Below are 72089 nucleotides of genomic sequence, written 5' to 3' on the forward strand. Positions count from 1 at the left end.
TAAACAACCAAGGGAATTCAGGTCAGCTGACCTCGCAGGTCATGGAATAGGACCTCCCAATCCAGCGACCAGGAAATACAGCCGTGAGATGGTTGCAGACATCCACAACTGTGCACCGTCATGTTATATCCACACCCTGTCACGAACAGCCACCTCCGTGAGCCTCAAGTACATGTGCCCGTTTAGAGGGCCTACTGTTTCATGACTTCCAAGTAATGAGACCCATCATCCTTGTATCCTTGCAGAAAATAAAGAGTGTACACGTAAATAAACAGCACAATACGTGTAAACTTGCACGCATGTTAGTTGTAAATAAACTGGAAAACGGTAATGCTAGACAAAGCGATAGACAAGTTTACTTCCCTGGCTTCTTTGACCCCAAGTTCCCTACCTCGGTATTGTTCGGTGGAGTATTCTCTATGTCACATTATATTTTTGCACGCTCTTGCGGAAACACCCTGTACACAATATATCTTCGTGGATTATTAAGATTAATAAAGGTAGTATCTAAAATACACTCACAATGTTATAGTGTCACAGATATGTTCATCGCTCCTAGTCAAGACATAAAATCCAGTGACTTCGACCTGCATTACTGTGTCGAACAAAGTGTAATGAAGATGTGATCCATTAACTTCTTAAAACTGTTGGTGGTTGGATTATGTAGTTATAGAGACCTGCTTTGAGATCTGCCTCCATTACGGAAAGGAAAAAACCGTTTAATTTTGGGATGACACTTTCTTAAAGGCGCATAGGCTATAAAATAGTCGCTACTATCACGATTAATCACAGCGTAGTGAAAATCGCTGTGTGGAGTGGTATAAGGTGGTACTTTCTGATATATGTGACAGTAGGGAAACCCAGTGTTTGGGACAGCAGAAGCAGCCTGTATAAGCGTCTAAGACGTACAAACAGGCTGGCAGATACGAAACTATCTTGTGGACGGTGTGACATTACGTGCGCTCCTTCTTATATAAGGACTATCTGGATTATAACGTATTCCACTTTCAATGCATTAGAAATAACAGCCAAACAGTAGAAAATTAACCCGTAATTTGCAACTAGCTGGCTGTTATTTCTAATGCACTGAAGCTCTTGATATTCAACTCCGTTTCAAATTCTGTGTCATTCCTGAGTTAATCGAGTATGTGTTAATTAACTTCAATTTTGCCAGTAAGAGCATTGTTGTTGAATCTCGTGTTAGTGAACGATATTCACAAACTTCGCAGAACGTTCATTTTGCATGTTAACAGTTCATCAGAGTTGGGCTTATATGATAGAGAAATTCGGTAGCTACACGATATAAGTATTCTATGTAATTAAACATATTCTTAATATAAGTAGCACAGTGCTTTTCTTTACCTATTCCTCGTACGTTGTGGAGTATGGAGATTGCTGAAATCTGCTCTTTGCTCTGGACAAGTGTATTACATCAGTGGATATAATAACCAATTGGTCGACGGCCGTCAACCACAAAAAGAACCCTCAGGCTCTACCACTGCAGCGGCGATTATCATTTCATAATGAAGTAAATGAACGTATGTTCAATGTTATTTACGTTTTTTCAAACGTATTCACTCTGCTATTGGCAAGTCTAAAATCCTGTTCATTGCAAAGAATGAGTGGAGACATTACTTAACGTGGCTTATCTTTGTGTACTGTTGGTAAAAATAAGCAATGTGAAAGTGCAGCATGAAAATAGCTAATATTCACTGAACGACATCTACTACCATGTATATAAAAGTAGAAGATTACATTAGTTTTGTCATATTAAGCACAGGTGATAAATTTATTCACTTTGTAACAAACACAAAGTATTTAGGGATGAATATTGACTGTCAGTTGACATGGAATGAACACAAACAGAAGCTAGCCAAAAGAACGTTTTCAGAAAGTTTTGCTCTTGGGTTTCTGTCATCTATTTGCAACAACCAATGTCTTGTTGTGGTGACATACTATTCCCATGTGCATTTAGTTCTTAGGTAAGGTATTCTTTATGGGGATCGTAAGAAAATGGCTACATTTTTCGATTACCTGGATTATGAATGTTGAAAATTATTAATTTAAACTGTAATTATTCAGCACTGAAAGAAATGAATCTACGATTAGATTGAATGTCTGTTTAAAAAGCGTCGCTGGCTGTCTGGGTAAAGGAGAAAATCAATAACTGATTTTTACAACTTCTGAACGTGGCCGTAGTAAAGAATATTCCTCTTTATAATACATTTGGCCTCAAATGAGGCTAATCTACAGATATTCACGAAATTAATGACATACAGTCAAAATGTATCAAGTGTCACATGATGTTGTGTGGTGATGGAACAACACATGATCAAACCTCCACAAACTGTATTGTCTACCAACGTTTAATATTCAGAAAGGGACCATTTCACCACTGCTTCAAAATTTTCTTGTTACGTACTCCATGAAATTCTATAAATGACGATGCTCATTACTGAATAACAATCATTCTACGCCAAAAAACACTGGTGACGTAACGATACCCAACGTATAGCTATAATGAACACAAACTTCGACCTGGGTAGCTCTCTAACAATGTATAGTATGTATGTATTTTTAGTAATGAACGCATGTCTGAACGACGTTTATAGAAATGAGACTTATTCTATGTAATTTTCAGTATCGTTTGTTCGGGATGTGTTCCGAAATGTTCTGACAAAGACGACAGTCGGCTCGTAAGATGCAACTAAGACTTATGTGTTAAAACATTACCAACAATTTTAGAGAAAAGCTGTCAAGACCGAAAAATAAAAATAAAAATAAATACTGGATAGAGAATTCTTGCCGGTAAATAGCTGCGATATCAGTTTCTATTATTAAACTGGATTACAAAAATGTTTTTCCCTTATATTTTGGCACCAAAACGATAGCCATAGTGTCGTAATGAACTATAGCCCTCTGAGCACTGATATGAGGATTATAGCTATTCGTTAATCGGTTTTATTTATCACTTTCCACGTCTGTTGTTATTTAGTGGCTATTCTGCTCACATTTATCTTATTTGTACATGAGAACCACGATCGAGACTAAATACATAGTTCTTAATTGTCTGCCTGACACGACTGGGCTCCTTTATCTATAAAGCATTATCAATGGCCTGTACTCCGAGAACTCTGAAGTATAGTTTCGTTTCAGTTATGGCACGTTTCTAGTGTATGTGTTAGGAAACCAAAATGTTTATTATCGGAAACTGATGATGTACTTAAATAGAAGTAGTGAAACTCAACTGGCACCCAGGCAAGAGTAGAGACGATCCTGATACACAAGGAACGTAATTATAATCAAAATAATTTACTTACTTTAATTAGTTCTGTTATTTTCTGCTTCGCAGGGCAGTTAGCGTCACTCATGATATCTAAGCACTTTGTACGATGTGCCAGTAGAACAGAAAGTATATTAACAACGGACGTATATGGAATGGGAAGTGGAAATCACTTCAACAGTCCTAGGCCAATAAGACGGAGGTGAAGCCTCCAGTTTCTTCATGACATCACTATTTCGAGAGGTTTGTTGCCTACCTCCATCGTTTCCTACATTGTGCTTATGTTTCAGTGCACTCTGTATTACAGGCGAAAAATTTTACGTATTTCAGTATGTCTGGCCCTACAAACTGTCCAGTCTTACCATGTCAGGTAATCCTGGATGCGACATCGAAGTTCATTCAAATCCTATTTATTCTAGCATACTCACCTCAGAGCATTGTATTGCAGTCACCTCTCTAGCATTTGCCCTTTGCGGCTATCCAATATGAGACATATAACTGAAGCTAAGTAATCGTACTAGCAAGTAATAGTGGATATTTTCGGATTTTGGTATAACTCAATGGAAAACACTTTCCACTATCCTCTTGATAATATTGCATCGTCACCTCCATCCCCCCTCCCACCCACCCCTACCACCCCCCTCCCCTTTTCAGCATCAACATTTCTCCAGGGTTGAAAGAAGAATGGGGGCTGTGATGGTCTCGTTAGTACCACGAAGAATAACACACATTTTCAGATTTCGCGACGTGTTGGTCTTGATACAGTTGCTACTAGTCAGTATTCATTACACGATAAGGCTGCCTTCAAACTGACACTGAATGAATACTTTCGTCGGTTTGGCGGGGCCACATGAGAGCTCGGTTCAAATGGTTCTGAGCACTATGGGACTCAACTGCTGAGGTCATTAGTCCCCTAGAACTTAGAACTAGTGAAACCTAAGTAACCTAAGGACATCACAAACATCCATGCCCGAGGCAGGATTCGAACCTGCGGCCGTAGCGGTCTTGCGGTTCCAGACTGCAGCGCCTTTAACCGCACGGCCACTTCGGCCGGCCATGAGAGCTCGGTTTGCGAAGATTTTACTTCCTTCGCTGGCTGCGCCCATGTGTTCAAACAACATATCGTAACGTGCTCTCATTTGTAACTAAGCTACACGAATTAATTCTCGCATTTGATGTGAACAGAGACACCAAAGGAACCCGGAAAGTACTTCTTTACATATAACGTTTCACAGACGTAAACATAAAGTAATTTTGACTTTCGGTTGTATGTTGATGTTCGTAGGCCATTATAGCAGGATGAAAAGGACTTTTATAAATTTGGATAGAGACCGAAGCGAACAAAATAAGCACGTCATAACAAATAACGTTGAGGATAAAATAAAAGGAAGTAATGCTGCTGTTATGAAATAATTAAAAAGTAAAATATGAAAAAACGGAGTGATATTTTTATGTCACTGATGAAATTGGTCAAAGATCCATAAAAAAGTCTCTCAGCAGTACGTTGGTGCCAAAGATGGACGAGAAATGAAGATTCAAGCTAGACAAAACCAGAAAACACGATGCTATGCGTATCTGTTGTGGCATTGAACGGTGTTATAGTGTACGTCTACAGGAATTAAGGAAAGGAAGAGGAGGTAGATTGAATGGTAGGGGTGGGAATTAACGAGAAACCGTGCCAACACTAGCAATGATGATAAAAGTGGAAACTGCAGACCGTATCGTAGATAACCAATTTTACAATGCGTAAAATAAGATATGAAGACGTAGCTATGAAAATATCATGTAATGTTTGAACTGAATATTACAATATTTATAATAATAACAGTGTTCATACTTGTAATGAAAAATGAACATTTAAATAAATATATCATTGTGTCTCTTCTACAAACAAGTCCATGAAATGGAAATTTCTTCATTGCTGATGCCTGTCCAAATAATGTATTTGTTTTGACTTTAGTAATTATGTTTCTTCAGTGTCTTTCTGATTTAGCTAATAAATTATAATTTCAATATTCTATTTAAAGCAAATACACACTACCCAGAAAGACAACTAAAACGGGTATACTGTGCCAGAGGACAGAAATAATTTCTAAGGATGTTACATGAATAGAAGGTTGAAGACCAAACACTAATAACAAGACGGATAATCTATATTACTATCTGTATTAACACGGTTAATGGCACACAGTCACAGTTGCAGGATTCCTGCTAACGGCTTCCAGAAACAACTGAAATTGTATTTTCACTATTACATATAGTTGTTAACCGAATTTAAATGTTTTAACTTCTGGCATAATCTATTCATTATAACGCTTCAAGTCTGGTATGGAACGACTGCTGCACACGTGCCTTAACAGACTGCGATAATATGTCGTTGCATATCATCGGTTGTAGTTTAAATATCCTTGTTGACAGTGTCTTTCAGCTTTTCTCAGAGAAAAAAGTCTACAGGCCTCAAATTTGGGGAACTAGCCGACCAAGGTACAGGTTCTTTGCGTCAAATCCAACGATTTGGAGAAAAATATTAAAGACATGTTGTATTACTTCGTGCACTGTGGGCTGGAGAGCTATCGTGTTGGTACCACAAATACCGCCTGGTCTGCAGAGGGATGTCTTCTAGCATCCTTGGAAGTTTGTCTGTTAGGAGGCTACAGTACTTGCACGCGTTCAGTGTTCCATCTAAGAAGCGTGGGCCGATAAACTGATGGGTCACTATCCCACATCACAAATTTACACCCCAAAAACGCTGAAGCTCCACCTGACGAAGCCAACGGGGATGTCAACAGACAAATAGAACCTGTTTCGGCGGTTTATCTGGCCCTGGTTGGGAAATGCGGTTTCATCACTACACAAGATACAAGATACATCTGGAGTACCCAGTCTTAATGCTCAAGAACAGAGGTCAATTGTTCACTTGCAGCTCTTTATGGAGAGAGTTAGACCGTCAGAGGGAGTGCATCGCTAGTTCCTTCTACGACTGAGGCGAGTACACCGTTCGCTTGTTACGTAATTTTTCGAGCTTCAAACAGGAGGAGTGCAGTAATGGATAGGAACTGTCATTGTTGTGTACAGATGCGAGCTGAGCTGGCGACCCTTCGCTCATAGCTTCAGGCTGCGTTGGCTTCCGTCACACAGCTTGAGGCTGCTGCCAAGGGGCGTTACTGTGGGGGATCGGACGGGGATGCGAGGGACGTCGAGCACGTCCCACCTGTCCTCCGATCGGTCCACTGCTGTGACCTCCCCAGGTACTGCCTGAACTGAGGTTGACCCCTCACCCGTGGTCGGGTGGGAGATCATTCCAAAGTCTGGCAGGCAGGGGCTGATCGTAGGGCCTCCCCGGTTCGTTTGACGAACGGGTTTCGGGCGTTATCTGTGGCTGACGATGTCTCTGCGCCGGATGCAGTCGTCCACCCTATTCCAGAGGAAGCTTCTCGGCCCGCAAGGTCTGGGCATTCACAGAGGGTGGATTTGCTGGCAGTTGGGAGCTCCAACGTTAGGCGCGTAATGGGGCCCCTTAGGAACACGGCTGCCAAGGAGGGGAAGGAAGCCTGTGTGCACTCCGTGTGCATTCCTGTGGGAGTCATTCCGGATGTGCAAAGGGTGCTTCCGTGTGCTTCCGTATGCCAGGCAACTGCAGGTGGTGGCTCATGTCGGTACCAATGACGTGTGTCGCTTTGGATCGGAGCAGATTCTGTCTGGTTTCGGGCGGCTAGCGGAGATGGTAAGAACTGCCAGTCTGTCTTCCGAGATTAAGGGGGAGCTCACCATCTGTGCATCGTCGATAGAACCGACTGTGGTCCTCTGGTGCAGAGCCGAGTGGAGGGTCTGAATCAGAGGCTCAGGTGGTTCTGTGACCGTGTAGGCTGTATATTCCTTGACCTGCGCCATCGGATGGTGGGTTTCCGGGTTCCGCTTAATAGGACAGGAGTCCACAAGAGGCGGCTACACGGGTAGCATGGGGTTGTGTGGAAGAGACTGGGCGGTTTTTTAGGTTAGAGGGTCTCAGGTAACCACAGAAGGGGCGTCCGTCAGGAAGTGGGCAGGCAAAACACAGTAAGGTAGTTGAAGAAACGATTGGTATTGTAGTTGTAAATTGTCGTAACTGTGTTGGGAAAGAACCACAGTTCCAAGCCCTAATAGAAAGCACTGAATCTCAAATAGTTGTAGGTACAGAGAGCTGGCTAAAGCCGGAAATAAGTTCAGCCGAAATTTTTTCAAACGATCTATCAGTGTTCAGAAAGGATAGATTAAATACAGTTGGTGGTGGAGTATTTACTGCTGTCAAACGTAGTTTACCTTGCAGCGGAATTGAAGTAGCTATTTCATGTGAAATAGTATGGGTAGAGGTTATGCCTGACGATCGGACTAAACTATTAATTGGATCGTTTTACCGACCCCCCGACTCAGAATACATAGTTGCTGAACAGTTCAAAGAAAACTTGAGTCTCATTTCAAACAAACACCCCGCCCATACAATTATAGTCGGTGGTGACTCCAATCTGCCCTCAGTATGCTGGAAAAATTATACGTTTAAAGCCGGCGGCAGGCATAAAACATCATCCGAAGTTGTACTGAATGCTTTCTCAGTAAATTATTTTGAACAATTAGTTCATGAGCCCACTCGAAGCGTAAATGGTTCCGAAATCATACTTAACCTTTTAGCCACAAATAATCCTGGACAAATAGTGCGTGTTGTGACGAATACTGGGATTAGCGACCTCAAGGCAGTTGCTCTAGGCTGAATACCGTAACACCTACAACCAAGAAAAATAAACGCAAAGTATATCTATTTAAAAAAGTTGATAAAAATGCTCTTAATGCCTTTTTAAGAGACAGTCTTCACTCCTTAGCCGGCCGGTGTGGCCAAGCGGTTCTAGGCGCTTCACTCTGGAACCGCGCGACCGCTACGGTCGCAGGTTCGAATCCAGCCTCGGGCATGGATGTGTGTGATGTCCTTAGGTTAGTTAGGTTTAAGTAGTTCTAAGTTCTAAGGGGTTGATGACCTCAGTAAAGTCCCATAGTGCTCAGAGCCATCCTTTCTTCACTCCTTCCGATCTGATCATATAAGTGTAGAAAAGTGAATGTTTTCAAAGAGATAGTATCGACGGCAATTGAGAGATATATACCACATAAATTAATAAGTGGTGGTACTGATCCCCCATGGTACACAAAACGGGTCAGATCGTTGTGTTAGAAGCCACGAAAAAAGCATGCCAAATTTAAAAGAACGCAAAATCCCCAAGATTGGCCAAGTTTTACAGAAGTTCGAAATATGGCGCTTACCTCAATGCGAGATAGTTTCAATAATTTCCACGACGAAATTCTGTCTCGAAATCTGGCATAAAACCCAAAGAGAATCTGGTCACACATAAAGCACACAAGTGGCAAGACACAATCAATACCTTCACTGCTCGATAAGAACTGTGAGGTCACTGATGACAGTGCCACAAAAGCAGAGTTGTTAAGTACAGTTTTCCGAAGCTCCTTCACCAAAGAAGACGAAGTAAATATTCCTGAATCCCAATGAAGAGCAACTGCCAAGACGAGAAACATAGAAGTAGATATCGTCAATATAACAAAGCATCTTAAATCACTTAATAAACGCAAGGCCATCGGTCCAGATTGTATACATCTACATCTACATTTATACTTCGCAAGCCACCCAACGGTGTGTGGCGGAGGGCACTTTACGTGCCACTGTCATTACCTCCCTTTCCTGTTCCAGTCGCGTATGGTTCGCGGGAAGAACGACTGCCTGAAAGCCTCCGTGCTCGCTCGAATCTCTCAAATTTTACATCGTGATCTCCTCGGGAGGTATAAGTAGGGGGAAGCAATATATTCGATACCTCATCCAGAAACGCACCCCCTCGAAACCTGGCGAGCAAGCTACACCGCGATGCAGAGCGCCTCTCTAGCAGGGTCTGCCACTTGAGTTTGCTAAACATCTCCGTAACGCTATCACGGTTACCAAATAACCCTGTGACGAAACGTGCCGTTCTTCTTTGGATCTTCTCCATCTCCTCCGTCAACCCGATATGGTACGGATCCCACACTGATGAGCAATACTCAAGTATAGGTCGAACGAGTGTCTTATAAGCCTTTGTTGATGGACTACATTTTCTAAGGACTCTCCCAATGAATCTCAACTTGGTACTCGCCTTACCAACAATTAATTTTATATGATCATTCCACTTCAAATCGTTCCGCACGCATACTCCCAGATATTTTACAGAAGTAACTGCTACCAGTGTTTGTTCCGCTATCATATAAAGGATCCTTCTTTCTATGTATTCGCTATACATTGCATTTGTCTATGTTAAGGGTCAGTTGCCACTCCCAGGACCAAGTGCCTATCCGCTGCAGATCTTCCGGCATTTCGCTACAATTTTCTAGTGCTGCAACTTCTCTGTATACTACAGCATCATCCGAGAAAAGCCGCATGGAACTTCCGACACTATCTACTAGGTCATTTATATATATTGTGAAAAGCAATGGTCCGATAACACTCCCCTGTGGCACGTCAGAGGTTACTTTAACGTCTGTAGACGTCTCTCCATTGATAACAACATGCTGTGTGCTGTTTGCTAAAATCTCTTCAATCCAGCCCCACAGCTGGTCTGATATTCCGTAGGCTCTTACTTTGTTTATCAGGCGACAGTGCGGAACTGTATCGACCGCCTTCCGGAAGTCAAGGAAAATAGCATCTACCTGGGAGCCTGTATCTAATATTTTCTGGGTCTCATGAACAAATAGAACGAGTTGGGTCTTACACGATCGCTGTTTCCGGAATCCATGTTGCTTCCTACAGAGTAGGTTCTGGGTTTCCAAAAACGACATGATACTCGAGCAAAAAACATGTTCTAAAATTCTACAACAGATCGACGTTAGAGATATAGGTCTATAGTTTTGCGCATTTGCTCGATGACCCTTCTTGAAGACTGGGACTACCTGTGCTCTTTTCCAATCATTTGGAACCTTCCGTTCCTTTAGAGACTTGCTGTACACGGCTGTTAGAAGGGGGGCAAGTTCTTTCGCGTTTCATGTTCATCTCAGTGTATGCTGATAAAATTGCTCCATATTTAGCAATTATATACAACCACTCGCTCACAGAAATATACGTACCTAAAGAATAGAATATTGCTCAAGTCACACCAATACCAAAAAAGGTAAGTAGGAGTAATCCGCTGAATTACAGGCCTATATCACTAACGTTAATTTACACTACGGTTTTAGAACATATACTGTTTTCGGACGTTATGAAGTACCTTGAAGAAAACGATTTATTGACATACAGTCAGCATGGATTCAGAAAATATCGTTCTTGTGAAACACAACTAGCTCTTTATACTAATGAAGTATTAAGTGCTATCGGCAGAGGATGTGAAATTGATTCCATATTTTCAGATTTCCAGAAGGCTTTCGACACCGTTCCTCACAAGCATCTTCCAATCAATCTGCGTGCCTACAGAGTATCGCCTCAGTTGTGCGACTGGGTTCGTGATTTCCTGTCAGAAAGGTCACAGTTCGTGGTAATAGACGGAAAGTCATCGAGTAGAACAGAAGTAATATCCGGCGTTCCCCAAGGAAGTGTTATAGGCCCTCTATTGTTCCTGATCTATATTAACGCCATTGGAGACAATCTGAGTAGCCGTCTTAGATTGTTAGCAGATGATACTGTCATTTACCGTTTTGTAAAGTCATCATATGATTCTCATGAGTACTAAAAGAAATCAGCTAAATTTCGATTACGTGATAAGTCACACAAATCTGAGGGCTGTAAACATAACAAAATAATTACGGATTACAATTACAAGTAACATAAACTGGAATGATCACATAGATAATATTGTGGGTAGAGCAAACCAAAGACTGCGATTCATTAGCAGAATACTTAGAAGGTTCAACAGGTTAACCAAAGAGACTGCTTGCACTACGCTTGTCCGCCATATTCTGGAGTACTGCTGTGCGGTGTGCGATCCGTATCAGGTGTGGCTGACGGATGACATCGAAAAAGTACAAAGAAGTGCAGCTCGTTTTGTATTATCGTGAAATAGGGCAGATAGTGTCGGAGACATGATGCGTGAATTGGAGTGGCAATCATTAAAACAAAGGCGTTTTTCGTTGCGACGAGGTCTTCTCATGAAATTTTAATGACCAGTTTCCTCCTCCGAATGCGAAAACATTCTGTTGGCACCCACCTACATAGGGAGAAATGATCAGCACGATAAAATAAGAGAAATCAGGGCTCGCATGGAAAAATTGAAGTGCTCGTTTTTCCCGCGTGGCGTTCGAGAGTGGAACGGTAGAGAGACAGCATGGAGATGGTTCATTGACCCCTCTACCAGGCACCTTATTGTGAATACCAGAGTAATCACGTAGATGTAGATGTAGATGTAGAGATGTGATAGGGAAGCAACCTATGTAGATGGAGAATGAGTAGGACACCTATCTGACTCATGTCACTTCCTCGTGCGATGTCGCCGGAGCTTGCGGGCGGATCAAATGCAACAACAGCAGGAATATTAATTTTCCCTCGTCTGTAGTCACTTGTTCTCTTCTGGCTCGTTGTCTAGGTGTTCAAAATGGTTCAAATGTCTCTGAGCACTATGGGTTCAAATGGTTCAAATGGCTCTGAGCACTATGGGACTCAACTGCTGAGGTCATTAGTCCCCTAGAACTTAGAACTAGTTAAACCTAACTAACCTAAGGACATCACACACATCCATGCCCGAGGCAGGATTCGAACCTGCGACCGTAGCGGTCTTGCGGTTCCAGACTGCAGCGCCTTTAACCGCACGGCCACTTCGGCCGGCTGAGCACTATGGGACTTAACATCTATGGCCATCAGTTCCCTAGAACTTAGAACTACTTAAACCTAACTAACCTAAGGACATCACACAACACCCAGTCACCACGAGGCAGAGAAAATCCCTGACCCCGCCGGAAATCGAACCCGGGATCCCGGCGTGGGAAGCGAGAACGCTACCGCACGACCACGAGCTGCGGACTGTATAGGTGTTACACTACCACATTCACATAATAGGATGAAGAGACTGACAAGTAATTCCCGAGATGGTTGACGTCTATTGCGATATCTTGCCGCAGACATCGTATAAGAACAAACTGTGTTCTTCGTATACTCTCCATACACCATGAGGATGTCGTACTTTTCTGAATTGGTAAATTCGATTATCCATTCACGATCTACTGCTTCGACAGTCAGTAATTAAAGAGCGAGTCGTAATACACGCAGTAAACACGCAATCACTGTAAGCAACATAACGCCATTGTACCTAACAACTGTGCAGGTTGAATGGTACAAAGAACTTTCGGTTGGGAACTTTTCACAATACGATATTCGTACACGATTTATGTTAAAATCCAGCAACGAACAGCACTGACATTGTTATTTACCTAATTTTAGTCTGTTAATGGCAACAGGCGTTGCTCTGCTTGAAACGTGTATGTTTGCGGAAAAAATACACTTTATAGTTACTACTACAATGTATTTTGGCTAATAATACGTGCCCATGACTACCAATCCATTCTGTGAAAGGAACATGTCAACAACGTTTTCTATTTGCGCAACATTTGCAGCGCAAGTTTTAGGTGATTCACCGTCAATACCTTGACATGGCGTAACTTACAACGCGCAAAAATCCAAATTCTATTTATCTACTATTTAATAATGAGTGCGCTTAATGAGTTGCAAGGAACTGCACTAATAATTTCAAACCTTAACGTAACTTCTTCCCGCTGACACACCCAAGAAAATGGTAAGAGGAAGAAACCTTTTTTGCTTAATATATTTTCAATGTTCATGTAGAAAAACTGCAGTTCGCACTTAAGTGTCTAGCAATGGGTTCATCGAACAGCTATCCGTCTGTTTCTCCACCGTTTCAGTCTCTAACAGCATACGGGTAACACTAACACTTAAATATTTCGTGCAAGCTCTGATTTCTCCTATTTTATTACGATGATACTTTCTCTCTATGCAGGATAACGATAACGAACTACTTTCTTATGAGGAGGAGAAAGCTGGTGATTGAAATTTCGTGAAAAAGTCTCACAACAAAGAAAAACGCCTTTGCCGTAATGATTTTTCATTGTAACTCGCGCATCTTATCGGTGATACCCTCCGCACTTCCACGACTGTCAAAACGAGGTGTCCTTCTCTGAACTTCTTCGATGCTCCCCGTCAATCGCATATGGCAAGGATCCAATTCAGGGCAGCAATATTCCTGCCGGGAATGGACAAGCTTAGTGTTTGCAGTCTGTTTAGTTGGTGTGTTCCATCATCTAAGTGTTCTACTAATAAAGCACAGGCCTTGATTCACCTTTCGCACAACATTACCTATGTGACTACTCCAGTTTAAGTTGTTCGTAATTGTAATCTTGAAGTATTTATTTGAACTGACAGCCTTTAGATTAGTGTGATTTTATCGTTTAACCTAAATTTAACGTATTCCTTTTCACAGTCATTTCAGTAACCACACAATTATCATTATTTTGTGTAAACTTACACTTTTCGCAACATACAGATAATTTGTCTAAATCACTTTGTGAATGGTTTTACTAGGCGGCAAATGACAATGTCATCTGTAAACAATTTTAGAGAGATACTGAGATTGCTGAGATTGTCTAATAAATTGCTTATCTAGATTAGGAACCGCAGATGGCCTATAAAACTTCTTTAAGGAACGCCACATACCTCTGTTTTGCTCGATGGCTTTCCGTGATTTACAACGAATTGCGGCCTTTATGACAGGAAATCACCAACCCAGTTGCACAACTGACACGATACTCCAAAGCCTCACAGTTCGATTAGAATCCGCTTGTGAGCAATGTTGTCAAACGCCTCCTCGACATTCAGACATGTAGATTCTGTATGAGATCCCCTGTGGACATTGCTGGTTGTTTCTTGTGAAAAATGGATAGCTGTGTTTCACAAGAACGATAGCTTTCGTATTCTTGCTGACTATGTGTGAATATCTTGTTTTCTTCGGGGAAATTCGGAATCTTCGAACACATTATAAACTCCAAAATTCCACTGCAAATCGACGTCAGTGATATGGTTCTGTAATACAGCAGATTATTACTATTTTCCTTATTTCAGAATAAAAACATTCTTGCTTGTAGTTATTTGCTGATTGTGTACTTTACCTACGACTATAATGTCTTCCAGTTTTGTTCCAGACTTCTAGGCAGAGTTTCGTTGTGGAAACTATTAAAAGCTTCTCGCTTTGAGGTACACACCAAGTTTCGAACTCGCCAACTGTGTATTTTTACATTTTTATAAATTTGGCATGCATTTCTCGTTACTTCTGCGACATTGTTCTTACCTGTTTTCTGTACATTGGGGAATAAGTATCATGTCTTGTTAATTTATTTGATATAGATCTATCATTGCCATTGTTACTATTTCATTGAATTTAAGTCACATCTGGTATTTCGGTGCGTAGCCACTTTTGAATTCTTGGAGACTGTCCCTTAGGAAGGTGTCAAGCGAATTTTTATGTGGTATTTTAATTTGTAGTTTATTTTTGATAGATTTGGGTGTCACGGTATTCAATTTCGCTACAGTGAGCTTTTGTCATTAATCTCCGTATCCATCATGATGTTCCCTATGTGATCTGGAGTATTTATTGCTGAGGAGTTGAACCAACTGCTCAAAATAATTTTGGGAGAAAGCATTTTGTACGATAGCGGGGGATATTTTATGCCTAGACCGACTTTAAACGTGCATTTTCGCCAACATACCGAGGATCGATTGAAATAATCAGTAACTATAGTTGTATGTGTGGGGTATTTGAAGTGAGACTCAGGTTTTCTTTGAATTGTTCAGCAGTTGCATCATCTGCTTCGGGTTTGGGAAAAGGAGCAAGTTGTTAATTTATTCCGGTTGTCAAGTATAACTTGCTACTCACAAAACCTCTACTCTTGTTAACACACAGATAGCGTTCATTTCAATTTCACTACAAGACTGACTTCTTCCAACAGCAACAAGCACTCCACCACCAACAGTTTCTAATTTATAATTTCCGAACAACATTAGTTCCTTTGTAAAGATTTCGGTCTAACTTATCTCCAGCTGTTGCTAATCTTCGGTGTATGTAACTGTTTGAGCTTCAGTGGTCTGTACTGGCGCTTGGAACTCCCATCACAGCTACGATACTTTAAACTATAATACCAGTTGCTGCCAGGTGTATCCTCATCCTGTGTTTGTAGTGCACCCTTTGGCCTGAAGTCGTTTCCCTACTTTCCCTAGGCCATCTAATCTAAGAATTGCTTTGCCTACTTTACATGGCGACGTTCCCGTTGTTGAAGCATCCTGCTTGTAGTGAACTCAATTATTACACGGAACCTGTAACTCCACCAACGTACGGGGCAAGTCAAGAAATCTGCAGCTTACATGGTCCCAGAACCGTCCGAGCCACTCGACTCTGAACCAATGAACCAAAGGAGTGCAGCCGGTCAAGCCAGTCTGGCGGGCCTTACTAATGCAGTCAGGGACCTGAAACCAGAGAGAATCTCTTCCAATCCAAAGCGACACAAATTATTAGTACCAACATGGGCAACCACCTGCAGTTGGCTACATCCTGTGCTCCTCACGGAGTCCGGAAATACCGTCCCGCAACTGGGATGGCTCCCCCTTCCCAGTACGCACGCACAGTGCAACTGAACGACACAAAAAATTGATCCAATTTCTTCAGAAGTTTTTCTGAAATAGGGCCAGTGACTTCAGGGCTCGGGGCCTTTATCAGCCATAGACGGCTTCTGAAACCCGCGTGTTAGCCAAAATGGGGACGCCTTACCACAAGCTGCATGCCCCGCCACGAAACGACTGCTCACGCGAACATGGGTGAGGGGTCAACCCTAATTTAGGCAGTAACAGGGCAGCCACAGAATTGGACCGATTAGAGAAAACGTCAGGCCTGCAGGACGTCCTTTAAATCCCAATGTCTGGCACCCCCCATAGTGGCACATATTGGCAACAGCCTCAAGCTGTGTACTTTAAGCCAGCACAGCCTGGAGCTGTAAGCAGAGAATCACCACTTCTGTCATGAAGTTTTAATTTTGTTACTGCTTTACTATTAACTCCATCCGACCCAGTATTCACAGTTGGAACGGACCATGAGGTTACATGACCTGTTGCCCAGGACATACACAACGAGATCAGACGTACTAGTACACAGGAAATCACACTGGCTATCAAGCATTTGTCACGATGGAATTCAAAACCATGTCCTCCAGAAGTTCTCGGATAGAGCCGTAGAATACCCTACACACATAATAAATGCCATCTTAAAACACCGATACTTCCCTGAATTGTAGCCGGCACGACGTTTAGGAAGCCAGGAAAAGACCACCCCTTCCCACTAAATTACGGAGGCATCAGTGCGCTGTGATCGCTCAGCAAGATTGTCTAGAAGGTAATTCTAAAAGGCATGACCAGGCACCGCATCCCCAACTACACCCTAAGGCCGGAGCAGTTCGTCTTTAGGAAGCACCACTCAACAGTCCGAGATTTCCCCAGCGTTGTTGAACATGTAACACACGGCTACAACACGAACAAAGCCACTGAGGCTGTGTTCCTGGACATAGGAAAAGCTTTCCACCGTCTCTGTCACGAGACTTCATACTCAAACTAAGCGATGCTGGTTTCTCCGACAGCCTCGTACGTTTCATACACTCATATCTCATCATCAGATGTTTCACCACTGACGTACAGGGCAAACAATCGACAGAACAGGGTATTCAAGTCGGAGTACCCGAAGGAAGTATACTGGGGCCATCTTGTTCAAGCTCCACATCAATGATCTTCCAGCCATCTACGCGGATGACACAGCCGTCCTTGCTCACGACTGGAAACCGTCGAACATAAATTCACGTTTACAGACAGCACTCATAACTGCCGAGCCTTGGTTCGAATGATGACGTCGTTAAACGTCGGCAAGTGCGAAGCAGTTCTGGTCACACGCAGACCGAAACTACTGCGCCTATATCAACAATGAGTACAGGTTACACTGAATGCACACCCAGTAAGTTTGCGAGAGAAAGATAGATACCTAAGTGTCTGGCTAAACCGGAAACTTAGATGAGGAGACACATAAAATACGTTGCCAACAGACGACACATGAGGCTCCAACAACTCTACTCTATGCTCAACGGAAATTATAATAAGTGGGAGGGTGTGGAGGTCCACACACGTGACACTGATCAGATCTTTGATGACGTACGCAACTCCCATCTGAGGATATGCAGCTGCTACACGTCTGCGCCTCCTGCAGGTGTGCAGAGCAAAGTACTACGTTACACTTGTACCTAGGATCTTCACAATGAATACCGCCTTGAAACCCTCAAGGAAGTATTCAAGAAACACCCACACGACTGTACAGGAAACCAAGGTACTGGAACAGCCCGTCATCCTTACTCTGGGAAACTATGATCACAACCATAGGTGGAAGCATAAGCGACCAGGGATATCTCTGGCTAGGACCTAACCACCTATAGCAAGCTATTACACACTCACTCGGCGAGCCCCTGCACGTCAGCAATATCAGCAATTTTGCCTGGACATTACAGCTGCTATCGTAGCCGTCAAACCGGCAACAGCAGGGAACCGATAAACTCGCTCACTAACGCACAAACAAACTGCCGACATTACCCTACTCTGTACATCCGGTATATGACCTATCGGAGACTAACCGATGATGAAAACTGTTACAGATATCCTGATGCTAGCCGCGAAGGCAACTTCAGTACTCAGCTGCAGCCGCCAAGTGACAACGGCTCTTAACGTCAAAGGTATCAGCCTGCATTGTACCCATTACTAATTTATCTAACCATTGCATGATCTCTCGCAGACAGCAAGCAGTCTGGTACTGGTCTTACTACCCGACACGAGTATCAAAAAAATGGTTCAAATGGCTCTGAGCACTATGGGACTCAACTTCTGAGGTCATTAGTCTCCTAGAACTAGTTAAACCTAACTAACCTAAGGACAGCACACACATCTATGCCCGAGGCAGGATTCGAACCTGCGACCGTAGCGGTCTCGCGGTTCCAGACTGCAGCGCCTAGAACCGCACGACCACTTCGGCCGGCGACACGAGTATCGCAGAGGATTTTTATCGCTTGGCTCTTCCCTTGGTACATTGTTTTCCTCTGCCCCGTAAATCTTTACGCTTCATTCAATATTAGACCAACTAAATCTCCTGATGAGCGCGTATTCGCATATTAAAGGTTAACCATAACCTGACGCATGCAGACATCGCAGTTATAATATCCTGAGCATATATATACACTCCAGCGCCAAAGAAATGGTATAGGCATGCATATTCAATTACAGGAATATTTAAAGAGGCACAAGACGGCGCTGCAGACGGCAACGCCTACATAAGACAACAACTGCCTGGCGGTTTCTACTGCTACAATGACAGGTTATCAAGACTTAAGTAAGTCTCAACGTGGTGTTATTGTTGGGTCACGAGCTATGGGGCACAGCATCTCCGAGGTAGCAATGAAGTGAGGATTTTACCTTACGACCATTTCACGAGTGCACCGTTGATATATGGAATACGGTAAAACATCAAATCTCCAGCAGCGCTGCGGCCGGAATAAGATCCTGCAAGAACTGGATCGACGACGACTGAAGAGAATCATTCAACGTGACAGAAGTGCACCCTTCCTCAAACTTCTGCAAATCTCAATGCTGGGCAATCTTCGAGTGTCAGCGTGCGAACCATTCAACGGAACATCGATATGGGCTTTCGGAGCCGAAGGTTCACTCTTGTACCCTTCATGACTGCTCGAGACGAAGCTTTACGCCTCGCCTGGGCGCGTCAACACCGACGTTGGACTGTTGATGACTGGAAACATGTTGCCTGGTCGGACGAGTCTCGTTTCAAACTGTATCAAGCGGATGGACGTGTACGGGCATGGAGACAACCTCATGAATCCATGGACTCTGTAAGTCAGCAGGGTCTGTTCAAACAAGTGGAGGGTCTGTAATGGTGTGGGACGTGTGCAGCAGAAGTGATGTGGGACGATTGATACGTCTTGATACGACTCTGATAGATAACAAGTATGTAAGCATCTTGTCTCATCATGTGCAACTATTCATGTCCATTGCGCATTCCGACGGACTTGGGCAATTCCAGCAGGACAATACGGCACCCCACACATTCAGGATAGCTACAGAGCGGCTCAAGAACACCCTTCTGAGTTTCAACACTTCCGCTGGCCTCCAAACTCCCCAACATGAACATTATTTAGTATATCTGGGATGCCTTTCAACGTGTTGTTAACAAGACATCTTATGCATCCCACCAGTAATGCTTCAGACATTATTCGAGTCCATGTCACGTCGTGTTGCGGCACTTCTGCGTGCTCAAGGGGACGCTACACGATATTAAGCAGGTGAAACAGTTTGTTTTGCTCTAACTCTACATGGAACACAGTTTGGAGACAATATCCACAGGTACCACTGAATGTACGTGCAAAATTATATCATTCCACCACACATAATTCAAGAATTACGTCGTCGTCAGCTTTGAGATGCGTATAAAACTAGCTTTTGCTTAAAACGGAGAGGAAATAACCTAACTCTACTCATCCAAAGTGTAATAAAGTGAGCACTTAGCAAGTTGCAACAGACTGTAATTACAATTTCAAACGTTTTCTAAGCTTTTTCTAGTTCACATGGATAAGGTCAAATATTTAAGTGTTTAACTCATTTGTAAATTACTCAAAAATGTAAGCTGTTTTCTATCGGTGTTTTACTGGTCTATTAGAGCGTTACTGGCACACCCAAAATTCACTTTAATGCATCCCTCAAGGTCCAGTCTAAGTCTGCCCCAACTGCTCCATTGTCTCTGCTCTACTTCATGTTCTAGTGTTAACTACCCCATGATTCCACAGCAGATGTGAAACAAACCTGTCACTTCTCATAAGGATGTTGTTGAACATCTTTCCGTATCTACAAGATTATCAACATCCTTTTGTAATTTATTTAACCACTTAATTTTTAACACTGTTCAGAAGCAACATGTTTGTCCTCTTCCAGATTTTTGATTATTCATATTTCACTTCCATACAACACCGATCTCTAGACGTACCCTTTAAGTTACCTCTTCCACATTTTTCACATCAATCCGCGACACAGTCTTAAATGTAATACAGCTGAGACTAGTCTCCGAATGGACCGCGGCTACTCAACCAGGAAAGCATTTCACATTTCCTTATAAACCTGGTCTAAAATAAATGTCGAAGTAATATGACGTTTGGTCGAGTTACTTGTTACTGATAATTTCAATAGTGTCAACTAGTCAAACGTGCGCAACTTGCTTTCAGCAGACCAAATACTTATTCATTCTTGCTCGGACCGTACCTAGTTGTATCACAACAGGTAATTAATTTCGGCGTTTATTCAGCACAATATCGGCTTATGGATATGCTGCAAAGTGTTTCAACGAAGGCGAATTGGCCAATACTCGGCGTCTTCTGTACTGGTACGGGTATGACGTGCAAGCAGTATTAGGGGCGGTCCCAGCAGCAAAGGTACGCTTAGTTCACGCCACTTAACCCGAGAACCACAGCGCCGTGGCGTGGCCGATAGGATGAGTTACGACAGCGGCGGTCGGTCTCGATAACGCTGCCCGGGGGCCATGAAATGTTGCAGCGCAGAGCAGCCTATCTGGCGACACAAAGGGGCCCTTTAGCGCAGCTGCGGCTGCGGCACGCCGTTAAAGGGGCGCCCCTAATAAACGCTGGGTTCGCCGCTGTAAAGTGCTCGGTGCCAATAAAAGTACCTACAAGGGCGGCAACAGAAGCACTGGCGCCCAAAATCTATGACTGACCCAGCAAATTTATTTTCACATTCAAAATCACCTTTCGTAGATGAAACAGTGGTATTATCTTTGCACCCTCTCCTCACGTTTTAAAGAGAGCACCTCACCACGTTTGATAATGGTATGTCGTGCCATTATCTGTATAGATATGGGCATATTCGTTGCAGATGTACTCCAGCTGAATTATCGGGAGGAACTAAACGCCAAACGTTAGTCAGTTAGGATAGATAATACAAAACCTAAGACAGAAGGGTCATCAGGATTTAACGTCCCATTCGGGACGAGGAAGCGGAGCAAACGCTTAGATGGCGCTACGTAATCGGCTTATCGTCCTCAAAGGAATCACCATCGCATTTGCCGTAAACGACTTAGAGATGCAGTGGTAAACCTTAGTCTGGATGGCTCAGCAGGAGTTTAACTGCTGTTCCGTCCGCTGTTTGTTAGGTATGAAAAAGGAGAATGTGATAGCAGATAGTACTACATACAGAACATCATGGTTTAACCGTCAGAGTATTATCTACACAGAAGAAGAAAGCGTTCCTATAATAAAAGACAGTCGAAGTTAATACGATTATGTGGAGTATAAGATCATTCGTAATATGGTGAATTCAGACTATTCGAAAAATAAACAAAAATTATTGGGAGCGATAAACAAAAGGCTGGAACGGGAACTTTATGAATCACAAAAGAAAGTATGGTGGACGCTCCAAAAGCAAAAGAAGAATATTAATGAACATATTCATGTACATAATGTAATCAAAATATAGTGGAAAAAATAATTTTAAATTACAATACAAACACGTAACAAAGGTGGAAATTGAAACTAGTCAACAAAGCACAGAAAAAGACAATGAAATAGACTTCAACTAGAGGAAATATACACTACAATAAAAAGACTTGAAAACGGAAAATGTCCAGCCAGATTACATATTAGTGAATTCATAAAATACAGGGGGCAAGAATTATATAAACACCTTCATACTTTGCTTAGTAATACCATGAAGTAAGGCAGGATACCAAGAGAGTGGAAAGAAAGTATTACCATTCCAGAGTATAAAAAAGAAGAGAATCAAGGATTAGATTAAGACAAGGGTATTACCCAACATTAGACCACGTTAAAACTATTAACATCAGTAACTAGAGACAGAATACGGAATTATACAGAAATAACATATGAACAGAAAGAATTTAGGGAAAACAATCCCACAATAAATGCAACGTCCCCTTTCAGACAGATTGTGGAGAAATCCATAGACATTAATAATCCAGCAGGCATGTACTTTTATGACTTGCCAAAAACCATTGACAGGATTAGAAAAAAGGATGTAATTCAAACCTCAATTGACAACACAGAGGAAATGAGTTTGCTGAACATCATAAAAGATGTTATATACTAGGTCTACAACTTTGTTTCTGCCGCTTTTTCTCGACGTTCTGGGCTTTATTGCGAAAACCGCACAAAAAAATATCATTCATAGTATTTCCCATCGCTGGCCACTACATTCTCCCATCTTTCGGGTAGCATACGAATCCCGTGTCGGAAGAACTGGGCGTCTTTTGTGGGGATCCGTGAATCAATTCAATTTTGCACTTGTTCATATGATCGGAAGTGCTGGTCAGCCAGACTGTATGACACTGATCGAAAAAGGTGGTAGTCAGAGACAGCAACGTATGGAGAATACGGCGGGAGGGATAAGACTTCTCATTTCAACGTTTCCATGTATATTTTGACGGGTTTGGCGACATGGGATCGAGCTCAGACATGCTGCAAAATTACCTTTACGTGTCTATCGCTGTATTGTGGCCGTTTGTGCTTCAGTGCAGAGCCTGAACGCATCAATTGCTTTCGATAAATATGTCCTGTGACGGTCTTCGTCCGTTTCAGTAGCTACTAAAACGTTGTGTCTTCCACTTCCAAGCCTGTCTTCGACTTCAAAATCAGCGTTCTTAAGGCGCTGAAAACATTCTCTGCACGTTCTTCCTCTAATAGTGCCCCCACCATTGGTCTTACCCAACATTTGAAGAGCCACAGCCGCAGATTTCTACATGTTAAAGCAGAAAATTAAAACTTCCCGCAAATGGCGAGAAATGGGTACGTAAGTTGACGTACTTAATCTAGAATAACCTTATGATGCAATCACAAATCGACTATTACCCTTTGGCATTATGTTTACAGATACCTAAGCTTATTGTATTACACCTACGACCAACAACCCGAACCCCACCTGCCGTTACTGCCATCTATTGCAAAACGGCGGAAGCAAAATTATATTAAAAGAGGAATGAAGTTCAGGAAGAAACCACATAAAAAATAAATTATACAGTATAAAGATCAGCAGGCTCATTAAGCCCACTCCATCTCAGTGTAATAATGGACCAAGTCACTGACGATGTAAGAAAGAAACCGGACTATAAATTTGGAAATGAAATGGTAAATGTTAATGTCATTCTGATGACACTGTACTGATAGAAAACAATGAGCATAATTTACAAATGTTACTTCACCAACGTAATCAAACAGCTAAACAATATAACTTCGAAATTCTTTCCTATTGATTAGGGATAAGGTAATATCCAAAGCACCTGCACCATGTAAACTAGAAATAGATGGTGCAGCAAATGAACAAGGAATGAGCTTCAATTGTCTATGGACTCTTATCACCAGCTACAAAGACTTAACCATGGAAGTGAAAAACAAGTGGCAAAGGCTGAAGGGTAGCCGGATGCCAGAAAAATAGTCTAAGGAAAAACAAATGTATGGAAACTGAGGGAAAATTAAAATATAAATCACAAAGGTGAGTCCGGTTTTGACATATGCAGCAGAAACTAGAGGAGGAACGACAAGGATAAAACTAAAGGTAACTGCAGTGAAAATGAAGCTACCAAGACGGAACCAAGGAGTAGCCATGTCGGACAAAAGAAGAAATATGTCGATAAGGGACCAGCGACGAATACAAAGTGTAAATAAATAAATGAAATTCGAAGGATCATGTGAAGAGGATGGATGCCACAAGAATAGCTAAAATTTTGTAAAGATAAACGACCGCAAAGTAAACAACTACCTTGACGAACAGCCAAGAGATGGGAGATCAGTTGGTCCAGTACATCCACGTAATGAGGAGACAAACAGCGTCAACCCTAGTCAGCAGAAGGAGGAAAAGAACGTTTGATACTCAACTTTGGAATTTTGTGTATTTTTTAATAGGTTTCTACGATCTTGTGTGCTTACCGCTGGGATGTGGGACATGCTAGACTTAGCTAAATGCATAATGTCATCTTAGTGAACATGCTATTCCATAGGGAGAATGCAGGATGACTTCGCATCCTTGCATCTTTGACTCAGAACGTAACCAATAACTTCAGTAATGAGCAGGAATTGCAACATCCTATAGATCACAGTTTATTAAATTTTTTTTAAAAATGAAACGGGGTTTATGTGACCATGATTTTTTCAGACGCCGATATCAAAACCCAATACACAAAAAACACTGGAAAATTAAAAGATATTGCTTTGTATGTTCATAAAAACAAAATAAAACTTTGTTCATAAAATTAAACCAAATCTCAAACTAACTATGAATTTATTTTTAACTATGTAACACTTGGCCATTTAATCGTGTATAACAGTTAGATGATCTGACACGCGGGTCACAGACAGCCAGCTGCAAAACACTTCAAGGAGGAAATCGTATTAAAAGTGTGTCCAATAATCATAATACGGTTCTATTGAACTTTTTCTTACATATAAGTTCTGCAGAGAAAATAATAGGAAATCATACACTTTTAAATTGAACTGCAGATTAAAACTAATGTTCCAAGTAGTATGTACACTGCATAACCCTAAAGTGTTTAATATTTTTGGTAACATTTCTAGGGAATAGCGATCATGTAAGCTATATAAAATCAGTGAAAAAAGAGTCTAGATAGCGATGGTTATTTTATTAAAGTGACCAGTTTCGACCTAGTCTTTGGCCATCTTCTGACAGTACCATCAGCTGAAGTTGACAATGCGTGGAACAGTCGGTTGACCTCAGTCGCTGAAACTGCAGATGGTGCTGTCTGAAGATGGCCTAAGACTAGGCCGAAACCGGTCATTTCAATAAAATTACCATCGTGGTCTAGACTGTTTCTTCACTGATTTTATATTTCCACACTTCACTATCTGACGTGCAGGATTCGTGTAGCTCACGCTTATATCATACACATTAAATCTGTCGCACTCGTTTTCTTTGTGCTAGGTGATCCTCCCCATTTAGATAAACCTCCACAGATCCAAAGCACTCTTCCTCTTCATCGTAAAAGATATCACTCCAGTCTCCCTTCTGTTCAGCCTGAACTGTTTGAAGGAAATTTATACTCCTTCTTAGACAAAACCTTAAAAACATTTTCCCAAGTAGGCACAGATTTTTTTCCTTTTTCACCATGCTGTAATTATAACCTTTTAATATTTTTTCCTTATGTCAAATCGGTGGCTTTAATTTTTCTACGTTTTGTTATTTTGGGTCTTCAGGCTAGCTAATATAAGTGAAGTATTTTTCGGTATTTTGGTTCGTGTGATATGGTTTGGTCCACTGAGAGGCGCAAGCCAAATTTCGTCTACCGCAGTAGAAGGGCCAGGCTGATGTGATAGGGCTCTCCTTTTAGGGAGTGTTTCGCCACGTTCATGTAATGTAGAAGGAACGTCTGCTGTAGTAGCGGATTCAGGCTGAGGCAACGAGGTTCATTCATCAGATCTTTGGCTTGATGGGTTGATGGTTTCATTGCCTGCAAGTCCAGCTTAATCACTTGTAAAAAGTGTAGTCTGGAATTGAATCTGGGTTAAAGGGTTAAATACTCGTTGCTCTGAACCCAGACATAGTAATGGCTGCTGCTCTGCTTTCGCCCAGCACTCATGAAGAAATTATAATCCACCTAGCTTCCGATTTGGATGATTCCTTTGCAATTTTGCCGCGGAACTGTAAACATAATGTTTTAAAGATTTAAGTACAGGTCGTTTTGTAGCAAGAACGACGCAAGTAGCAGTATTGAAACAGATTTTATTAAGACACTCCTGGTTTTGTGGCTTTTAGCAGTATCATCAGGCGCATGGTACACAATATGGCGAAGAATGTAGGAAGACCAATCTTCTCAGTGAGAATCATAATGTTTGTAGGGCGGATGGTTAGTGAAAGTTGGACGAGGGAAAACTTCTGCTTATAAACATAACTTTGTTTTAATGTTTATGTTCAGAAGTTTTTCCTCGCCCAAGGTTTTAAACACTGACTTGCAGCTCTGCGGACATTATGCTTTTAAATAAGAAGGTCGGCCCCTCTACATTCTTCGCCAGGAAGCGTACCATGTCTATACTCACCTAACGATGTGCCTACAAGCCACGAAACCGATTGAACTTTAACAAAATTGTTTTAAATGTGGCTGCTACCGGAGTTCTTGCTACAAAATGTATTGTCACAGCAGCTAATGCCCAGACCAAAAGGTCGTCAGAAACGCAGATTGGTCCAGCGGTTGCAGATAATGTGCAGTGTGACTAGGGAGGCAAACTAAATTTCTATTGTTCAACTCCAACTTCTGAACAGAGCTAGAGTGTAAAGTATGGCCTTTCAGAATTAGAATAACATTTGAAAAGGGTCTAAGAGGCAAAAAATGAATCCTTAGCTATTGGAAAAAGATCTCAGCGTTAACGTTGGTAGATTTCTTTGACATAATATTTTAATCCCCAGCAGCATGTTTCGTTCCATCATTTATTATTGTTACCTCCCTTCATGACAATATATGGAGGAAGAAACGCCCATTCAATATTACAGGTTGCCAGCATGGTAATAATTTCTCCCTTCTCAGACGATGTAGTTAAAGAAACTACCTTAGATCCCCTGTCATCTATAACAGAGCCTGATAGATTGTTTAACTGAAGTCCCGTCTTATCCATATAAAATACATTTCCTTGCTTTACAGGTAAGTTATTCTCCTCCACTAGTCTGGAAAGTAAACAAAAATATTCCTCGGTTACATTACGGCTGTGGCATGAAACACACCTACAGATTTCCACACAGGTAGATCAGACTGTCTAGACAAGAAAATCTGTATCCAGTTCTTATCTGCTTTTTCTTTTTCAACATTAAATTTATGTTTTAGGCGAAGGTGCACTGAAAAATTGTAAGCTAAGCTTCGTAATCTGTCCTTCTTTGTGACAGGAAACTGGTGAGGTTACCTTTCTTTCTTTTGTGTGTGTGTGTGTGTGTGTGTGTGTGTGTGTGTGTCAGACGAGTCATTCCTCATTGTTAAAATCCATACAGGAACGTCGGCCCGTTGCAGTTTTTGAATGACGAACGGTTTTTATTTTTCGCTGTAGGATTTGCTTTGGAATATTAAAACCTGTAGAACGTTTCCTGACTGAATAAATCATATTTTGCATTATTAATAGCAATTCTAATGTCTTCGTCTCTCCACCTGCTTCTAACAGAACGAATCTTGGGAATGCTCCTAGTTCACATCCGTAAAAGAAGTTCCCTTCTAAACTAAAAATAAATAAATAAATAAAATTTAATGGGTTGTCTAATTACCCCAAAGGGAAAGATAGCCGTATTGTGTCATCAAACATGGTGGACGAGAACGGTAACAGAAAGAACGTGACAGTATATAGCTAGATCCATAAAGCTGTGACATGTAAGTTTCTGTAACAACTCACAGTTTAATTTATAGAGAAAAGGAAAGGTACTGACGTGCTATATAACATTAAGCTGTGTTAAAAGTTAAAATCACGAAAAATACGTACTTGGGGAGTGCTCCTAGCCATCTTTCCAAAGACCAAACCAGTGAATGTTATAAAAATTTAACACTACTTACGTTTCCAAAGGAAATCATTTCATTCGAATCTGTTTCCACCATGGATAGTCTTCATATGTAGTGGACAGCTTTAATATCAGAGAAGAAACTTGACTCGATTCTTAAGTACAACTACACTCTAAAACATTGTGTGATGCGTAATAGCAGCATTGGTAACATACGTTGTCTGAGTCAATATAGCATGTTGGATAGTATTTTCATTTAAGCACTTAGAATATAATAAACTATTCGGACCTACCAGTTCAGTTTTGCGGCGGTTAACAAGAAAAGCTTAAACGCTTAATTTTACTTTTTTGGAATACTGCATATGTTATGTTCATATTGTATAACTTGGTGAATATGTGTGGTAACAGTAATTAGTAGTAGACTAACCGCTCGTTAGGCAGTCGCTCTATGTGCTTAGCTAAAGGCGCTTTTACACCTATGCTACTTCCCGTGTGTACAGTGGGGCAAAGGGGAGCATCCAGGAATCTCCATCCCTTCTGCCTTATTTGATTTTAGTTCGCCCAAAGCTCTTTTACGTTCTGACTAATACTAGATCCCCCATCTCTACCCTGTAGACTAGTGTTTCTATTTCTGTCACGTTAAGAGACAAGTCCTCCCCCTCATAGAGACCTTCTATGAAATTTTTCTACCTATCTGCTCTCTCCCCTCTGCAGCGTAATTCCAATTGTAGTTTTAATATTAGCGCATTTGCATTTAATTTCACCGAAGTTTGTTTTGACTTAATATGCTGAATGGGTCCTTCGGACGAGCATTTCTTTTTCGGTATCTTCACATTTTTCATGCAGCCAGTTCACCTTCGCTTTCCTCCACTTTCTAGTTGTTTCATTCCTAAGTGACTAGTATTTTTGTATTCCTGGATTTCCCTCAATATTTTTGTACTTTCTTCTTTCGTCGCTCAACTGAAGTATATCTTCTGTTACCCATGGGTCCCCTGCAGATAGCTTACTTGTACCTATATTTTCCTTTCCAATTTCTGTTATTGTATCTTTTAGGGACGTCCATTCCTAATCAACTGGAATGTCTACCGAGCTATTCTTTAGAGCAGTATCTACAGTCTCAGAGATGTACAAGCGTTTCTATTCATTCCATAGTACTTACTTATTTCATCTTCGGGCATTGATTCTTCCTGACTAGTCTCTTGAACTTCAGCCTACTCTTCATCATTCCCGATTACATCTTACAATCCAATCTCTGATTTCTGAATCTCTGACTGAAAATGATGTAATGTAACTGGAAGTTTCCTGTAGCTCTCGGCCTTTTCCAAGTATACTTCACCCTATAGTGATTCTTCAACAGAGTATTCGCTGTTACCACATTGAATTTGTTGCAGAACTCAATTAGTCTTTCTCCTCTCTCATTCCTATGACCAAGACAATATTATCCAATAAATCTTCTACTACTTCACCCAGAATCGCATTCCAGTGCTTTATGACTCTTAAGATTTTCATCTACCTTTACGTGCTGAATGCTTTTTCTATCTCTTCATCTTCTGCTCGCGACGTCAACATGTATACCTGAACTATTGTTGTCTGTATCGGTTTTCTGTCGATTCTGATGAGAACAACCCTATTGCTAAACTGAACTTACTCTCTGCCCTACCTTCCTATTCGTAACGAATCCTACTCCTGATGGACAAGTTTTAGTTGCTGTTGATATTACCCTGTACTTGCCTTATAAGAATTCCTTGTCTTCTTACCATTTCACTTTACTGACGCCTTGTTATATCTAGATGGAGCCTTAGAACTTCCCTTTTCAGATTTTATAGCCTATCACATTCTAACTTCTTACATCGCACGCCCCAACTCGTAGAACGATATCGTTTCGTTGTTCAATATTTTTCTCGTGGCTACCTCCTCCCGGGGTACGAAATTGGGGAATGGTTCGGGATAATTTGCCAATTAAAAGGTCATCATGACTTTTCTGCAATTACAGACCACAAGGCACATGGATAAAAATTCTTTAATGAAATGGTTTTCATTTCCTTCTTCATCGTCGTGTGCTTGATTATTGCTGATTCTTCCGTCTTTTAGGGGCAGTTTCCAATTCCACGGGCAGGAGAGATCCCTTAATCACCTCTTCCGTCCTTTTTGACAAGGCTGTTGACAGAACGAGGCTGAATTCTTATGTTATAAATCTTAGACTGCCATTGATCATGATGTTTACTCAAAATTTAAGCAGTGGCGAGGTTAGTACACGCCACCCAGGAAGTTGCTTTTCATTATTAATCAAAGACGCTACCCGTAGGCCACAGGTGATTCCTTATGTTGAGCTTTTAAATCACAACGAAAAATGTGTAGTTTAGTGTAATTTAGTTAGTGTAAGTAAGTCTGTTGAGTTCTGGGCAGACCACTCACTTCAGCACATCACTCTTGAATTTCTACATATCCTTTCCTCGTACACATTGCTTAATGAGATGTCGTTGACTTGCGTTTTCGTGATCATTTCTGGATTTACTTGACAGAGTGAGCAATGCCAAATAAATCCGCCACGACTGATGCTTCGTAGCAAACTTTGTAGCAAAAAATATAACAAATTTGATTATTTCAAACGATTCGTAGCTTTCGTAGGATGAGAATAAAAACGTAGTCCACGTAGGCTATATTCTTTAGGTCATTTTCAAGCACTTATCTTAAGCTTCCAGCTCCATTTTGCACTGTAATACATAGCTTGTACATGTGGACAGGATTGGATTCCTGACCTTTGGAGTCATTTAAATATCACTGCTAATGATATACAGTTAATAATTCACATTTTTATGTACTCAAAAGTCGTGGTGTTCCCCATATTGTGCATTGTGGGTGATATGAGACAACAGTAATTTTTCTCTCTACCGTCGGAGACCTCTAGTCTGTTCTGTTACTTGTAATCAGCAGCTTTGAGGATGCCTCCGATTACAACAACAGCTACCGAGTGCTATGAAAAGTCGACACCGACACTGCGACTGTACGTGTATAGGAGCACGAAGACGTGGATACAGCATGGAGTGTTATAAAGTCTGTTACACATAGTAGAGGCTTCCCTAGGAATAATTTAGATTCTAAGTACATTAGCTGTTAGTAGTAGAAAGCAGTACAGTAGATGACTAATGACTCAGAGTTGAGCTAATATGGATGGAGCCTGATCAGTTGGCAGAAACCGAGCCAACATAGTGTCTAACGTCAGAAAGGGTAACATCTAGATAAGGGCTAAGTTAGATAGTGTCTGACGATAGGAAGAGTAAGAGTTTTGATGATTCACAGTATTAAATTGATACATTTCTAATACAGCTACATATTATCGAGTCATATACGTGTACATATATATAACAAAGTAATGAACAACCAGTTGCAGGAGAGATATTTAATTTCATTACTAAGCGACCGAATGCGGGTTAAGAAATTAAATATCTTTTATGCAACTGGTTGCTTATTATTTCATTATGTGCACGTACAGTTGCGGAGGATGGAGAAAATACCGGTTTACAGGTACGTTTACATACCTGTGATTCCCATATCGACGAAATTTCTGATGCAGGTTTGTGTCTCTGGTATTGTAAATACAATTCGTTTTTAAAAACAGCGACAGAGAAAATAAGAAAACATAAATATACAATAAAAAAGTATGTTGAGAGTATTTAGTTTATTAAGGGATATATTGCCACTTAGGGAAGTACTAACATTCACTTTACATACCTCCAATAGGAATAGACTCTGGTGCGCAGATACTTCGTTCCTTCCCCGCTCTTAAGATGGCATCGTCGCCTCAAGTTTGCCGCCATCTTTGCCACCGCTGGGGACTGTGGCGCGGGAGTCATCAGCAGCTACACACAAGCAACGCTAGCGGTAAGGGGGTGGCGGTGGTGGGGGAGGGGGCAGAATGGAAGGAGGAAGAGAGAAGTGGTGCCTCCATTAACCCGACGCTACATTAGGGAGACGAGCGGCTGCCGAAAGGGCCTCTTAAAGACGAACCGACTTCCTTCGTTGCTTACCGTGTGACGCTAGGTTAACTTCATTCAGCGTGAAATGGTGCAGTTGTAGCGTCAACAAACAGGAGTTGGCTCTTCGTAGACCTCGAACGATAATGAAGTCGTGCGTTCGATGTAGAGGACAGTCACATTTTAATATGTACCTGAAGATGGGACGTATGTCCTGACACCGGGTAGTGTTTTTCTTTTCAGAAATAAATAATTTTTAGAGCTATAGCGGATTCTATCGCTGATAATATTTATCTTATCACACATATACTAAAAGGAGAATTGTTAACTTCTCAAAGTCACTTTAGACACTACTGTTGGCAGCTAATGTTGTCTTTTGCAACTGGGGACACTAAAATGTCTAGTATAAGCTCCGTGCATTCTCGGATCTTTTTGTATTGTGCAAATACCTAAATCATCCTGTCCCTTTGTTCCGGGCGACCAGAGAACTTGAGGACGCTGCAATGCGGACGCTTGTCTCACCGAGGCAAGCCTGCAATAATTACAACGCAATGTTTATCTCGCCATTTTTTAGAATGAAGCTGATTTATGTGTCAAGTACATTGGTTCCTTTGTTATCATTGCAGTGGATATAAGGTGAGAATAGTGAGTGCTCACACACTGTTCACTCTGAACTGAGGGGTACAGTATTGTGACAGGACGATTATTCGCTGGGGCTTCTTAGGACTCTGTGGAAGTAATCGAAGGCACCGTGGCAACTGTGGAATTAGTGAGCGTTATTGCAGACCATCTGCATCGCTTCTTGCGTGAAGTCTTCCCAGACAGCAGTACTATCTTCCAGCAGGATATGTGACGTGTCACAAAGCCAGAATCGTTCTACAGAGGGATGAGGAGCATGATTCTGAAATCACTTTGCTGACCTTAACCCGACTGGACACATCTGGGACGCTATCGGGTGTCAGCTACCTTGCCCGCAAACCACCGACACATAATTTACAGGAACTGCATGGCCTTTGCGTAGACGTTTGGTGCCGCATACCTCCGAAAACCAGGGCTAACTGAATTCATGTCACTGAAAGAGTTGCAGTATTGCTTTGCAAAGTGGGCCAACTCGCTACAACGCAGGTGGTCATAATGTCTCGGCTGACCAGTCTATAACTCTTGCATATTAAAAGCATTTCTAATTATCAGCTTGCTGATATTTACGTCACTTTAAGCTTCATTTTACTGCAATAATTACAATCTGTTGGAGTAGGTCGTAACTGTTACTAATGTTTTATGAAAAAACTCTCAACCGCATTTCAAAATAATGTGACCGAGTGAGGTAGCGCAGTGGTTAGCACGCTGGGCTCACATCCGGAAGAACGACGGTCCAAATCCAAATCCAGCCATCCAGGATTACCATGATTTCCCTAAATCGCACCAGGTAAATGCTAGAATTGTTCCTTTGAAAGAGCGATTTTTTTCCGTATCCTTGAACATTCCGAGATTGTGCTCCATCTCTAATGACATCGATGTCGACGAGGTGTTAAACCCTAAACATCCTTCCTTCCTCCCTTCCATAAATATCCTGATATCGGGTACTAGTTACGATTCATATGTTCCATAATTCGCTAGTGACAAGCAAGTATTAACTGTTAAAGGATGCTAAGAGAAATGCTACTACTTCCTCACCATAGCAGTGGGCGGCATATTTGCTGCCACTGTTAAACTACAGCATCACAAAAATGCGGATATTGTCTGGGAAAATATACCAGTTCATTCCTGTTTAGCTATACATGTGTCTAAACGTCACAATAAAATAAAACCTACTTGATGAACGGGGTGACTGGGGTTGGCAGGTCAAGGACAATATAAATTTCGAGATGTTCAGCAATGCCCGGTACTGCCCGAAATACATAACTGAAAGAGCTGTGAAACTATAAATTCAAGAGAAGTAAGGAATAAACTACGATCACTGTTAAGATATAGAAAGGTCTTGTACAAGAGCAGACCAGTTAGCAGGGAATAAATTTCTATTTTTATTTATTAACTGTTGTATTGATTAATACCGGTAGTCTACTATTGGCGAACGGTTTATATTCTTACTATGGATGACCTGGTTCAAAATTTGGAAATTTCCTGTCCTAATATTCTTATAAGCGCACTTTTAAATTGAGCTTCCACATGAAATACACGCTGAATGGATGCAATCTTCATAACCGACGTACATGAATCGAAACTCAAACATGATTATATTTCGCATGCAACCAAACTTTGTGCGAGTGATCCATTCCTGCTCAGCGGAGTTTGTAACAACAACAATGCTGTACTGTTGTACATATAATATTTTTTTCTTCTGATTTTCGATAAATTAGTGTAATCGATGTCCTGATTTCATTTCTTTTTTGTTTCATTTCATTGTGTTAAGAAAACTGCAAACAAATTTCGATGTGAATATTAATGTATATGTCAAATTTCAAGCAATATTGCAATAGAATTGAAGTGTAACAATTGTTGAGACTGTGGTAAGATGTTAAAATTGTAATTGTGCGTCTGGTCCATGCGTAGGCAATGTATTAGAATATGTAGAATGCAAAACCTCGGGTGAATACCCTGTCTGTAAGGGAGCGGTAAAAGGTGGATGGCAGGCGAGCGCGGGAAAATGCACACGGGCGCTGCACGGCATAACGGGCTCAGCAGTAGTAGTCGGAGTTGGGCATTGGTCTGAGCAACACGTTCTGGATCGAGGAGGCTCTCCTGGAAGACGTAGTTTCATTGAGCCTCGGGTATGCCGTTCCGACGCCTATACAGCATGGCAAAATTCCATAGGCACTAAATGGAAAAGTATTGCGACGCTAAGAAGAAGTAAAGTGCCGATACGTTAAGAGCCATTGCTGTGGTTGTATGTGTGCTCTGTGCCTCGCCATCTCGCCGCCCGCCAACTGCCGCATCGATACGAACAGGTTGAACTTTTTAGTACTGTATTCGTATGGACCAGTGTTACTTTTATTCCATACTGTTCAATAACAACTTAAATTTTACCAGAACTGTCCTATCATTTAATTATCCTCACAACTAACCTAGACAGGGTCCTTTCCAAATGTTGTGCAATCCGAGTGTCCCGAAATGAAGAATTAAAGTTTATGTTAATAATAATTACCTGCAGACCTAGCTATGTCAGAATGATGTTTAAAGAACTTTTTTTGTTAATGAACTAATAGACGAATAACAAAGGTCTGACAAAGTTGGATGATAATTTTGATATTGATTTAGTAATGTAGCTTAATTATTTCGAGACAGATGTAATGGTATTTAAATGGGCAGGAAATAAGACAAAAAAGAGTAGTAAATCATATATTGGAAATCTTGAGGGCATAATGATTTCAGTAATTAATTGTTTTAATACAGTGATCATAACAGTTTCAATTGAATTCTGAAGTGTTCTAAACTGATTTGCCCAGCAAAGTCAAAGCCAAAATAGAAACCAAAATTTATCAGTGTTTTACCTTTATCAAAACTGACATTGTGTGTGTGTGTTTCGAAAGTGCTATTTCTAGGGTAACCTATGCCCGATTTTAATCAGATCAGTAGACAGTATGAAGTTTTGTAGAAAACATTATAGTGTAATGTTATGTATTTATGGTTTATTCAAATTAGTACAGAAAGTGAAATTATCAGTTCAGTAGATTTTCTAGTTCTAAGATTTACCATATTATGCAGTGTTATTACGTGTGGTTTTGCATGAACGTACATCAGCTTGTACAGGGAAGAAACTCAGTTAATGCCTAATTAGGGTGGCGACCGTATTATTAACAAATTGGTAGCATCTTCTGTGTTGTTTGTTGTCCGCCCTGACGTGTAGTTGCATTTCGGACTTGCTTGACGTATCATTGTCATTAAAGAGTGGGTGTAAGTCTGATTTGCCTCCATTCAGGTACACGCAGTCAATTTCTATACAAAAATCCTTTCTCATAAGGTGAAGCCCGTCAACTTACCATAGTACAGGCTTTAATGAGTATCGTGTGCCCCGCGCGTACGTTACAATTTCTCACAATTCCTTATACTGAGATACATTAGAGGTAACCTAACGCCACTCTGTCATAGCCAACTGCGTGTGGCTCAAGAAAATGTTATGAGCGAAGTTAATGTCCTACGATCCAGACATTCAAAAGCCACAATTTTGCAAGTCGTTCTGAAGACGGTACCTTTGAAGACAGGGTTGCGTTGCAGTAGCAGGGGTGAGGGAAGTGATTCGTAATGAGGTGGATACAAGAAAATAAAGTGAGTGGCGGTAAAACACAGCCCTGGTAACGGTGTGAGTTAGCACAAGTAAGACAGTCGTTGTTAAATACATTTATTTTCATACTTACCAGCTATAGTTGTAGAAATATCGGGAGAATAATTAAAATAGTCAGTTAAAGAAACAAAAGGATTCATTAAGATGTAAAAACTTTGTGAAGCAGGAGACGTAGAGCTATGTTTCTGATAAGTGTATTGGTCAAAGATGCAACGACAATGTTACTACCGCGTGATAGAACCGATAAACATAGCCATCAAGGACAAATCATTGATGAATATAGGGGTTATTAGTGAATGGTCACTTTAATTCAGAATAAATTAAACTACAAATAAGTAGTCGCAATTTAACGCTTGGTAGCAGAAAGAATGTAACCATACGTTCATACATGTAATAGCGATTTCGAATTTCTGGGAGGAATACGTGTTTAAGTAGAACGATAAATGTGTAATTTCAAATATATAAAAAAATCTAAAGAGAAGTAATTAAAGGAGATTGTCATGGTTGTATTGTGTAGTAGATGTAAGCCGTGTTGTCAACTCTAAGATAAAGATGTGTTGCATAATTTCTCGTTTTCTCCATACTATTGTCGATGAAGTTTACTGAGATATTGTGTTATGTCACATACAAGTTTCACATAACAGCTTTGGTTGCTAAATATGATTGTTGCAGCACATCGTCACTAACGTTATACACTGTTCTAAAATACGAATGTCCGCAAACATTCTTGGCGATTATAAGTCGAAGTACAATGTTTGTGAATTTTAAACGTACATCACTTACATATTTTCCTCGTTATCAACTCTAAATGACAATCCCACTTCTAGAACGTTAATCAGGAATCCTTCAGAAGCCGGAAAACTATCGAGAGGCACCATTTCATAATGCGATTTTCCCGAAAAGGGGGGGAAATTAGGAAATTAAGCGATGATGTTCTAGAAGTTTTCATTGGTAATGTCATTTCCGTTGACGTTGTTACCGAACGGCAGGAGAACCGAGAGTGAAATGTTCCATAAAACTCAGAGGCTAAGTTTGTATGATTTTATTTTTCACCTGAAATGACAACTATGAAGATGTAAATTTGTGCACCAGACAGGCAGTACTGACAATGCAGTTGATAGTAGAAGCAAGACTTAGAAGCAAATCAAGAGGCGTTCATAGGATTTATCGTCCTAGAAAAAGCGTTCGACAATGGAAAATGATGCAATATATTCTAAATTCTCAGAAAAGTATGACTGGGCTACACAGAAGGTTCAATAATATACAAACAAAAGTGAACTACAAGTATGGAAGATCATGATCATAAAGTTCAGACTAAAAAGCAGATAGTGTAGACTTTCATCACTACTGCTAATCTATAAAGCGAAGGAAAATGACAGCGATAAAAGAAAGTCTCAAGAGTGGGATTAATATTCAGATGAAAGGATATAAGTGACAAGATTACTATCCTCAGTGACAATTACAGGACGTTTTCAATACAATGAACAGAATAATCAGCACAAAATATGGATTGTGAATAAACCGAAGAGAGATTACTGTAATAACACACAGATATGAGTTACCGTTAGACTTAATGAAAACTGAGAACCACGAAGTAGACGAAGCTCAGGAATTCTACTAAGCCAGGAACAAACTAACGTATAAGTAATGAAACAAAGAGTTACTAAAAAGCAGAATTGCATTGACATACAGGGTGCAACAATTGGGGAAAATATGTCTACTAGTATTAAACGTTGACCTTTCTTTGATGAGAGATTTCTGAGAATGTATGTTTCAAGCATAGCACTGTATGATTGTGAATCATGCTGTGTGGAAAAACCTGAAAAGAAGAGAATCTGAGCGTTTGGAATGTAGTGCTACAGACGGATGTTGAAAATTAAGTTCATTAACAAGATAAAAGGAGTTCTCTGCAGAATCAACGAATGAAGAAACTTATAACTAAGTACTTGGAGAAATACACAGTAAACACTATGCTGACTTACAACCGATTCAGAGCGTTGATCACCTCCACAGTGCTGGCACAAAAATGGAAACAAAGTGAAAACTCAGAATATCAACAAAAATTACATTTTCATGAGACTTATTGGTCGTAAGAATTAAATGTACTTTACGAAAAATATTGTGAAAACTTCACATATCTTACATGCTATTTAATCAGAAAAGATGCCGTAGCTGACTTGCAAACATCATAAAAGATACTTCACACCATAATACCAGTTTAAGCAAACAGAAAACTTTGAAAATGAAAACGCATGTCAGCAGTAAGCGCACAACACCATTGCACAGCCACAAAAACATGCAGTAGGTTAACACACAAACGCTGATCAAAAAGGTTGCAAGACAGAGTGTCAAAAAATAGGATCGATCAAGATCAAAGAACAACTTCCTAAATATGAGTACACTGTAGTACAGTCAAAGAGAAATACATATGCACTAAAATTACAGTAACAGAAAAACAATAAAAGCAGTTAAAAATGTATCATTTTTTTCTTTCTTTTATCAGTGCTATTTTTTTCACTTCTTCTAATTACAATATTATGTAACACAAAAGTAACATTATGTCAATCATTTGGTGAAAACCACCACATAAGAGAAATACACATAGTAATGTACAATAATATGCAATAAAACACACGTGTGGCTACTAAAGTGTCTCATGATAATACACTGAAGCTAGAAAGAAACTAATATAGGCATGCGTATTCAAATACGGAGATATGTAAATAGGCAGAATACGGCGCTGCGGTCGGCAACGTCTAGATATGAGAACAAGTGCCTGCTGCAGTCCTAACATGGGTTACTGCTACTACAATGAAAAGTTATCAAGATTTAAGTGAGTTTGAAGTTGGTGTTATAATCGACGCACGAGTGATGGGACACAGCATCTCCAAGGTAGCGAGTAAATGGGTATTTTCCCGGACGACCATATCACGAGTGCACCGTGAATATCAGGAATCCGGTAAAACATCAAATCTCCGCTATGGTTGCTGCTGGAAAAAGATCTTACAAGAACAGTACCAACAACGACTGAAGAGAATCATGCAAGGTGACAGAAGTGCAACCCTTCCGCAAATTGCTGCAGATTTCAACGCCGGGCCATCAACGTCAGCATGCCAAACATTAAACGAACCATCATGGATATGGGCTTTCGGAGCCGAAGGCACACTCGCGTACTCATGATAATTGCACGACACAAAGCTTTACGCCTCGCCTGGACCCGTCAACACCGACAATGGACTATTGATGATTGGAAACATGTTGCCCATTTGGAGGAGTCTCGTTTCAGATCGTATCGAGCGGATGAACGTGTACGGGTATGGAGGCAACCTCATGTCAGCAAAAGACTGTTAAAGCAACTGGAGGCAATGTAATGGTGTGGGGCGCTTGCAGTTGGTGTGATACGGGACCGCTGATACGTCTAGATATGACTGACAGGTGACATGCATATGGACACACGGTTTCATTTTTCAGAATTTTCTGTTTGCATATGTCGGTATTATGGCGTGAAGTATCGTTCCCAGTGTTTGAAAGTCAGCTATGACATCCTTTCTGATTAAATAGCATGTATGGCATGTGGAATTGTCACAATATTTGTCGTAAATACACCTCATTTTTTCTATTAATAAGTCCCATGAAATTGTAATTTGTGTTGATATTCACAGTTTTCGCTTTGCCTCCATTTCTGTGTCAGTACTGTGAAAATGATGAGTGATCAAATCCGGTTGTGAATAAATAGATTGGAAGAGAGAACAGTGTTTACCACACATTTCTCCAATTATATCAACACTGTTGACGGTCGCCTGAAGAAAAATTTCTGATATATCTATGTAAGCTTTTACAAGCTGTGTCACGATGATTACAGTTCTTGTGATAATACGTCGTGTCACTGTGTAAAATACTTTAATACTAATTACAAAATCGCGAAAAAGGTGAAGGACACGGTAATGGTATGGACAGCGTATCGTCGGCAGAGCAGTGCTTCATATTTTGCCTGTAAAATTATAAAAAAACGGCTCCTTTGTCAGTGTGGCTAATACAAGCATTATTCTTCCCACGTCCATATGATAGCAAGGATGTTCTGTCTGTTGTATACAACGTACTGAACTATGATGCAATTTGCCAGTGATCTAGATAGAAAAATTGCAAATTCGTCGTTCATGTCCCTGCGACTTTCATAAAATTAAACAGATTCACTCGTAAACAGAGAGCATACTTATATATACATAACATCGACTATTTCAGAACATACTCTTATTAAAGTTCCAGAATATTTTAGGGAATGTGACTGAGAATCCTTTCAGCTCATAGTCTGCATCTCAATCCACTATACTACAGCTAACAAGCATTGTTGAAAACTATGTCTTTATTCCTATCAAGTGAAGCCTTTCACGACATATATGTCGTTAACTGACGTTCAATAACACAAATCGTGCCAAAAAGCAAGGCGTTTTTAAACAATCTTGAATACACGAGGCTGTTGCAATAGATTCACAGCACACAAACTATAATACGAAAAGCGCAAAATGAGACTAGTCTTTGACTACCAACTCTTGCTTCCCGAAATTTTATAAAATCAAATAGTGCCAAAAGCAATTAATTTTCGAAAGATTTTCGAGAAATCTGTGCTAAGAAACGGAACTGATTTATGACACGTAAGTTAGAAAAATCGCCAAATACTGGAGTCAGCTGCAAGCTATATAAACAAAAGGGGTAGTTTCCAAAGTTTTGCTTATGGTGCTAAATTGTGCTTGATTCTCAAAGGCAACATTCATCTTCACAGAGCTATAATATGATGAGCCTGACATGAGGTTGGTCCGAAATGTGGAATTCCACGTTGTGACATCACAAAACTCCTCCAGCTATGCATCCACATGTTTTTCACGTGCTATGTGACGACAGACTTAATTAGAAGCTAGCCCAACCTCGTACTTCTAGTCTGGTTGGAAGGACAGCACAGCAGAACTCGACACTCGAGTTGCCGCGGCTGTTCCCAGTGCGTTAGTAAAACAACGCCGACGATTGAAAGAGACGGTTGGCTCTAAATGTGTCGGCAGGGAACACTGAGGGCTGATACACATTGCCCAAGTGCATGTAGCGAGGGTGTAGGCAGGCCCGCGACACAGAGCAACACCGGCCCAGGCGAGGCGAGCTGGCTCAGCGGCGTGGCTGTTGCTGTTACTGATGCTGCCCTGCTTGTGCTGCAGCTCACGTCACGGACCTGAAAGAGAGCGCGCTGCCTATAGGTTGCCCTGCACTCGCGCTCGCCCGCTGGCGCCGGCCCTGCCGCTGATTGGCTGGGCTGCGGTCACGTGCTCCCTTCGTTACATCCGCACCGCCGCTGGGCTTATTCTCGGTCCAGCTGTAGCGTAACAAACAGCTCCTCAGTACTGCTAATTGCAAATTTCCACGCAAAATTCGTATACCAGGCCAAACGTACGTGTAAAATAGTATGGTGACATTAGATTACGATACTGTGTATCTCACTTCACGTCATTCACAGGATTGGCCAAAAGTATAAACCAAGAACAAACAGAATGGTATTCATTTTTACTTGTCTGTATTTCTTTGGATGCGACTAAATTATGTTTGGCAATAACGTCGTTTTCGTCACTGCCGAAATTCTTCCAGGCTGGCTCATATTAGAACATGATGCAAAACATTTGTTAAGTCATCAGCCAGCGATCTCTGTTCTACCATTTTATTTCTCTTACTCTTATTCATTACTTTATCCCGTGCGGTTCTAGGCGCTTGAGTTTGGAATCGCGTGACCACTGTGGTCCCAGGTTCGAATCCTGCCTCGGGCATGGATATGTGTGATGTCCTTAGGTTAGTTAGGTTTAAGTAGTTCTACGTTCTAGAGGACTGATGACCTAAGAAGTTAAGTCCCATAGTGCTCAGGGCCATTTGAACCATGACATTATCATCATTTTTAAGAAGAGACCGAAGATGTTAACGTACTGTCTTCGGGTGCGTGTGAGTGTACATGCGATAGTGTACACATGAGGAAATTTGTTGTTTGTCTGTACTCCTTTTAAACGATATTCACATGTATTTGAGGAGATTACTAACTCCCCCCACCCCTCTCCCATTTCTTAGTGTTAGAAGTAATGGGACTGGCTGTTGATTATTCTACCATCGTCCTACGTATGTGCCCTCTAAAATATTCTGTTTTGTTTTACTGATTTTGCTACTTTAATTATTTCTATGAATTATGTGAGATAAGATCCGGCTCAGATGAACCTAGGAACAGTCACATTTTGGTGAAAATCTATAAAATTATCAAGTATGAAATAAATGTCAAAAGTAATTCAGTTACCACAAAGGTAAAAATATTCAAAGCGCCCCTTATTTCCCGCTAAAATCGAATAACGTGCCTCTGACAATGGAAATGATTCACTGCTATTTCAATGACATTTCATGTGTGACCTTTTCTTTCACAGTGCAAGTCAACTCATTCGTTGCCATATAAGGAATCACTGCAAAATATTCAAAGCCAAAGAGCTATCCAGACCAAACATAATACTCAATTCACTAAGACAAAACAAATGTTAAAGACCAACTGCAAGGTTCTTCAAATTATTCCAAATCTGCAACATACACAAGCTATTTAAAATTCAAATGACTCACCAGGAAAAAGGCGCAGGACACTAACACCTAAAAGAGCTTGATATTTCTCTTTCAGTTACACATTTTCTCGTACTAAGTGGGTTGTCAGACTGAAAATGAACTGTGTTTAGGGCAAGAGCTTAGTCGTTTCCTGTTCACAGTTGCAGTTCAGATGCAAAAACATCGTAAACTAGCACTTCAGGTACGTGCAGATTTTCTTTTGCTCCAAATAACAGTTACAATATTTAATTGAAGTGTATTCACCATAAATATAGACCAAGTCTACTAAGCTTAAACATACTTCCTCTTGTAATATCAGTTACTCTTATCATAAATACTGTGAGCTATAAGTTAATGTCACAGAGCAAGGAAAAAGAGCTATGTTTGGTACCTTCTGTTATACAGAACATTAATAGTACCGTTCTTTGGCCATTAAATCAATTTAAACTTCATTTCGTTCCTATGACCTACAGTTTTGGCACAATAAGACTTCATATTGGAAAAACAACTAGCAAAATATTAAATGACATGGAAATTTAATTTTAAGGAGTTTATGGAAATGAATTATTTCAAACACTTGTTCCCCTGTGTACTTAAAGCATGCAGCGAAGTTGTTATCTGTTGAATTACGAATTGCGTATCTCACTTAACTGACCAATAGCATTCTCCAATCATATTTGTATGTGGGCAGCACTAATACCGTCTCTCCATCACTCTGACGTCTTGATGAAGACGTTCACCTTGTTCCTGATTGATACCAAGTAATTTTTCATAGATAAATGCATCATGAGATTTTAAAAGGTGAATCCTGCGTGTTGTAGTATTTTTTGATACTCTTACGTTGCCTACGAACTTCACAAAAAATGCTGGAATGATATCAATATGCGCCTCTTACCAACAGCCATTTTTAATTCATTGTTAAAACTGAACATAATTTTTCGATTGTAAGGGCCAAAACAATGTCATGAACCAATTCCGCCTTGAAAGATGACAAAACTTCAGACAGATGTACTAGAAAAGTTCTCTTTCTTCGAGTAAAAAAAAAAAAAAAAATAGGAGCGCTGGTAACCTACTACGAACAGCATGGCAAACGCAATATTGAAGCCAAGATAGACACGAAGTTCACACCTACCAAAGTAGTACAAGTTTATATGCCAACTAGCTCCGCAGATAACGAAGAGCTTGAGGAAGTGTACGATGAGATAAAACAAATTATTCTGATAGTGAAGGAAGACGAGAGTTTAATAATCATGGGGAACTGGAATTCGATAGTAGGAAATGGAAGAGAAGGAAAAGTAGAAGGTGAATATGTAATGTGGATAAGGATTGAAAGAGGAAGCCGCCTGGTAGAATTTTGCGCAGAACATAACTGAATCAGAGCTATCACTTGGTTTAAGAATCATGAAAGAAGGTTTTATAAGTGGAAGAGGCCTGAAGGCACTAGAGGGTTTCAGATAGATTATACAATGGTAAGACAGAGATACAGGAACCCAGTTTTAAAATGTAAGTCATTTGCAGGGCCTGATGTGGACTCTGACCACCATCTATTTGTTATGAACTTTAGATTAAAACTGAATAAACCGCAAATATGTGGGAATTTAAGGAGATTGGATCTGGATAAACCGAAACAACCATTGGCTGTAGAGAGTTTCAGAGAGAGCATTAGGGAATGATTGACATGAATGAGGGAAAGAAATACAATAGACGAAGAATGGGTAGTTTCAGAGATGAAATAGTGAAGGTAGCAGAGATTCAAGTAGATAAAAAGACGAGGTCTAGAAGAAATCCTTAAGTAACAGAAGATGTATTGAATTTTCTTGATGAAAGGAGCAAATATAAAAATGCTGCAAATGAAGCAGGAAAAAAGGAATACAAATGTCTAAAAAATGAGATCGACAGGAAGTACAAAATGGCTGAGCAGGAATGGCTAGAGGACAAAAGTAAGGATGTAAACGCATACATCAATAGGGGTAAGACAGATACTGCCTACAGGAAAGTTAAAGAGACCTTTGGAGAAAAGAGAACCACTTGTGTGAATATCAAGAGCTTAGATGGAAAAACAATTCTATGGAGAGAAGGGAAAGCAGAAAAATGAAAGGAGGATACGGAGGGTCTATATAAAGCCATTTACTCGAGGGCAACATTATCGAAATGGAAGAGGACATAGGTGAAGCTGAAATGGGAGATGAAGCATTTGATAGATTGCATGATTGCATGAAGAATTTGATAGAGCACTGAAAGACCTAAGTCGAAACAAGGCCCTGGGAATAGACAATATTCCATTAGAACTACTGATAGCCTTGGGAGAGCCAGCCCTGACAAAACCCCACCATCTGGTGAGCAAGATGTATGAGACAGGCGAAGTACCCTCAGACTTCAAGAAGAATATAATAATTCCAAGGAAAGCAGGTGTTGACAGGTGTGAGAATTACCGAATTATCAGTCACAGCTGCAAAATACTGACACGACTTCTTTACATACGAGTGGAAAAACTGGTAGAAGCTGACCTTGGGGTAAATCAGTTTGGATTCCATAGAAATGTTGGAACATGTAACGCAATACTGAACCTACGACGTACCTTAGAAGATGAATTGAGGAAAGACAAACCTACTTTTCAAGCATTTGTAGACTAAGAGAAGATTCTGATAATGTTGACTGGAATACTCAAATTCTGTAGGAGGCAGGTGTCAAATACAGGGAGCGAAAGGCTATTTACAATTTGTACAGAAACCAGATGGCAGTTACAACAGTCGGGGGTATGAAAGGGAAGCAGTGGTTGGGAAGGGAATGAGATGGGGTTGTAGCCTATTCCCTATGTTATTCAATCTATATACTGAGCAAGCAGTGAAGGGAACAAAAGAAAACCTTAGAGGAAGAATTAAAATCCATGGGGAAGAAATATAAACTCGGAGTTTGGCCGATGGCATTGTAGTTCTGTCAGAGACCGCATCGGATGTGGACGGAATGGATAGTGTCTTGAAAGAAGGATATAAGATGAACATCAACAAAAGCAAAACGAGGATAATGGAATGTAGTCGAATTAAATCAGGTGATGTTGAGAGAATTAGATTAGGAAATGAGACACTTAAGGTGGTAGATGAGTTTTGCTCTTTAGGGAGCTAAATAACTGATGATGGTGGAAGTAGAGAGGATATAAAATGTAGACTAGCAATGGCAAGAAAAGTGATTGTGAATGAGAGAAATTTGTCAACATTGAATATAGATTTAAGTGTCAGGAAGTCTTTTCTGAAAGTATTTGTATGGAGAGTAGCCATGTATGGATGTGAAACATGGACGATAAATAATCTAGACAAGAAGAGAATAGAAGCTTTCGAAATAAGGTGCTACAGAAGAACGCTGAAGATTAGATGGGTAGATCACGTAACTAATGAAGAGGTACTGAATAGAATTGGGGAAAAGAGAAATTTCTGGCACAAGTTCACTAGAAGAAGGGGGATCGGTTGGTAGGACATGTTCTGGGGCATCAAGGGATCATCAAGTTAGTATTGGAGGGCAGCGTGGAGGGAAAAATCGTAGAGGGAGACCAAGAGATGAATACACTAAGCAGTTTCAGGAGGATGTAGGGTGCAGTAGTCACGTGGAGATGAATAATCTTGCACAGGGTAGAGTAACATGGAGAGATGCATCAAGCCAGTCTCTGGACTGACGACCACAACAGCAACAACAACAATATGTATAATTATGAATATTTGGGAAACATGCATCAGCATTGATAGTATTCCAGAATTGGTGCTGACAACTACCTTTTCTAAAGTACTTTACATCGTGTGAAGTCTCCTGGCATGATTCCTCTTTTGGAGTTATCATTTATTACACTGATTAATTGGTCTACCATGTTATTACCTACAGTTTTCAGGACTTTTGCAGGTAAAACAACACCGATTACTATTGCTTCCTAGAGACTCTGAACGGTACATTCGTTGATGTTTTCAGTTAGGTTATTTAATACTACCAATTTTGTTATAGGTTTGAAATGGAGGGCTGTAGTCTTTCGTCGCTTTTATGAAGACAGTTCTCTAGAACGTCCGTCGCATAAGCTTTTCCCCACAGTGACGCAACGTTTCGAGAAAGGGCACCTTCGCCGTCAGTCGACTTGAGTGTGGTTTTCTAGGGAGACACTGCGCACACAAAGTATAAGAGGCTGTACGCTCCGCACCATGCTGAAGAGAACCTAAGAACGAGTACACGAGGTTTCTTTGGCTATTAGTGAGTGGAACTGTAAAACAAATAATGTGCTGGATCACGTCTATCAATTGCTTCTGATGGTGCTCACGTTAACAGCATGTTTTCAAATGGTTGTAGCAAGGAAACAGTAGATATTAACTACTTACTCCCCTATACTAGTCCTAAATGTAACTTGAATTTCCGAATACTTTGTAGAACCTAACTGAAATCTTATCGTGTCTGACATCTCCCATATGTACCATCTGCTGAGAGGGACTTCAAATAATATGTCTGTAATATCCATTTCACTTTGCTTTCAGTGTCCATACCCATTCAGTTTTTACCACTCTCGTATGTTTCCCCAAATCAAAAATTTCTTACCGCCTGTATGAAGTCTTAATATTTCATTAAAATAGGCCATTTATTGAAATATTTTCTATTTCTTAAGTCAGATGTCATAGCACGCTTGACAAGCCCTCAGGGCGTATTCTCTCCACAGAAAAAAGGACCGAGATTAATGGTGCTTGCGAATTCACATCACGGTCACACAAAGCGTGTGCAGTGGGTTTTCGTGCACAAGACGCGGTTTAACAGTAACCCACACTGGGCGGTTATGTGTACTCATTGCCAGTGCCAGAAACCGAAGAGGAAATTCAGAACGCTGCTGCGGATCAAGAGTTGGTGGACCATCTGGATGTTGCACAGGTATCGGTATAAAATAGACAACAAAACTTTCCGTATTGGTGACCATTCGATGGACAATTCTCGTACATTGCATGAGCGCTAGCATTACCTCGGACATGTGCAACATTATCACTTACAGAAACAGAAACATTGTCTATATACTTCAGACGGAAAAAGAATTTTCTTTGAACAGTTACGTTTTTAAAATTGTGAAAGATAAATGATATTTAGTTTTTGTAGGTATGTAGTACTTTCAGGTACACTATGTGATCAAAAGTATCCCGACAACCCCCAGAACATACGTTTTTCATATTAGGTGCATTGTGCTACACCTACTGCCAGGTACTCCATACCAGTGACCTCAGTAGTCATTAGACATTGTGAGAGAGCAGAATGGGGCTCTGCGCGGAACTCGATATCGAACGAGGTCCCGTGATTGGGTGTCACTTGTAAAATACGTCTGTATGCTAGATTTCCACACTCCTCAACATCACCTGGTCCACTCTTTCCGATGTGATAGTGAAGTGGAGACGTAAAGGGACACGTAAGCATAAAAGCAAAAAGGCCGACCTCTTGTTGCCTGACAGAGACCACCGGCAGTTGAAGAGAGTCGTAATGTGTAATAGGCAGATATTTATCCAGACCATCACACAGGAATTCCAAACTGCATCAGGATCCACTGCAAGTACTATGACAGTTAGGCGGAAGATGAGAAAATTTCGATTTCATGGTCGTGCGGCTGCTCATAAGCCACACATCACGCCGGTAAATGCCAGACGACGCCTCGCTTGGTGTAAGGAGTGTAAACATTTGGCGATTGAACAGTGGAAAAACGGTGTATGGAGTGACGTATCACGGTACACAATGTGGCGATCCGATGACAGGGTGTGGGTATGGCGAATGCCCAGTGAACTTCATCTGCCAGCGTATGTAATGTTAACAGTAAAATTCGGAGGCGGTGGTATTATTAAAAAAAAATGTTCAGATATGTGTGAAATCTTATGTGACATAACTGCTAAGGTCATCTGTCCCTAAGCTTATACACTACTTAACCTAAATTATCATAATGACAAACACACACACCCATGCCCTAGGGAGGACTCGAACCAGCCGCACAGTCCATGACTACAGCGCCTTTTACCGCTCGGCTAATCCCGCGCGGCGGTGGGGTTATGATGTGCTCGTGTTTCTCATGGAGCGGGCTTGCACCACTGGTTATTTTGCGTGGCACAGGCCTACACTGATGTTGTAAGCATCTTCTTGCATCCCACTGTGGAAGAGCAATTCCGGAATGGTGATTGCATCTTTCAACACGATCGAGCACCTGTTGATAACGCACGGCCTGTGGCAGAGTGGTTGCACAACAGTAACATCCCTGTAATGGACCGGCCTGCACAGAGTCCTGACCTGAATCCTATAGAACACCTTTGGGATGTTCTGGAACGCCGACGTCGTGCCAGGCCTCACCGACCGTCGTCGATATCTCTCCTCAGTGCAGCAATCCGTGAAGAATCAGCTGCCATTCCCCAAGAAAACTTCCAGCACCTGTTTGAACGTATTCCCGCGAGAATGTAAGCCACCATCAAGGCTAAGGGTGGGCCAATACCATACTGGATTCCAGTATTACCGATGGAGGGCGCCACGAACTTGTAAGTAATTTTCAGCCAGATGTGCGGATACTTTTGATCACATAGTGTATTTTCTTAAACTACTAAGTAATAAGTAAGTGAGATAATCGTTGCTAACTACCTTTTTGTTTTGTAAACTTGACACCGAGAGGACATATACACTGACCAGCCAGGAAATTATGACCACCAATCTACTATCGATATAAACCCGTCCAGGCGATAGCAGCGTCTCCTGGTGGGGCATGACTGGTAGTGAGACACACGCGTAGCGCATGTAGTATCAATGAGTGCGCCGTCTGTATATAGAATGGGGAAGGCGTGCGATCTCCCTGAGTTTAAACGAGGATAGATTGTGATGGCCCAGGAACTCGGTACGACTATTTCGGAAACTGTACGATTTGCTGGGTGTTCGATGAGTACTGTGGTGAGTGTCTTCAATGTGTGTTGCTCTGGGGAACATTCAGAGTGTATCCATGGGTCCAGTGGAGCTCGCGCAAGGCACCATGTGTAGCGATCGCAAAGGTGAAACCACTTCCAGACGTCACTGGGTTGGGGGGGGGGCACTCCTCATTGCAGATGTCAGACGTCGAAAGCTGGGCTGATTGGTAAAACAGGAAGGCGGCGAACTGTGGCGGAATCTACCATCAGACTTCAATGCTGGGCAGGGTACTAGTTCGTCTGAACACATAGTGGGCCGAACATTCCTAACACTGGGCCACCACAGCCGAACACTCATGCATGTGCCAATGTTAACACCACAACATTGGCAACGTGACCATCGGCCCTTGACGTTGGCGCAGTGGCAGAGCGTTTCATAGTCTGATGAATCCCGATTACTTCTTCATCATGCCGACTGGAGGGCACGAATTCGTTGTCTTCCAGAGGAACAGCCCCTTCAGACCTATACTGACAAGGGAAATTCCCCATCGCACCCCGTTCGGATTTAGCGGTAAGAGGACCCAGTGGACAAACCGGCAAAAACTGAACACAGATCAAGCATGAAAGCAGAAAGAATGAGTACTGTATTGTGAAAGAAAGCAAAATAGAAACAGTGAAAGGCCAAGGAGAAGAAGTGCAATATAGAGCGGTGTGCAAAGGCCATGGCGTCGTAGTTGAGTGGTTATGAAACCAAAGGAAGTAGCTTTCGAATAGGAATCGCAAACATTTGACGACAAGGCGACAAATCAACCGAATCCTCTAACGGAAAACTCGTCTGGTGTGTTGCCCCGTACAAGGCATTAGTGACAGAACGTGTGTCATATGATAGAATCTCTTATCGATGCACGTAATTTATACGACTGGTAAGTGAGTGAGGTACGCCTCCTTGACCGAAAGAGGTATTCGTATGAATGTGAGTGTGTTCACTCCCAAGGAAATGATGAAAACACAATAGTTTGTCACATAAGCTACAACAAGTGAAAGCAACAGTTTCACAACCACAAATTTCCTCTGTGCTTTGTCAAAACGGATGTTTTTGTAACGTTTTTTGTTTCATTCTGTTTTTGAAATCTTCAATCTTGAATTCCTTTGTTATAACATAGTTCACACCCGTTTATTTGTTGTTTTCATTTCTTGAGACATCTATGTGATATTACTTTTGCTCTCACTATTCATCACATTTACTTACGATATGTCTATCGCATTAGTCATAACTTGTGGAAGAATGAAAGCCTAGAAGCAATATCTTTTTTTATATATAATGAAGTCGCTATAGTGTAGGTCTTCACTCCCCGATAAAATATCAGACAGCGAATCCAAACAAACAGAATTCAAAGTCCAGTCCCCCCAAGGATGGACTCTGTGATTCTGTTACTTGTCGCTTCTTTCATTTCTAGAAATTGCTTGTCATAAAATTTCCACGTTGCAATGAACGGATGAGTATGTTAAACTGTTGGCACCTGAGAACTGGATGTGTACATCAGTTCAAATAATAGTGAATGTGAATAAAACGTTCATTAGCTGATGAATGGAATGAAGAGTCAACTTGAAACGTCCTCTTTGAACAATTATACATGACTGTGCTTAAACTGACACACAATTTTTTTTTTTAGCGCAACGCAATCTGACTTTCAGTAATCCCTACAAAAGAATTGCCCTGACTAACATTAACCTATACCTTTCACAAATCACTTACCTCACAAAAATCTTCGTTACTCGAACTGCTGCAATACAGCGAGCGCCACTACTGCCAGCTAAATAAAAGATTCAAACGACGGAAGGCACTAACTACTGATAGGGATAGTTAGCAAATGAAAGATTTTAATAGAGAACAAACAATGTATTTACCTTAATAGTCATAATATATATAGCAGTTCATGACATCCAGTCTTACAAATTTCAAAACTGCGCCATCTCTCTCCCCACATCCACCACTGCTGGCGGCTCACCTCCAACTGCGCAACGCTACGCGCTGTTAACATCCAGCTGCCGCTGCCCAACACTACAATGGCAGAGAACAATGCAAAGTAGCCACACACTGCACACAGCACAGCCAATGATTTTCGTACAGAGCGCTACGTGGCGTTACCAATATAAAAACGTAAACAGCTTACTTACAAACTCTACGGAGAATATAAACGGAGGGAAACAAATCGCAGCACCAAGAAGGAGTTGTACGACATAAACAAAAGTTGGTACCGTGTTTCTACGTGTGAAAGAGTATGACTATTCAAATTTCGAGCCACTCGCATACGAATGGCGTTAATAGTGCCACTTTGTTGAGGCGAGTGAGGTTTGCTTCAAATACACGCTATAACGGTCGTTCGCGTTAGTTACCTCTGAGATTGGACGTGATGAGTTGATGTTAATCAACAATGCCTTCAAGTTTACAAAGAAGGCATCATCATTACCTCACTGAGTTTGAACGAGATTGTGTAATATTGCTACGAGAAGCTGGCGCGCCGAGCTGTACCTGCAGCAGCCCTTTCAGGAGCAGTTGGCATCATACTAATGCAACGAAATGTTGGAAATCGGTTATTTCAAGGACAGCTCCGATTCAGAAGCCCTGTAACGTATATTCCACTGACCTTAAACCACCACCGTTTGCGTCCTTAGTGGTGTCAAGGGAGAGCTCATTGGACTGCAAGGATGGAAGACATATTTTCTGATGAAAACTAGTTCTACCTAGGTGCCAGTAATGGCCGAGTGTTGGTTAGAAGGGAACCAGTTTAGGGCCTCCACCCAAATTGGCTATGTGCAAAACGCTCTAGACCTCCACCTGCAATTATGATATGGGGTGCTATATTGTATGACGTCAAGAGCACGTTACTGGTAATCCCACTCACCCTGATGGGAAATTTATACACCTGTTGGGCTCTCATTCATGAACAGCATTCCATGGATGATTTCCGAAAAGATGACACTTTCCCACATTCCTCTGCTGTAACCCAAAGTCCTGTATAGGGTATCGACATGTTGCCTTGGCCTGCTCGATCACCAGATCTGTCTCCGACTGAGCACGCATGGGGCATCACTGGACGAAATTCCAGTGTAATCCACAACTATTACTAACCGCCCCTTTATTGACCGATGAAGTGCAACAGGAATAGTACTCCTTCTCAAAAGACGACATCCGGTACCTGTACAACACAAAGCATGCACGTTTGCATGCTTACATTCAGCATTCCGGCGGCTGTACCAGTTATTAACGTACCAACATTTCAAATTTTCAATGACTTACAGTATCTCGCGCTTACATTACCTTGTGATCTTTCAATGTTAATCACTGAAATGGTTACCTAGATGAATGTATTCTCTAAATTTAATTACTCTACATTTATTTATTTATTTATTTATTTATTTATTTATTTTTTTTTTTTTTTGGTGTTGCGACTTTTTCCACCAGTGTGTACTGGCAGTACTCAAAAGGTAGATAAAAGTTCTGAGTAGCACTAAAAATAAAATTGTGAGAAAACAAACATTGAAACTGGGTAGTATGTTTTTGCTGATACAAACGAATTGCCTACCCTGAGTCAAAACAATAAAGTGCGGACGAAGCAAAGAGGACATATATAGCAGACAAGTGTCAGCAAAGAGTGCATTCATAACCAAAAGGCTAGCGGTACCAACCAACAAACTTTATTTGAGAAAATAATTTCTCGGATTGTATATCGGGGGCACAGCACTGTACGCACGTGAATCATGGACTACGGTTAAAATGGGAAAACTGAGAATCCGTATGTCTGACATTATGTATTTCAGTAACATTCTGAGTATTAAGGAACCTGGGTGACGTGATAGGGGTGTGTGCCCTGACATAGTCAACAACATTTAGTTGCAACACATGAACTCAGTGACAGTGAAAGGAACTGAACTGAAAACTGTTAACTGAATTCTCCATCGGTGTTTGACAGAACATGTTAATATTTAAAAAAGGGAAACATTTCTATACGTTCTGCAAAATTAAATCGATTTCGCTACGAGCCGGCCTTCGGCTTCAGGTATCAACTGAAGCAAGTGTAAGAGGTGGAAAGGCGGTTCGCGACAAAATAAATTTAATTTCGCAGGACATTTGGAAGTGGTTTTCTTTTTTAAATAAATAAATAATCCTTACCGAAAACCATAACCCTTCAGTTCCAGTACCAAAAATAAACTAATGCAGTTATTAGGATTATAAACGTATGCACGATGAAAGGTGGAAAAAATTTCACTACCTCTCTACAACACGCAAGCTTAAAACCTAGAACGATTTAGCAAAAGCGATTAAACCTATGACTATACCACAAGGAACGATATGCACTTCCCTTGATATCACCAGTCTTTATACCAACATCCTCATGAGTCAAACCATCGAAATTATTCCATACTATCTCCTCATTCAGAATACATTATCACAGAATGCAAGAAATATTGTTCAATTATTGACAACAGTACCTCATTATAATTACTTCTCTCTATAAAAAAAAGTTTATAAAGAGGAAGAAGGACTTCGCTTGCTGGCACTACCGCCAATAATTATTTTTTCTTTCTTGTTTGAGCCATCAGTCTTCTGACTGGTTGTATGCGGCCCGCGACGAATTGCTCTCCTTTGCTAATGTTTTCATCTCAGAATACCACTTGCAACGTATGTCCTCAATTATTTGCTGGATTTTTTCAATCTATGTTTTCCTTTTCTATTTGATTCTCTACAGCTCCCTGTACTACCATGGAAGTTATTCCCTGATGTCTTGAAGATGTACTGTTATTCTGTTCCTTCTTCCATATATTCCTTTCCTCGCCGATTCTCCGCAGCACCTCCTCAGTCTACCAAATTTTCAACATTCTTATGTAGCACCACATCTCACATTTTTCTAATGTGATCAGTTACGGTTTGACCATAGTCTTGGTCTCACTGTCATACAATTCTGTGCTCCAAACATACATTCTCAGAAATTTCTTATTCAAATCAGGACATATGTTTGATAGCAATAGATTTTTATAGGCCCATTTTTCAGTATTGTTCTGTTTTTTTTTTATCCTCCTTGCTCCGTCCTGCGTGGACTATTTTGCTGTCTAGGTAGCAGAATTCCTTAACTTCCTCTACATCATGCTCAACAATTATGATGTCAAGTTTCTCGTTGTTCTCATTTCCTCTCTTCTCGTTACTCATGGTCTTTTTTCGATTTACTAATCCATATTCAGTACTCATTAACCTGTCAATTCCACATAACAGGTCCCTTAATTCTTCTTCACTTTTACTGAGGATAGCAGTATCATCAGCAAATTTTAACTCTGATACCTTTTCACCTTGAATTTTAATCCCACTCTGGAAACTTATTTTATTTACATCATTGCTTCTCCGGCATATAGATAGAACGGAAAGGTCAAAAGAATAAAACCTTATCTTACTTCATTTTGAATTCGAGCACTTTGTTGTCTTCCAGTCTTACTGTTCACTCTAGGTTCTTGTACATCAAACGCCTTTCCCTATACTTCAACCTTTATTATTCTATAGATTCCGAACAGCTTGCAACATTTTACACTGCCGAACGCATTTTCCAGGTCGAAATATCCTATGAACGTGTCTTGATTTTTTCTTCAGTCGTACTTCTGTTCTCGACGGCGACGTCAGAACTGCTTCTCTGGTACTTTAACCTTTAGCCAAATTCAACGTCGTCTAACAGATCCTCCTTTTTCTTTTCCGTTCTTCTGTGTATTATTCTTGTGAGAAACTTTGATGTATGAGCTATTGAGCTGACTGAGCGATAGTTCTCGCACTTCTTAGGTCTAGCAATGCTGGGAATTGTGTGGATGATATTTATCCGAAAGTCTGGTGGTATACAGCCAGTCTCATTCAGTCTACACGCTAACGTGACTAATTGTTTTGTTACAGCTTCCTTCAATGATTTTAGAGATTCCGATGGAATGTCATCCAGCAATGAATCTCCTATCACTTCCTCATCGACTCCTGTTCCTTCTTCTATCGCGTCATCCGGTAAGTCCTCCCTCTCCTAGGGGCCTCAATGACTCTTTCCACCTATCTGCTCTGTCCTCTACATTTAATAGCGGGATTTCCATTGCACTTCTGGTGTTACTGCCCTTGCTTTTATTTTCACCGAAGCTCTTTTCCTTGTGATGAGTCAGCCCTCCGAACAATCATTTCTGTTGTAATAGATGGGTATATAAAATTCTGTTACTCGTAAGGCTCCCTGGGAAAGTGTTATAGAAATGTTAATGAAAGTGTGTATGAAACCCAGCTTGACTTGACGTACATTTATAGCTGAGAAATGAAGATACATTACTAATGGTGATGGATTGATATCTCCCAATGCGTATTCACAGCTCAATACCATGCTGCTTGTTCATGAATTTTGCTGCCACAGTATTTGATTTCAAATGTTCTCACATAAAGATCTTACGTACCTCGGCGACGAGACTGTACTTGTGAAATTTGGCCACAATGAGGTTCCGCGACCTGTGTGTTGGTCTCGTATTCCTGTGCAATGAGGCATTATTTACGTGGTGTTCCGTGAGACTTGTTTCTCCTGGTGCTGTTCGATTCTGACGATTTACTGACACTCTGTGGAAGACCGCGTTTCCTAGGAAACACTATTGGAGTGGTTCCTTTAAGATAAGCATGGCCAAGACTTGCGCCCATGTAGTGCACTCGTGATTTGCGAGTGCTGGCGAGTCTGTTCAGAGCTCCGGCTTCCCCCACACCTTCGCTATTCCGAGCAGGTGTGCGAGTGACGCGGCAATATATCGAAGGCTGCACATGCGGGAAACTAGAAGACGTGTTTGCAACACAGTGCAACTACCGGCAATGGGTGGATGTTGCAGCACACTTTAATAAGCAGGAGTTTATCACGCGTGTTTACATTCATTTTCTATTCTTCTCTGGCAAAGCAGTAAATTGTGTTAGTTGATTAAACAAGTATATTAGATAGTTTAGATAGTTCTGGTAGAGCGGGAAGAAATGCAAACAGTTTTACTTACGGTATTTAAAATTAAGTTTTGCTGTTCGTCAATTCATACACATATTGAATTTAGAATGTTTAATGTATCTGGAACTCTGATTCGAGATCCAGTCAAACACACTACACAGATTAAATTATGTTAAACCTAAACGCTGGGGGGCTTCGTCAATTTTAGAACAGAAGAAAAACAAGAGGTTCGAAAACATGTGTTGAACCAGATGCTGAGAAAACTTCACCGGTTTGTCCGTGGTGTCGAGGATATTGCTCTTGGTGTAAGATGTTTTATAAAAGTTTTGCAAATTGCTGGATTGAACAAACTGGTTGTTGAGTTGGCTGATACACTGTACGCCTATCAGGTCAAGGTGGAAGTAATTATGTACTTCAGCAGCCAAAAGCTAGAATGGTCTGATAAATAAATCAAAATTATTCTTTAGTAGTGCAAACTCTTGGAAGATGATATTGAAATGTGTCAGTTACTGAAATGTGGTTGATCGTCTGTGGTCGACAAGTTTCGGGAAAATGTTCGTTGTAATGAAATTTATGCTGATTTTTCTGCGAGAACAATTTTTGTTTCACATCATCAATATTCTCCACTATATCTGTTACCAACAGTGTCACATAGTGCATTCAGATAATTGGTGATGGAGATTTTGTCCACATTCTACTTACTTTTCAGCCAGTTTTGTCCCTAATGGAAGCTTTTACTTCAGCCAGCATTCACTGTCGTTAGTCAGAAAAAAGTGCTTTACATCGTTTTCATGCCTGGTACTGTAGTGACCTCTCAAAGAGTGTTTTTCCAGCATATAATAATTTGGTGGCATAATAGGCACTTTACAGGACCTTTAAACAGAAACAATGTAAAGCAAGTCCCATTCGGCATCTAACGATGTGGTTTCTCCTATTTTTCTTCTTTGGACAAATACATAGACGCCGTAGGATAATTTACGCAGCACGTAAATTTAATTCAGTGCAAGTAGTACAACGTGTAAACCGCTTGGCGTCTGACAAGGCGACTGCTTTGCCTTAGCAGTTTCACACTATAGCTTTTTCCTGTTCCTGTCGAGCCCTGAGCCCTCGAAACACTTGGCGAAAGCGCGGCAGGAGAACTTGCTTTCGAGAAATGCTATTCGACCAGGCCTTCTTTAAGTTATGTCAGTGACTGGTTTTAGAACGCTTCGGTGGTCGACATAAACAATGTACAAACTGAATTCAAGGCTTGGTGATCAAATACAAGACAGGGAACACTGTTAAAACTGTATGGGGGGGGGGGGGGGGGGGTAAAGATATGATTGTTCGCCTCAAGGTCACCTGCCTCGACAAACACCACCCCTACGTCTTCTTCCTGCGCGATCATCTTAAAGGTAATGCGTACAACAACTAACCACACCCAATCGGTGAATAATGAGAGAACGTGGAACGTTAAATACAGGCACCGCAAAATACAGCCAGTCATGTCCTATACTGTGACAGCACATCAGGAACATGCAGTATCAGAATTCATCTCATCCGTTACAAAATAAAATAGCCTTTTTCAGTCAATGGCTAGCAGAATAATGGAACTGCGTCTAAACACTAATTAAACCAACAAGGAACTAAATGCTTTGCACCGCATTACCTAAAAATATTCTCTAATTACTGTCTAGTTAACCAGATGTTACTCAGTATACAGCCATCGAATGTACTGATATCCTGCGGAAAGATTAAAATTAGTCTTGTTTTCCTTTTTTTGGTAATGTTTCATGTAAGTTCAGTGCATTATTCCACAGGTTTAATGTTACAATTGCTTTCATGATCACTAACAACCTACGTAAGTTTTTTGTATAATATATTAAAACTAACAGCAAATTTGCAGTTGCGGGTGTTCATAGAACCTGCTGCACTGACTACAAACTTTTCTGTATAGGCCAAACACGTAGAAACTTCAAAAGCAGGTACAATTGAGATACGGAAATACAAAGAAATAATGCAGAACTTAAATCAACATTTCCTTCCCATCTGATTACACAAGGACACAGTTCTACTAGCACTGTCTGTAAAATTGCGATTTTGCATGAAATGGAGAAGGGTATTAATATGTTCATCCTGGAAGAGCTACAGAAATTCACAACCACGTACACCAAATAAGAATACAATTCCTGACAAACAGAAAAACTAAAAATTATTTTTTTCTTTATGCTTTTCAGAATGTGTTCGATATGATGCAATGTAAATGCAAGAACTTCTTAGACTTATCGTTACACAGTACGTGTGCTTCACTTATTGTAAGCAAAAGGGTACGCATATGCTCGGTACCTCAGTCTTCATGTCGTGTAAATATGTTCTTTTCCTACAGAGGTGTATTTGATTCCACTTGTTTGGCATCGCTGTCTTTCTAGGCTTTCGTGTTAGGTTCTCTGACCGTCTTCTGTTATGTTTCCTTTTTTCGTATTGTTACCTTTTGTGATCCTTCCTCTCACGTATTTGTGTGAATATTTTAAATACCATGAGCTTCTGTATTTAATTTTAGTTTAAAGCTTTCTGCTTACATTATTATTGGTTGCTTCTCCTTCACATTCTGCCATCTACGGGCCTCCCTGTAATCAGCTCCACCCCTATTTAAGTTTTGCTCTTTACATGTCTCACTAGTCTATCTACTTCCATAATGACAGACCTCGAGTCATATATGTTAGTTCCTTAAATTTAGGAAGATCCGCTATTCATAAATGTTTTGATGATGTTTGTGGACAAGTTGTTATACAACATTATTAATTTTGCTGCACTTGTTTTCATGATGTCGGATACTTACTTCTTCTACAACTTATTCCCTCGTACCTCGTGTTTCAATACTGTTCAGATGACCACAGGAAAATGGTGTTGGTGTCGAAAAAAAGTGCGACATGTGCAGTTATTTCACTTCAAGAATCGGGGGCGTCTTGTTTTTAATTCTTGGTCCATTCTCATAGTCCTACAAATGTTACGTACTTGGGCAATCAGAAGAACAATTTTTGTTTATAAAAGTACTGGAGGAGAACAGGTATCACATACAATTCATACAAATGGTTATAAATACAATTACAAGGTTATAACAGATGTTATTATTAGCCTTTGGCTGTGATGACTGTAACAGCGAGATTTTTCGTATTTTTCATAGAGAAGGTGGTTGTGTATATCGTACACGCAGGGTTGTGGATAATAGTGGCAATTGGTTTCGTGATGTGGACATCCACCATACGTGTGATTATGTAGTGCTCATAAATTAATGGTATTACCCACACACTATTTCGGGACGTCACCAAATTAATTTCCCAGCTACAAGGGTAATTGAAAGCGCTGCCCAGAGTGGTCTGTACACCCTCCTTCTCGAGCGCTATTACTCAAAGCAGGTAACCAACTCGCCGTTCGCCGTAACTCGTGTATAGAGTCCACAGCCGCAGAGGCAGTGACGTGGCCTTTGCCCCCAAGTTTAGCCGCGGTCCCTAGTTGGCTCAGGGGAGGACACGAGGATGACACGTGGCGACGCGCCACGGAGACCGTGGCCATTAATCACGTGGACAGCAGCCGGCGGCGGCCCACTGCGAGCGAGATTGCCGCCACCATCGGCGTCCGTGCAGAACAAGAGGGGTCGCGAGCTCTCAGAAAGCTCCCTCGTTGGTGTATAGTCGACGAAACTACACCGAACTCTACAGTGGCATAAATAAGGTCATTACTGGAGAGAAACGAGAACCACTTACGGGGAATAAGATGATTTATGCCATTACCAGATGTGGACGAATATGCTACTGGTAATGTGGCATTTGACTTCATACTGGACTGAAATGAAACAAAGTGAACGTTCACTTAATTTCCTGGCATCCAGAGTGCCTCTTGTGATTGTGTGTACGAAATCTCGCTGGTTCCAATTAGGATAATATGCTATACCATGTCAAGAGCCTTTTCCAGTTTGTGATGGTGGCGGAGAGTAGCAAGTCCTTACTCTCTTACAAATGCAATTCACTACTGCTCCGTAGTAACAAATAAGGTCATTTATGAACTGTAGTAGGTATTTAGAAGGAAACGTTGCTCGAAATTTCAGTCGGCGTGGATGCGGTATTATCGTTTTGGATTAAGCAATTTACTGATGTGAGTAATTATTTCAGCAGTGAATGAATATGATGGACTAGATATATTTACACATCATACTTGTATTAAACATCAGAGAATCTCAGTCTTGCACTACAGTATCTTAGGTCTTTCGATATATCCATTACATTTCATTACAACTTAGAAGTTATTACTGGACGCGATATTCCTGTTGACATCTGTTTGTGGAGCTTTGTAAACATATTATGAAGGTATACAAATATTTATTGTCCATATAATAATGCGGGTCGTTTCCTCTATCTTGGTTTCAAGCAGTTAATGACCTTGTCGACAGATGGTTCGATAGTAAGTGGACAAAGTTGTTTTTGCCTGAATTTCGTTCTCATTACATTCAAAATCACCCCTACAGCCCAAGTTGGCTCCCTGATCCACACGATTGTTTGCTTGTCTTTCTTTGTGATTTTCATGATGCATAATTCAGCTGAACACTGAGAAACGTGGGTTTGAGTGTTTTGTATGCTAAGTTAAGTTAATACTATTGTAACAACACTTCTGTCACTAAATGTTACTGGGCTTTCTCTTTTGAGGCTGTCAATTGTCAGGATGAGCATTCTAAAGCTTTCTGTCAGGGTGAAAATATTAAATAAATTAACTTTTCTCTCTTAACAACATGTGGGCAGGGTGGGTTCTTCCTTGGCTCGGGTATGAGGTAGAATGAAACAGCATTATTACATAAGATAACTTTTATTGAAAGTTTCGTACAATTGTATCTTACTCGATGTTCTGGCTCGGAGAGCGGCAGCTGTTCCTTTGCGAAGTCTTCTGCTGCGGCAGCGGCGACGGCGGCGGCGGCGGCGTCTGATTACGCGTGGCAGTGTGTATCTCGTGTCGCCGTCTCGCCCAGCTGACTGGAGACGCGCAGCGCGAGGTGGCCCGTTTAATTATTGCGAGCGAAGTCGTTCATCGGATGGTGATACCTTGAATGTGGCGTCCCAGTGTTTCTCTTCTCTAGGCGGCCGCGCGTGTTGTGCGTCGGCCAGCGGAGCGGAGCGGTGGGGGAAGGCCAGTGTCCCGGATTCGAACCACGAACTCCCGCTTGCCAGTCTTCGGCTGTCAGGTCTTCATCCCAGCTCACAGATGACTGCTGATGTGAGGCCGTCTCCTTCCCGTCGTCACGAGTCACCCGGGTATGTAAAAACCAGACTTCAAATACCTTTTAACTACTGTCTTCAGGCGCCGCGGCTGCTGCTTGCTATTCCATTACAGCGGCGAACTTGGTGCGTCTGTGCATGATGCAGTCTCTTCTCGCATGACGGTCTTCAGCAGCGAAACTGACTGAAAACAACTGCTACGCTTCTTCACTTCTTCGTGTTCTTCGTCTCTCGTCTCCGTCTCCGTCTCCGTCCTCGTCTTCGTCTGTCGGGCCCACTGCGCCTCGCGTATTTATCTACTTCAGTTTACTGGAGGTGAACGACTTCACGGTTATTGCCTCTTCTGTCACGTTGAGAAGCTTCCCAAAGAATCTTCTTAACGTCGGTCATTGGCTCTTGGAATGTTGGCGAGGGCCTTTGATCACATGTGACGACTGAGAAACACGTGAGCCGGTCGGGCGATGCCCTGACGGCTGAATTGACAGCGCCTGCTTATGTGGAACTTGCTGACTTCACGGTCATTGTCTCTTCTGTTCTGCTGTTCTGCCTGCTGAATGCCATTATGTAACTCTCTAAACTAAACCAAGTCTTTCATTTATATTATATTTTCTACTTCACTTTGATTTCACTAATTTATTTACTTAAGTACCACTCAACATTCCTCCACCCTTCGGGGAAATTCGCCTTGAATTTACCACTCAACATTCCTCCACTCTTCACATGGCAAAAGCACTAACACAACCAATGAAAACTCTCGACTTAGAAGATTACACACGCTTCACATGAAGTATGTTGAAAATACTTTATCACTTTACAAATGCACTGTACGCTTATGAATCACATAGTTCACACATAATTCATTGTAATAAGTGTAACAAATCTTGATGACAATGAATAAACAAAAATAGATTATTCACTTAGAAACTTCAATAGCAACACCTGTTCAATCTACGCTATATTAATGCAAGAATATCTTGTTTACAGTATTGTTTATTTTAACATGAGACTGTTTCATAAAGATTGAAGTACGATAAACAAAATTAATACACTAATGCTGAAAAGTAACCACTGAAGTACACCAGTTAAGAGTGTGGTATCTAATGAACAGGTATTTAATGAAGTGGTATATTATAATTAGCTTATTTTTTCGTCTTAAATAAAAGAAAACTGTACAAAGCAGAAACACCAACACAAAGGTTCCAGATATACCAGTTCCTAAATTTGTACTTTTAATTTTGTGTTCACTTTTTAATTTTAAGACATGTTGCATCATAACATTGGCATCAATTTTGCCTTGCTGTGAGTTTATTAACATATCTAATGACTTCAGAAGGGAACTGTCAAGGGAGTCATTGAGGTAGGATAGGTTTTGTGTAGGAAATGCTTGCATGGCGTTTTCTGAAAAAAGCAAACAACATGGTTATGGACCTACGAACCTAGTAAAAACAAAAGCAAAGAAAAGAAGGAATACATTGTTAACTACAAGATCTACATGTTTCTACGTTCAACTTTTCTTTCTTAAAAATTAAACCATTATCATGTATTAATTATTTACATTTGTATATTATCCACAGTCTACTAAGATTCCACTAGGACATTCGCACTCTTGGTCGAAGATTGTACAGTGCCATGTTTGTATGTTATGCTGGCGTGGCCACTCTTTTTCCTTTTCGGGTACTTCCTCCACCCTTCGGAAAAGCAGACACTATTGTTGAAGGAATTACGTCTGGATCGCCCTTAAAAGGCTTTAAACGACTTGCATGCACAATGGTAGTTTGGGTGGGCAATTGCAATTTAATGTTGACTGGTGACGTGATCTCAATAATTTGATAAGGACCTCTGTAGTTTGTTACAAATTTCTTCGTTTTTCCTTTCGCAATTTATGGAGTTGACAGCATCACCCACTGACTGATTTTGTAATTTGGATATTTAGCTTGGGTATTACCTAATCATTTCTGTCGTTCCAAAGCCTTTGTATTAGATTTTTGAATCTTTTTCCATACATCCTTCATCATTCGACTGAAATCTATTACTGTTTCTCCGACTTTTCCGTTTTTCTGCCTGATTACATCAAAAGGGGACGGCATTTTTCTCCCATAGACCACTTCATAAGGTGACATGCCAGTTGCTTCATGCGTTTTGGCGTTGTATACCGACACGATTATTGGTAAATACGGATCCCAATTAGAATGTTGTTCGTTAATATAATAACTAAGCATCTTGCCAATTGTCTGATGAACTCTTTCTGTGTGTCCATTGCACAGAGGGTGTAACGGAGTTGTGCGTAATTTGCGTATTTTTAGTAAGTGGCATAGCTGTTTCATTAGTTCAGACATAAAATTAGATCCCTGATCTGTGATAATAGCTTCAGGTACGCCAAATTTAAGTATCCAGTTGTTAACTAAAGCTTGGGCAACTGTATTTGCTTGCTGATCTGGGAGACTCACCATAGCTAGGTAGCGTGAAAAGTGATCTATAATCGTAAGAACATATTTATTACCAGCAGGTGTTTTATGAAATGGCCCGTAGAGATCCAGTCCACAGATTTGAAATGGACATGACGCCTCGGGGAGCCTCTGTAAGGGTATTTTTAAACGGGAGAGTTCAACTCCTTGTGTGCACGCAATGCAATTACGAACGTACTGCGCAACATCCTGCTTTCTGGTTTGCCACCAAAATCGCTCTGCTACACATCTTTCGGTTGTCCGCTGTCCACCGTGTCCTGCAAGGATATGATCGTGGGCCTCAGCCATTATTTCTTGTCTAAGGTGTTGGGGAACAACAATTCGCGGTCCAAGTTTTGTTTTACGGCATAATACACCATCTTCAAAGCAAAATTGTTTTTGAGTTGCGTATTTTTTGCATTCTGTATCCTCATCTTGTGCCTTTCTCCAGTCCTCAGTATCTCGGCCTTTTGCTTCCTAAAGTGCTATTTTCCGACTTAGACAATCTGGATTCATGTGTTTTTTGCCTGGTTTATGGATAACTTCGAAATCCATTTCGGAAAGACATAGGGCCCAATGGGTAAGACGACTAGATGGATCCTTTAATCCAAGCAACCATTTTAAAGCTGCGGGGTCTGTAATAACCTTGAATTTCCTACCATACAAGTAGCATTTAAAGTATTTGATGCCATAAGTAACACTTAATAATTCTTTCTCCGTTATGGAATAATTTCTTTCTGCTGTTGTTAGTTGTCTCGAAGCGAAGGCTATGGGGTGTTCCGCGCCATTACTATTCTGACTCAAAACAACTCCTACTGAATGACCACTTGCGTCACAGGATAAAATAAATTCTTTATTATAATCTGTGTAGGCTAATACTGGACTGTGTGTTAACTTATCTTTAAGGGTTTGAAACGCTGATTCACAATCTTCAGACCAATGAAATTTTGCACCCTTTTTCAATAATTGGGTTAAGGGTCGGGCAATTTCAGCAAAATTTAGAACATATTTTCGGTAATACGATCCGAGACAAATGAAACTTTGTACTTCCTTAACGCGTTGTGATGTTGGGAAGTCCTTAACTGCCGAAATTAATCGAGGATCTGTTTTAATTCCTTTTTCACTAATGACATGCCATAGGTATGTAACCTCTGTCAATGCAAAACTACATTTTTCCATATTTAATGTTAATTTAGCTTTTCTAAGTCTCTGGAAAACATTAAGAAGACGCACAGCATGTTCATTAATGTCTTTGGAGAATGCAATAATATCGTCTAGATATACACAACATTGCTGAGTTTTGAGTCCTCGCAATACTCCATCGAGTAGACTTTGAAAAGTTGCTGGTGCATTTTTCAAACCGAAAGGCATTCTTTTAAATTGCCAGTGGCCTCCAGGGGTAGAAAATGCTGTTTTATGCCTATCTTCAGGTGCAACTTCCAATTGATGATATCCGCTACATAGATCGATTGTTGAAAAGTATTTACTTTTACCCAAACTGTCAACGATATCTGTAATGTTTGGAAGAGGATAAACATCTGAGATGGTTTGTTTGTTAAGGTGCCTGTAGTCACAACAAAATCTATATCGTTTCGTACTGTCGGGAGACATCTTTGGAATAATTACAATATTTGAATTATAAGGCGAATCAGAATATTCTATAATTCCATCTTTTAGATGCAGTTCTAAAAATTCATCCAGTACTGGCTGTAAGTGATGCGGAACTCTATAAGGCCTCCTATAAACTGGGGGGCTATTTCCTGTTGGAATCCTACGCTGTGTGATATCTGTTGCTGGCAATGGACCTTCTGCATTAAATAAATCTTGGAACTCAACTAAGACTGCTTCTATCGTGTCTCTATCCTTTCCTTTCAAATGCTCAATCTTCTGGCGTAATGCGGTTTTATAGGCGTCTGGTTTCTGACCATCATTAATATCTGACCAAATGAAATCTTCTCCTTCAAAAGTACTGACTGTAGCTACTAATATTCCCTTATGCAACTCTTTGTCCTCCACTCCGAAATTGTCAATATGTACCGGTACTTTTCTTTCTCCCTCAGCGTCTTGAACCCGTACAACACTTCTACGTACAAAACAATGTGATACATCTAATTCCTTATTTTCCTCTAATGGCTCTATTAGACACACTGTATCTGTAGGTACCTTGGGGTCAACGGTCATCCAGAAAAGTTTTCCTGAGCCAGATGGTATCCGATCCCGCGAATCAACCTTCAAGGACGTTGCACGCAGTATAGTTGATTTCGCCTTCCGGTCAGGGAAATCTTGCGGCAGCGGGCCCTTTGCAGCGGTGTCACCTAGCTGAAACACTATTCCGCTAAGTTCTACAGTTTGCTGTCTGAGGTCGATTTTAGCGTGATGTTTATTCAGGAAATCCAACCCTAGGATCGCGTCGTACCCGTCAGTTACCTTTGTTACCACTTCTACATCTTCTTGAAATTGTACACCGTGAATATAGAAACTCATTGATGTACATCCTAATGACTTCACTGTACCTCCTCGTACTCCACTCAACCTATACCTTGGAGGGTCATATTTCTTTTCTCCAATACATTCATTGCTCACTATTGATACGTTTGCGCCTGTATCCACCTGTATCCTTGCCTCTTTATCCTTTATGGTAGCAGATAACCAGCATTCCGCCTTCACAGTAGCCTTAATGGCATGAAATTTTATTGGGAACGCCTGGCGGCGGTTCCGACATTCCCGTTGGAGTTTAACTGATTTCTATTTCCAAAAACTTTCTTAGACCTGCATTCCTTGAATGTGTGACCTATTCTTTGACAATTAGTGCACTGAGGTTTTCTGCAGTTTTTTGCTATATGTCCCTGTCGATCGCACCTAAAACATCGTACTCCTGCTGAAAATACATTCTGTCAGGGTGAAAATATTAAATAAATTAACTTTTCTCTCTTAACAATATGTGGGCAGGAAAGGTTCTTCCTTGGCTCGGGTGTGAGGTAGAATGAAACAGCATTATTACGTAAGATAACTTTTATTGAAAGTTTCGTACAATTGTATCTTACTCGATGTTCTGGCTCGGAGAGCGGCAGCTGTGCCTTTGCGAAGTCTTCTGCTGCGGCGGCGGCGGCGGCGGCGTCTGATTACGCGTGGCAGTGTGTATCTCGTGTCGCCGTCTCGCCCAGCTGACTGGAGACGCGCAGCGCGAGGTGGCCCGTTTAATTATTGCGAGCGAAGTCGTTCATCGGATGGTGATACCTTGAATGTGGCGTCCCAGTGTTTCTCTTCTCTAGGCGGCCGCGCGTGTTGTGCGTCGGCCAGCGGAGCGGCGTGGCGGGGGAAGGCCAGTGTCCCGGATTCGAACCACGAACTCCTGCTTGCCAGTCTTCGGCTGTCAGGTCTTCATCACAGCTCACAGATGACTGCTGATGTGAGGCCGTCTCCTTCCCGTCGTCACGAGTCACCCGGGTATGTAAAAACCAGACTTCAAATACCTTATAACTTCTGTCTTCTGGCGCCGCGGCTGCTGCTTGCTATTCCATTACAGCGGCGAACTTGGTGCGTCTGTGCATGATGCAGTCTCTTCTCGCATGACGGTCTTCAGCAGCAAAACTGACTGAAAACAACTGCTACGCTTCTTCACTTCTTCGTGTTCTTCGTCTCTCGTCTCCGTCTCCGTCTCCGTCCTCGTCTTCGTCTGTCGGGCCCACTGCGCCTCGCGTATTTATTCACTTCAGTTTACTGGAGGTGAACGACTTCACGGTCATTGCCTCTTCTGTCACGATGAGAAGCTTCCCGAAGAATTTTCTTAACGTCGGTCATTGGCTCTTGGAATGTTGGCGAGGGCCTTTGATCACATGTGACGACTGAGAAACACGTGAGCCGGTCGGGCGATACCCTGATGGCTGAATCGACAGCGTCCGCTTATGTGGAACTTGCTGACTTCACGGTCATTGTCTCTTCTGTTCTGCCCTCTGAATGCCAGTATGTAACTCTCTAAACTAAACCAAGTTTTTCATTTATATTATATTTTCTACTTCATTTTGATTTCACTAATTTATTTACTTAAGTACCACTCAACACTATCAACGATGGAAACTAGTGAAACACATCGGCAGGGGCTTCACTTTTCACACACAATGTATGTTTCGTTTCGTAAATTCTGCTGTTTACCAGAATAACCCCACAGTATTTTCACTCTTTGATTGTTATTATTTAGCCATTACTTTCTGCTGCTGATTTTTCTTTTCTTTTGTTTTTCGTCTATCATCCGACTAGTTTCATGCAGCCCGCCACGAGTTCCTCTCCTGTGAGAACCTCTACAGCGCCGATTGGTAGCCTAGAGACTGGGTGAAGCTATTCGCATCAGCATAATGCGACATGCTGTATGAATAACAATCTGGCCGAGTGTGGAGGGAAATTTCGTGGCAATAAAGCAACTAATTCATCTCCAACGGTCCTAAACGTGTCGTAACGTCGTAGTAAAGGTACAGACCATTATGACGCTGCGTGGTACTACGTACTTTTTTTCCTTTTTTTAGCGTAACGATAAACAAATAAATTAAAAATCCGTGTGCTACTATCCATATACTCTTGATCTATGTACACACTAGACTGAAAATTTGTGCCCGTGTTGGACTGTGACTGTTAATTAGAGACCTTCCAATGACAGCGAAGCCAGTAATAAGAACTGTTCCAGAAGGACACTCCTATCATACTGTTTTTGATGCGATCCACCACGACTTCCTCTTGAGTACCATTCTCTTAATCTCAGAACACCAAATACACCCAACATCCTCAATTATTTCCAAGTTATTTTCCGATCTCGGCATTCCTCTACAATTTTTATCCTTTACAACTAACCTTTACACCAAGTAAGCCTTGACACATGTCCATTCATCATGTTCTGTTTTCTTGTCAATGACTTTCACATGTTTCTATCCTAACCGTTTGCATGCGCTCCTCCTACTTTCTCATCTGACCACCTACTTTCTAGTACCTTTCTACAGCAGCATATCTTAAACATTTAAAATCTCTTTTCTCACCCACTCCCACAGGCTATGATCCACTTCAATACAATGTTGTGCTCCAGACATACATAATCAGAAATTTCTGCTTCAAATTACGGCTGGTGTCAAATACTAACAGATGTCGTTTGCTAGGAATGCCTTCTTTTCCTGTGCTGGTCTGTTTTTTCTGTGCTTCTCGCTTCATCGATCTTGCGCTATTTTGTTTACAAGATAGCAGAAGTACTTCATTTCATCTACTTTTCAATCTCTGGTTTTGATGCTAATTTAAACACTAATATCATTTCTGCTGTTTCTCATTATCTTCGTCTTGGAGCGGCTTACTCTCATTTCATACTTGGTAGATTGTTCATCTCGTTCAGTATGTCCTGTAGTTCTGTGTCAGGTCCACTCAGGATAGCACCATCAGATTCTATATTTGATATTCTTTCACCCTCAGTTTGAATTCCATTCCATAACACATCTTTAATTTCTTTCATTTCGCCTTTTTGAGGTAAACACTAAAAAGTAGGAGCGAAAAACTGAATGAATCCATTTACCATTTTTAGTTGTTCTTTGTCTTCAATTTTTACTTTTCTCTCTTGGGTTGTGTATATAGCGAAAATTACCAACCTTCCCCTAACGCTTACTCATTATTTCGAACATTGTATAGAATTTTACAATGCAGAAAGCTTTTTCTAGGACGGCAAATCTTCTGAAGATGTTCTGATGTCCCTGAAGTTTTGTGTTCAATTCCAATAGCAACGTGAGAAGTTCCTTTCTGATGCTTATACGTTTCCGCAAGCCGAACTGAACGTCATTCAACAGATCTTCAATTTTGTTTTACGTTTTTCTATATATATTATTATTTCCAGAAATTTTGATGTGAGAGCTAGTAAACTGATTCTACCGTACTTTTCTCTCTTATCTAAATTTTGCTGTCTTCCAGATTGTGTAGATGATATTTTTCTGGAAGTGTGATGGTATGTCTATACTCTCTCACATTTTTTTTACACATCAACTTGAATAGCCATTTTGTAGACACTTCCCCAGTGATTTCAGAAATTACGTGGAAATTATCTAGATCTTTCTCCTTATCTCACTGCAAGCCTGACTCTAGTATTGGATCACCTATGTCATCCACATCCTTTCCCAGTTCTTCTTCTATCAAGTCATCCGACAGTCTCTCCCGCTTCAAGAGGAGTTTCATGTATGAGTTTCACATATTTTCTCTCTGCGTTACGTTTAAGAGTGGAATACCTCTTGCACATTTAATGCTGAATCCTTTGCTTTTAGTATCATCGAAGGTGGTTTCGATTTTTCAATAAGCTGACTGTGTCCTTCAGACATTCATTTCTCTTCCTATTTCTTCACATGTTTCTTCCAGCTATTTCATTTAGCTTCTTATATATGTACAATTTATTTCACCCCTATGTGACTTACATCGCTGTATGTCTATCTTTCCCTGAGCCTGTTTGTACTTGATTCTTGAGTATTTCTTCTGTTACCAGAGGTTTCTTGGAAGTTGTATTCATTGCACCTCTATTTATGTCCAATTTCCTTGAATGTCCTTTGCAGATATTTCGTACAGATATATACAAAAATATGTCAATTGCTTCTGCAGCTTTATTTATAAGCTGAAATGTTTCGTTTACACAATGTTTTAGTCTTATCACAATTGAATTTCAGAGAGTCTTTGAAACTTCTGTTATTGATTTCCTTATTTCGTTGTTAAACTGCACCAGAAACAAAGTGCACAGCTGCATCAGAAAAAAATAAGGCAAGCAAGATATCTTCTGTTAACGAATATTCCCCCTGTATTCTCACAGTTTCTACTAATTCTTCCGCTTTATGAATAAGTTCATTTTTATTACAGTTTATAAAGTCAGATTGTTCTTTCACCTGAATAAATTTCTATGCTCGCTTATAAGTTCATTGAATATTTTGCATGTATGAAACAAGAGATTGATAGTTACTTACTTTTTTTCTAAACTTATTTTCTGTTTCTCTCTTTACGATGTAGAACAAATTCTTAATGGTTCCAGTTTTATACCATATACTTCTTCCGCAATCATTCCAGAAATAATTGTACGAGTTCCTTTTTGTTACTAGCCCCGTAAATGTAGCTACCCAATTTTTTCTGTTTGGAATCGATTTGTGTACATAGCGTTAATTATGAAGTGTCATGATATAGTAAATAAAGGGGCGTCTGTCTTACGTTTTGGATTATGAAAATATTTAAAGAAATTGTCAGATGAGAGAGCAGTTATCTTTCAGTTGTTATTTAATGTGCTGTTTTCAATGTGAACCAATGAAAAGTGTTGTCTTCGTAGTTAGCCTTCTTTTACCTAATGCCAGTGGTTAGGCGTTTCAACTCTAGCATTTCTGGACCTGTCTCTTGTTACTCTGAGAGAAAACATTATCCGAATAAATTTCATTTATACAATACAAAGATCCATACGTAGTATCTTACCTATAACTGTTAGTATGATTTATGAAGGTAATGTCATCCATATCAAATAAAATATCATGTAGCTGAGTGCAGGTATTATTAGGTAGAAGAATTTACAGAAAGTCACAAATCAGTGTAATATATAAAAGACGGAACCTGCACGCTGCAGATATACTTACTAATTATACAGAACCATGTTACAGATAAAATAAGAAAACATTTCGACTTGTGAGACACCAAAGTTATGTCACTAAATTAACGAGCCCGTAAAGAAATTATGTTTTCCAGAGATCTCCTACCGTCATCGTTGTTTTAACTGTAAGTA

The sequence above is a fragment of the Schistocerca americana genome, chromosome 1 (genome assembly GCF_021461395.2).
Source record: "Schistocerca americana isolate TAMUIC-IGC-003095 chromosome 1, iqSchAmer2.1, whole genome shotgun sequence".
Lineage (NCBI taxonomy): Eukaryota > Metazoa > Arthropoda > Insecta > Orthoptera > Acrididae > Schistocerca > Schistocerca americana.